Genomic DNA, 60,948 nt, shown 5'->3' on the forward strand with positions numbered 1-60,948 from the left:
CGTTATCCTGTCTGTATACACTATGCATCACACAGACATTCACACACACACATACACACTAAAAGTATGAATGCCTCAAGCTTATACACACATACACACACCTGTCCCTCCTACACACATACTCTCACATCTCCCATGTTTGATATGAAAGTAATTGAAGAAACCATTGTCAATTAACACTATTTCACTATCTCCTCGAGAGCAGCTAACCTGTAACTGCCTCCATCATTACAACTACAGCAGGGTTAATCACCGTTGCAGTGCCATGTTAAGTTTATTTTGTTCTCGCAGGGAATGGGTTGCTTAGGTCTTTATAGTGGCTCTCAGTGATACATAACATCGTAATCGTTTTAAATACATTGTGCTCCCTGTGTCAGGAGATTTGTAAAATTATACAGTATGTCATTACTCTCAGAAATGCTGGTAAAATTGCTCATCACACTGCTAATGTGTGCCTTTAGTGGCATGTAGTATGTGATCCTCTATTAAGGTGTGAGTTGACATGCTTTTTTGCCCCTCTACTATTTTAAATTTACACTAGTTTCCTGGTTTTAAAGGGGCTATTTGTAAGTTTTCTCTGCCAAACATGGCTTCTTGCCAGGAGCGAGTGGAGGTTATGGTCTTTTGCCAAGAGCTTCAGGCATTGTTGCGTTTACAATACAAGAAGGTGTAATACGCCCACTCAGCAGCGCTACTTCTTCAGGGTTATTTGAATGCTAGAGTGAGTCACTACTGGAATGTGATGAGACAGGCTGGTTGGACCAGGGCTAGCTTTTTAGCATGCTAACTTCTTTAGTGTGTTAATGTTAACATTGGCTATAATAGCAATAGCAAACAAAGAACAAAACTAGGTTTATTTCATATTTTTCTTGCTCTCAGCAAATCCCATGACTAAAGACCAAAAACTAACCAATACCAACAATGTTTGTTAAAACCTAGTTTGTGCATTGTGTTGTTTGACCAAGTCAGAAGGTTTACAGCTTTCCTGAAATGTAGCGCTTGATATTGTGATGAAAACGCAGGCATCACAGAGATGGGCGACATATGATAACCACTCGGATATGGGGATAATACTGCATGTTTTCAGACAGTCTGCCCTGGAAGGCATTCATAGTGTTACACTTTGTTGTACGCACAAAAAGTGAAATAGTTATGTAAAGAATGAAATAGAGAGCTTGAGAGAGAAGTTCAAACCCAGCTTCCCTTCACTTTTTGAAAAGTTGGAGCTGGAGTGTAGTGGGAACTTTAGTTTGCCTCAAAACTTTAAGACTCCCCTATTGCTGCAATCAGCTCCAAGCTTACTCATGCTTACTGAGGACGTAAATCTTTCAATACATATCACAAATATAGAGTTTCACATTTAGAAAATGGCTAAGTAGTTTCCTAAAACACTCTAGTTATAAACAAATGCTTCCAAATAGTGTACTTAGTGGGAACTATTTTTTAGGTGCAGATTAATACATACCATTTCTCAAAGATATAAGCTAAACCAGGCTTTGCAATACTTGTTAGTAAGATCAGTTCACTGATTGCTTTCTTCTATGAATTGATTTTTTTAATGATATGAAAAATATACAGTAGAATATCTTATTTTAAAATGAATTATATTAACCATCTCTCCCTCTGCAGAACATACCTTTTAAAGTCTGGGAAAGTTGTTTCATTTTCAGCTAAAATTTATCTGCTACCAATGGCCTTTCTCGGTCTCTCTGTCTCTCCTCCTCTCTCTGCCCTGCGGCCCTTCCCCACGTGGGTCGACATTTCCCAGCAGTGCTTGATGTATATCTGACCTTTGATGTTGTCGCTGCATGTCCTGGAGCCTGAGGCCCAATTAAAACTAACAACCCCCGAGGCCTCCAACCTCCTCGAACCAACCCTTTGTCTCTTCCTCCTCTTTTTGCCTCACCCATTACTTTTCCTCTCTTACATACTTCCTCTCAACTCGTCCTCTCTTGCCCTCCCACCACTGTGCACCTCTGCGCTTCCTTTTCCTCCTCATTTGTGATTCTGCCCTCTCTCTCTTTCTTATCCTCCATCTCTTTCCTCTTTTATTTGCAGTCCGTCCCTAACACTAGAATGCCTGCCTTGCTTTGCAGTCTCATCTCCTTTCTCTGTTGTCACATGGCAAATTATCATTTATGGGCACAGAGATTTTGCTTTCCCTCCCATTTGGGTAATAGTTGTGCTGGAAACCTCAGAACTCCAATTTCAACATATTGCTCATTTCCTGACTTGATACATGGTCTGCTTCATGTGGAGGCAATATCCAGACCTCATTTATTCCATTTAAGGCACATTTGGTAATTTCAACAAGTGCAGATGCTGTAGAGTCCCACAGCATATTCATTGTGATGACTTATGGATCTAATTAATCTGTTTATGTGAATGTGATTTCAGCTCTCTGGTTCTCTTGTTGATCAGTTGCTACCATCTTTTCAATGTAGAATGTCAAAACAAACACAGGATATTGCATGTGCACATACTGTACAAGCACTGGTAAACACATTATGCAATTTATTGAAGACTAACTTAATAAATCCAATTTTTTGAGATAGCAACATATACAATCACATCACAAGCATATACAGAAATCAGCTGTCATCAGGGTGGACAATATGGAGTGTTAATCTGCTAAAACATAGAGAGATATGCGATTAAGAGTAATAGCAACTGAAATATTACAACTGGGTAGTAGTTTACAATGGAGACTGGGGTTCACTTAGTTCATTCTTTACTTGCTATATGAATGCATATTGTATTGCAAGCAGACAGGACAACAAATGAAATGCATTATCAGTGAACAATTAACTGATATGTATTATGTCAATGTTTTGCACCTTACCAGGTATGTTAATTAACATTCTCAATTATGTTGATCCAGACATTATGTACAAATTAGTTGTACATAATTTCCACCAGAGAGGGTGGCTCTGCTACATCTGCAGAAGCCTCCCTGAACTTAGTTAGTAGTTCAAACCAGTCTCAAGGTCTGGGGTTGAACTCAGGGGAACTGCTTCAAGTTGAGCGAGTCGAATACAAACTGTTATAGGCCAGTATAAATATTAAAATGAGAGTTATATGTAAATATATATATATATATATATATATATATATATATATATATATATATATATATATATAACTATGGTTCTATGAATTCTGGATGATCACCCTGGTGTCACCAAATAGGGTATGAATAACACACCACTTTCTGGAAGACATGTAAATGCAATCCGTACAATGTGCTAACATCCGTACCTACGTAACATCATCGTTCCTCCTCTTGCCTCTGAACTGACATCTGAATGCGAATACCACCGAGCACTCCTTGCATCAGACGTTAGCTAAATTAATGACAGTTTAAAGAAAGGAAGCTATAACAGTTACAGTGCCTGGTAGAAATGGAAGATTTATGTCCCTGGAGCCATCAGTATACAAGATGCTTATTGATGTTTTGGGCTGACAGAACTGTCCATAGAACTGTCTGTAAGGATACAGATCACATTTTAGTACCAGGTGTAAATGGGGTGTAAATGACACGTGGGAGTAAAGGGCATTAAATGATACATGAAAAGCTTAAAATGTGTAGCAATGACATGCAAAATGTCCTGAAAGTGGCATGCTATTTAGAATGATGAGTGTGTTGTCTAGGCATAAAATCAGTGAAAATAGCTTAATGTGTTGGTGTAGAAAGTCAGGACGAAATCTATATATCTACTGATATATGCATATGTAATGTGAGATGAAATGATTAACATAGCATGAAAAGCAATAACAAATTAATTGCAAGAGGAATTTCAAAGAGTCACATTTTTACTATTTAACAATATAAGTATGTTGTGATCCAAATCAAAGCTTTTATTCTAGACTTTGAAAAAAACATGCATATTTGTTTACTTAAGAGAGTGAGTGAATATAAGATTAACTCCTACATTTCTGATTCTGGCCAGAGGAGGGCGACTGCTGGTACTGAGCCTCACCTCACCGAGGCATCAGGTCTTCCTCCACCAGGTCCTGACCTGCTGTCCGCCTCTCTGCCCCTCTCTGTTAAATAATGCATGCAGGTTGGTGACCTCCCTGACTCCTCCTGACAGCCATGCCACTGTATCTAGCTATCACCTGTACTTACACACTACATGGTGAGAGAAGGTCAATCTATATGGCAGCAGACATGTAAATGTGTAGCTATATGGTGTCACTGAGGATATAGCTTGTGTAATAGATAAAGGTCTTGTGCTGAAAAGGACAGACTAAACAAGCACACAGGCAGCATGCTTTATATATAATGTGGGCGTGCACTACAATAACGGTTAGCTTTGTCTTGTTCATATGTTATAGTTTTGCAGTATCAAAAAGAATTGAAGCAGTTCACCAAGCTTCAGACAGACGGAGCACCATTTAAAAATTAGCTGTCAGCTGATGGGAGTAGTTAAGGTTTAGATGATCTTTTCTTCCCTGCCTCTCACTTTCTCTGTCTCTGTCCCTGGGGAACGGCGTGAATTGAGGTGATTACAACATGGATAGCTCTCACCACAAAGAAGCTGTCAGGTGGGAACAAGGCACCACTGCTTTTACATGTTTTATCCTCAAGATTACCATAACCATGTAGCTGAACATAAGCTGTACTTCCATTTCATTTTGAAAGGATGTTGAAACATGCCTGCTCTGCAGTTTAGACACAGTGTGTATATGTAGAACACACCTACTGAAGAGTATAGGACCTGATCCCCTGTGGGAATCCTTTGTATTAGGGTTTTTATAAACGGCTACTTTCACATTTTCTACTTATCACAGTGTCTTAATATTATACAGAAGATTGTACACCAAATGTTATACTTCATTTAACAAAGGTCACCCTTTTAAAACCGAAAACATAATTTGGGAATTTCCTTTTTTTCTTGTGGTTATGAAAGTCATCTAGTTTGACATCTATGCAAGTTTGTGGCTGTGTGGTGTTACGCAGAACACACAGTATCTAAATCCCATATATCACTTGAGAAGTTCCAGGACATAGCTGTCCATAGGTTGCTAAGTTTAAGTGTGGCAGCTCATGGGATTGTCAGCCACCCTGTGGAGTGCTACAACGTAGGCTCATTCATCTTGCCCTGCTGCATTGTGGGAAGATGCTTTGCATCTGCAGGGGGGTCAGGGGTGATGGATGCCGAAAAACTCAGGTGCTGTTGGAAAAGGGAGGTGACAATCTGGGCTTTCTGGGACCGAGTAACAGTGCACCCACAGGTATGATGGCAAGAGCTGAGGGAACGTGTTGTGAGGATATGTGAAAGCTTCCTGCTCAAGGGCGAGAGGGGAATGTCAGCACAGCACTACTGGCTTCCCTCATGTCTCCCCTGTACCCTTCCCTATAAAGGATGCAACACCCTACCAGGTCTATTTAGCAGTCGCATTCCAAAAACAGCACTGGAACACATTGCTATCCTGCGTGTGCGCATGTATACACACACACACACACACACACACACACACATACAGATGCAGACATACACAAACACATACAGTACCTGCATGAACACACACATCGACACACTTAGTACAGAAACGCAGACACACAGCCTGCTGTTAGCTCCCTCCCTCTCTCAGAGTGACCCCTGATGAAGGAGTACCAGAGTAGTTGGCAGTTCTTCATTGACATTCAGGAATAGTGTGTGTGTGTGTGTGTGCGTGTGTGTGTGTGTGCATGTGGGTGGGTGGGTGAGTGAGTGTGAAGCCATCTTACTACAGACAACCCCTACACATTCACTGGTGGCCAGATTGACTTGGTATTCCTCATGGCACCACTCCTGAACCACTTACTCACATTAGCAATGCTAATGCAGAGAGGTGCAGTGAGATGGATTCATCATACACACCACCAATCCCCCCACCCCCCACTTTTTCTCCCATGTACACTTAAGCACATTCAAGTAGTGGCACTGACTGTCATTAGCTCAATAGGGAGATAAACAACTATGTAATAAGTAGATTGTAAACGATGGGAAGTAATAAGTGGAGACAGGTTAGGCATGGAGGAAAATGTTATAGGAGAGTTTTTGCTATTGCTACATAAACAACTTTGACACTAGCTATTTACTTGCTAAAAGCTTCAACCATTGTTGCATTTACAAGAGGTTAGAATAGGTCCTGTGGTGGTGCTACTTCCTCATCCTCTCATGTTGTACTGAGGGCAGATGGGAAGGCCCAGGGCTAGCTGGTTAGCATATTAACTTCAGTGATAGAACCACAAGCAAAATGAGAGACAAAGGAACTAAGTTTGATGCTGAACTTGCAACATTTCTCTTAGACTGGTAAATAAACAGTTAATGCTAACATTGGCTGTGGCGATAGCAAAAACCTGCATATAGCTCCTTTAAAGCTTATTAATTATTTCACAAATATAACGGTTTGCAGCATATGACTGGGAAATGTAAACTAGTGGTGGGTCACAAAAAAAGACACAGGCAATTACTCATGCGGCTTTTGAAAGCTTAGATATTCAATGAATTTCACACAGAATTTGGTATGGATCACTGCTTGTGTAATAATGTAGCCATATTCCTGGCTCTTGTTTTGGTGTCCCAATGTGTGCCTGTTAGCTCCTATCAGACACCCCTACAATTTGATTTCTAGCCCTTCCATGTGAATAAATATCCATTTGGCTCATATCAAAGACTGATGCTCCAAACAGTGAATCAGTTGTTTTCATGTTCAGAAAACCATCCAATTATCATTCTCTGTTCCTGTGAGTAAGTAAGATTTTTTTGATGATGTTGTTGTTGTTTGTATGGGTTGTGCAGCACATTGCGAGCCTCTTGAGAAAAGTTGAATCCCTTTCTTCATTTTTGAATGTTATATTATAAGACACCACCAGTAATTTAGCGTGCATTAAGGGAGCATTTTTCATGAAGTCTGGCAGATGAGCCCCTTCCAAACAAGATGTGAAATGTCACGAGCACACAGATGTCAGGGATGTGCAATTACTTTCAGGGCCCTCTGCACACAGGAGAATTGAATATTGCACATTGAAATTCAGCCTGTGAGGATAGCGACCTCTGTCATCAGATGCTGTGTGATATGTCTAATTTCCCCTTCTTTGTCAAAACTCACAACACTGTGGCGGTTTCCTACAGCGTACGGTATCATAATCATCCCCAACTGAAGTCAATCCACTGATTCACTGTATTTGAGACTGCTGAAATTATCTCAGCCTGGCCACTTTAACAAATAATTTGACAAATTATATTACAATCTTAATAATAGAGGAAATGTCCAAAGTCAAATACTCGAACAAATCAAGTCCTTTAATAGTTCTTCGGTAATTATTTCTTATTCCAAATTACAGTAATTTACATGGTTCAGTAATGAGGTTTTATTCTCAAATTATTCTAAATTATGAGTTTCAGAATGTACTTTTCAAAGCCAACTGCAAGACATCATTAAAAAAAGACAAATAAGCCAAAAGACTAAAAGCTAATGGCAGTTAGAGAACACGTGTTATATTTGATCACAGCAGGTTTATTTAATGATCTCGCACAACCCTGAATTCAGCCTGTATTTTCGCCTGTATTTTAACTTCAGCCAACATCTTTCCATTTACCTCACATTAACCAATTTATATCAGAGACCAGTGCGCGAACATGACAAATACCTTATGCATCATGTACAAGTCCCATGCAGTATCTTATGAAAGAAATATGACAAATGTTCTCTCTGTCTCTCTCATGTTCCCCTCTCCCTATCCTTGCATTGAAATCATGTAACCAGAACGTCTACCCTCATTTTCACATCCTTCCTTTTTTGTTATATTACTCCATGGCATCTTGCTGCTTTGAAATCCTGAGGTGGGAAAAAAACACCTTTGATGTTCCATTGCGAAACTTCAAAGCCAAGTACTGCTATAATTGACCTTGAAGTAATTAGGTAGTGAATTGTTGATCCTGACATCAGTTTTTACAGTATGAAGACCTGCTGGTTAATGTGAGTTTAGAGTTGTGCTGCACGACTGCAGTCACATGGACCCTGTGATGCAGTGTCAGAGTGGCACATATGCTTTTATCTCTGTACACATGTTAACTCAAAGGCATATATACAGACAGTATGGACATGAAGATGTGTATACTTATATATAGAATCAGCAAACCGTGTCTGAGTTAATGTGTGTGTGGAAGGTGCTCTGAAAGTACTGCTCCTATTGAAGTGGCCTCAGTGTCACTAATGAACCTTCAGGCACAGTGACAGGAATCAGGGCCAAAGATATCGTGCTTGTGCGAAAGTGTGTGTGTGTGTGGGTGGGTGGCTCATGCGTGGCCGCAAGTAGTGCGCCGATTTGTGTGTTGTGTGTGCGTTTGTGTGTGTGTGTGTATTAGCGATATCTTGTGTGGCCAGTGGGGCTGAGGAGGCTGCAAGCCGGTGATAGCACTGGCCTCTGTTGTGCTTCAGCTAATCTACTGAACTGCAAGGCACAGGGGGGGGTCAAGGAGAGGCCTCGTCCTCTCAGGGAGAGTACTCCTCTTCCTCTTCCTCCACCAATGTGGAACAAAACGCAGGTGATATGATCCCAGGAAGCCAGCCCCCGTTGTTTTTCACACTACCAGTATGCCACCTTAGATAAGAGAGTTAGGAAAACTTCGAGCTGTGTGCAGTGTGAGGGAAAGCGATGCAGTGAGCCTCCCTGATATATACTTTTAATTTTGTGAAACAAAGTGATTAAGGGGTTTATTCATTTTCCCTGCCACACTATGTCTCTTGATTTGTGTTTGTGCATTACTATCCAAAAGCAGAAAAGTTAAAGCTGGAGGTTTGGTTTTAGCTGGATTAAGCTATTTCCCTGGCAAATCCCATGTGATTAGGAGGTAAACAATACGAACCGCACAATTGCTTTTAATAAAACGTGGGACTGATTAGACAAATGAAATGTATCATTTGTTCCTTTTTAAATTCAATCTTGTCATAATGCCCAAGGCTTAAAACTAACCTTCCAGCTTCTAAAATATTGGTAATGATTATTATGCTCTGAATCCATCAAATTCCTGAACAAATACCCTGGCCAATATTACACTGCTGAATGTCTTTATTTATTCTCCAGAATAGAAAAATGAAGCAATTAAATCCATTCTGCACATTAAAAGAGTATTCCTTGATCATGACAGAGTATCCTTGATTCATCTATGGCTCCCTGAAATGAAGGGGCATCTGCCATGGTGGCTGCAGCATAGCATTCAGGCTCAAACAACAATCATTAAGCCAAGGTTGAAATCAGTCAAGGCCCTCTACTTCTGCCCACTCCCTGCTATGTCCGCTGTGCCCCACAGGAGTAGAGTTCAGTGATTAAAATGTCTGTAATTACTCCACCGGTGCGCACACAGTCATGCGTCTGCGTAGCGAGTGGAAGTGTTTAGAAATGCATGTCTGTGTATGTACGCGTGTAGGTGTGTGTCCATCCAGTGTTGTTAGCAAAAGGACACCTTCAATGTAGCCCCCGCGGGGAGAGAGCTGTGTAAGTGCTCCCTGTGTGAAAAGTGTTGGATAATTTGACTCGAGGCATTGGCACCTAGAGAGGTGTGCAAGCAGTTTGTCAGAAGCCAAGTATCTGCAAAACCTTTATCATGTGTTCATGTGTGTGCGTGCATAAATATATAGTTTTCTTTATGCTTGCATATACAGTATTTATTGGAAGAAAAAACTTTTTAGTTTAGACACAATACCAGCAAGTTAAACTAAAGTGACAACTAAAAGACATTTTAAAAAAGTTTTCTCCTTTCATTTTCTGATCTTTAGCTGCCACACTTACTGCATATTTAAGAAGTTTAACTCCATAGAAAAGTCACTAGCAATGGCACCAAGCCCGTCTATAAAATGGTCTCAAGTTATTACGCTGAATGTTCTTAAGATTGTTCTGCGTTGAAGCCTCCCTTAGAGCTGACAAAGTGGCAAGAGACAGACAAAGAGGCCTTGATTGAAGTGGCAGACCTAACGCAAACACAAACACATTGTGATCGAAAGGTATTGTGTCAAAACCACTCGTTTGTGTCAGGGTGCATTAAGATGGTAGTCGGTGCACAGCTTGGCTCTTTTGTCTGCTAAAATTACCCACTGGCTCTGTGTGTGTGCGTGTTTTCAGAGATGAGGCGGGCTCAGTGCAGCCTAGTTATAGACTAACATCAGCTATGTGACAGTACAGTTTGACTCTGTACCTGCCTATTATTGTTTTATACCCGCTGATTTTCATCTTCTGGTGCATTTACGCGTGCATGTGACTGCGCGCGTGTCTCGTCAAAGAAGAAGAGTTAGCCACAATCTTCTGATATTAAGCTGAAGAGCTGCAGCCGTTTAATGCCATGTATAAAACATTTCTTTTTTGTGATGAAAAGAGATTAAAACCTTATCTGTGGGTGGCGAGGTGTGGAGGCGATTGTTATTTAGGGATTTTATGTATATCTTAAGACTTGGACTTGGTATGTGAAATTGGCATTGGAAATATATGCGGTTGCATATGATTTTTCTTCAATACATATGTATGCTTACATGGAGCATCATAAATCATCCATGGCGTGAAGTGTTTCATTCTGAATGACATTGCAGGGATATTTGCAATCATATCCTCCTTGTCTCTCTCTTTGTCTTTACGCGCACACACAAACACACACACACACACAAATACACATACAACAGTCCAATCACTTGCTGTGCATGTGTAATGAGCAACTACATCAATTACAGGCAAGTACGCATATGGACTCACACAGACGTTACTTGCCTATAAGTGTATTTGAATAAATAAAATACATGAAAATCAGTCAAAACGCAAACAGACAATACATTTCTGCACGCCCTGTTTCGACATGCACATGCAATCACTGAAAGTGGCAGATGTCCTGTCTGTGAAAGTTAAACTCACTGTAAACAAAGATGTTTGTGCTATATTTAGATCTGTACCAGACCTGATCCGGGATTGGCTGCCTCTGTTTTGTTCCCACACGCGTCCTTCTGCTGTTGCTCTCTGTTAGACGTTGACCGTCATTAGCTGAGAGCTGCGGGATGATGGGTGGAGGGGGTGCTGCCAGGTGTGGTGGGAGAGCGAGGGACTTTGTAATAATGATGATCATTGTGGCTATCATGATTAAGAGGTGTGGCCCCTCCAGTTATTCTACTTAAATCAGGGGGAAAGGTCCTCGAAGAGCACTTCAAGAGGACTTCAGATTAGTCAAATAGAATTCCCACATCTCCTTTAGACATACCTGAAATCCAAGGAAGTCTGGGAAGGGTACTTGCTGAAAACATAATACACTTGATGTAGAATTTCTTTCCCACAGAAGCTGTAAGGTTTCAAATATGGCTGAACTATGCAGGGAAGTGTGCAAAACTGCTTTGTGCTTTTTCAGCTGTGCACTGGCTAGGGCTGCGCCAGATGTGTGGCTTATGAGCCACATTCATAATAAAGAACAATATAATAAAGAATGATGATACGATTTAGAAATAAAATGATGCTGTGCAGCCTTAATGTAGTGTGGAGTTTACAGTAAGAAAATGACAGGAAAAAACAGGAAATGAATTGTTAAGTCCAATTGTATTTAATAAAGTAGATAAAACACACAGTGTGCTACAACACTAATAAAGCAGATAAAATCCACATTGTGCTACAGAACGAACCCTGTTCTATATTAATCCAAGTGTGGGCATGCGGCACAAAGAATCCTGTCACCGAGTGGGGAGAAATGAGATCTCTAATAACTACTTTGAGACATTTTAATACATTTTAAGGCCTTAAATCGTAATTTTAGCTGTGATTTTAGGGTCAGATCAGGACACAGAAACTAGAAAAAGGGAGAGGGTATCATAATAGGATGGAGAGAGGGGAAAGAGTGGAAATGAGAGGATTTGGATGATAGGTAAAGGAGTAAAGGAGGCAGTTAAAAGGAGGAAGTGTGCGTTGTGTGGTGCGTGCGCGTGAGGGTGTGTGTGTGTGCGTGTGTGTGTGTAAGTTCATGTGAAGGATGCGAGTAGACGCAGAGGGGTTGCGGGTGCGGGTGCATTGGGAGCGATCAGACCCAGACAACTGGGGTGGAGGGGGATTAACGTCTAACCACCTACCAGGAGAGAGCCTGCAGAGATGGATATCAATGAAAACGAGAGATAGAGAGAGGGAGGGGAAGAGGAAGGTAGAGTGTGCGTGTGAGTGAGAGAGAGGAACAATGTTTTTAAAAGAGAGGTATGAGCTAAGATAAAGTGGGTATTGAAAATAACTGTATACTAAAAGTCCAAAGACAAAATGCACATGTTTTGCATAGCTGAATATGCAATTATACATAATAGAGAAACAGTATGTATAAACATGTTGTATTGGGAATTTATATGGGCCATCTCCGGCTCAGGTACAAGACATCAAAGCCTCAACATTATCCCTAATTATCCCTGGGTTGTTGTTGTAACTTCTCTCCTCCCTTGCTCCCTCTCTCCCCCCACACACACCTCTGCTGCTTTAGCATCAATTGAAGAAAACTGACATCACAGCAAAGATCCAAATGGGCTTCTTTTAGTGCATTCATATTGTAATGAGGCTACAGATTAGAACAGGAGGGGGGAAAAAGGTGGTTTAATGCGAAGCCTTCCGGAGAGTAAAGCACTCAGTCAGAGGGATTTGTGTCAACCTGAGGAAGCCTCAAAGACAGGAGAGCGGAAAAACTGAGTGGTTGAAAGTGAAAGCATGAGGGCTGTCGTTATAATTACTCTCAGTATTTTCAGTAAACCTGCCACATCCCCTCGTTATCAGCCTTCATCTGCTATCATCCCAACCCTTTTACTTCCTCACTAGTCTTCATCACAGCCTTTTACGTTACACACATTTAGCTGATGGTTTTAGACACAGAGAGGATCTAATGGATTTAAAAGGGATGATTTTACAAGACACGTGAACTTTTGGCCTTTTAGTTAGTAAAACCATCATCTTCCCTCTCGTGGTTAACTCATCATCACCCCTGCTTTCACTCTGATACCACATCTTCAAGCGAACGTTATTTCAGTGATTAACCTCCTTCCTTCGCCTCCCCCTCCTCCTTCCACTTTACTTTAACCTCCTCGCCGATTCCATCGTTCCTCCCCTCTCCATCTTTCACCCTCATCATTATAATGTCCCCGCTCGGCATGAGAAGGAAAGAGGGGGAACATTTAACCAATGACCGGCAGCAATTAGTGCTGCTGGCCTGCTGAGTTAGTGTCCAACTCTGCCCTTGACTAACTCCGACCACACTGTGAAGCGTACTGCAAACAAACAGCAGGGGAGAAACTGGGTGTTAACGATAGCCTCACATGTAAGTACTGTGTATGAAGGTGAATGTTTAAAGACCATTTCCCCTCCCCTCTTCCTCATACAGAGTGGCCACACAGTATACGAATGATACACACATACACAAACGTGTGCAGACGCTCAGCGAAAGTTGCAGAGCCACCAGCGTGCATTAGCGAGCCTGACAAAGCTCATTTAGGTTTGCTGGTGATGAAAGGAGCACACAGCCCCGTCCCAATGAGCTTTGTGAAAACGTTGTGACAACGCAGGGTGATCCACTTAGGAGGTGCATAGTGCCCCTCGGGGGGTGGCAGCCTTCTCTGGTCGCTCTTGTTGCTATTGTAGATGTGAGCAGTGCACTAAATGCTCCAGCCATGTCCCTCCATGTTCCTCCCGGCGTGCATGGAGGACACAACGCCACGCTGATGAAACGGTGCAGCTAGTAGTGACAGAGTTGGATGGTAAAGGTGGCACTGTGTAAGTGTGCATCTGTGTGAGTACTGTGTGTTTGTCTAATTAATTATGTTTTCGTCTCTTCAGGCCTAGGGAGGTTTTTACCACTTTAAGAGAAGTATCCTCAAATAAACTATAACAGCATGATGATGAGCAAGTTTCTTTGTTTCTTTTTTTCTCTTTTCTTTGCTTATTCCTTTCTTTAGTTGTTTTGTCTTTATTTTTATTTTTCTCTTTCTCTTTATTCTTACATATCTTTAGTCTTTCTGTACCTATGTATTTCTCAGGTGTATCTGTATGAGTGGGAAAAACCATGGAGAGTGTGCATTTTACAGATGCAAGAGTGTGTATATATGTGTTGTTAAGCTCTATACTAAGGGTATAATCTAGCTTTTTTGTGATATATGCTTTATTCCTGAGTTAAATAAGGGGCTTAGTGTAACTTAACAGATGGAAACCACTAAACAGTTAGCCTGGCTCTGTCCAAAGATAAAAGGTAAGATCCACACACCACTGTAAACCATTTCTGTAATCTGTTGAAGAGTGAATGGAAAGGTGAAAAAAGAGTAAAAATGACCAGTCATTTCCTGGAGTCTCTGTTGGTTGCCTGTAAACTGCTCCTGGCAAACAGTAGTGCGATACATAACCACCCATAAAACAGCATGTTATTGATTTAACTCCTTGGTTCTTGTTCAGTTTGATATTTTTAGCCTAACCCCAACCAGTCATCACTCTTCATGCCGAAACCTAACCAACCCAACCAATGAAGGCAACAAGTACAAGCTAATGAGAGATAGGGTAGGGGCAGGTCTTTGCTCACCTTAGATTAGGAAAAAAAACTAAGGCCTGTCTACCATACAGGCATAAGAAAGGCATTCAAATAAGCATCAGCCAAAATATGAAATTGTTTTCACTTCAGTTTTATCTATCAAATCACAAAAAAAAAAAAAAAAAAAAAAAATCCAAAGTCTTTGTCTCTTCCTTCCAGAGGACAGGAGAGTGAGATGTGTTCATCAAGGTTTCTGTGCGACACTTGTCGTGTGCCAGGAGGCACGGCGGTCGCAGGGGGTGCAGGGGCACAGATGGCAGCACAGGTGTGGAGATGCCACCACATCAAGCACAGTCATCAACCTCATCTAAACACACTCGGGTGTGCGTCCATTTCCACACGCGCTCACACACAGATCAGAGGACTTGAGAGCGATGGCTTTAAAATCCTTTCTCTTGACGTCTGTCTTTTCCTCCCTTACATCTGACAGGAAGCAGAGCTGTCAGCAATGCTGTTCTGTTAATAATTAAATCTAAAGTGGAGTTGGAATGGCCGTAGCTCTGACACATTAAACATTGATGTTGGGTGTAAATGCGTCTTTTATCGTAACGTGTAACAATCCCCTCTGTCCTGCTTTACTTTCACTTCAGCACTCTGGATGACAGCTTTCCCTGAGCAGAGATTTTTTTCGAGCTTTTCTCTTCCAGCGTATCACTTGTTTGTCATTTGAACTGGCAAGCATGGAGGAGTAAACAAAACAAGACAGCTTGAATGATACCCTGAATTGCTGTCGCATGGGAGAAGTTAAAATGGATGTTTGGAAAGTGACAGCTCTCCTGCTTGACACTTAAATATTTCGCATTCCTCTTGGAGAACATGTGTTTTTTTAAACAGAGAATGATGTTCACATCCCTGTTTTTTGGCATAGGTGTCCTCTTGTACAAGAAAACTTCAATCCACCTATTTATGCATTTCCTTCTTTCCCTCTGCAGATCATTTATAACCATTGATATGAAATTCCAATGCAGTAGGTCTTTAAGTGGTAATATCTATAGAAGCTACACTGGAATCATTTAACATATTCTTGACCCTTCAGCGGGGTGATGAGCAAATGGAGCCTTGTACAGTAATGTGTGTCTACTGATAGCAGGAGCAGCATTTATAAACCACTGTAGTGGATTAATTACCTAAAAGAGTGCTCTTCATGCTGAATTCCTAAGAGAATGGGGTGATTTGGTTCATAATGAGGCTCGCTCATTACAATGACAAGTCCTCACGGCTCATCAGCCTGACTTTGAAAAGGCAAACTCAAGTGCAGAGTCTGCAGCCTTCTTTAAGCTTTTATCAATATCAAATTAACAATAAAAGCACACTGTCAACTATTAGGACTTAGAAGTCTGACCTCTCAGTTGGGGCGGTGGGGTGGGGGGGTGGTTTTCAAACATATATATTCTTCCACTGTCAGTGTGTCACTGTGTATCAGTTTTGATTTAAAGCAATTAGGTAATTGGCAATTAGGGTGTTTGAAACACATTTATAACATAGTATGCTGTGTAAAGCTGTAGCAGTATAAGCCTTATACTTGACTTGAATATTCACCTATGTCAGTCCATCTTCACTGTGTAATACTGCAAAGGATCCAGTAATAATAATCTTGGCAGAAAATACTCTGTGAGCATGAACATGTACTGTAACATGATACCAAGCGTACTGAAATATGCACTCCAAATGCCTCCTAAGGGCTTGCTGGAAAAAAGACACATGTTAAAAGTTCATGAGAATATATTGGAAGAGAATGTGAAAGGGGACAATATAACTACCGTGCTGTTTTACCCTTCATCACAGCCAAGTTCTCAGGCTGAGAGAATAAGGGAGGGGAATCTACCCAATGGCCCTTATGCATAAAATAGCCTGTTACAAAGAGTTGTTTCCAACTTGAAGCCATTTATTACAAAACAGAAACCTGTAAAACTGTCCCTCCACCTTCATCAAAACTGGATTAAAGTCTGTCTGTGGCTATAGGCGCTGAACACCTACAGAGAAGATTATGGTTTGTGGCACACACAATGTTAAGAAGATATTCTCTTTTCCACTTTGTTATTCAGTCTGACGCTCAGCCTCCACCGGAGTCTGTCTTTGTCTTTGTACCACAATCTTTCAACCTCCCATCTGCCTCCTCTCTGATCCATTTCTCTCTGTCACGCCTCTGCTTTTTGTAAATCTTCCCGTCTACACCCTATGTAGCGCGCCGTTAGGTTTGTATGTGTATAGAGGCTTTACAATTTTGTCACATAGCAACCACTGTTGGCATTATACTGGAATTCCACTTGCTGTGCGAAAATATTGTCTATATTTCTAACAATGAGACAGAAAAACAGATACTTAATAAAGTCTTGCTGCAATATGGGCATAGGTCAGCTTAGTAATATAACAAGTGAGAAGTTGCAGTCTGAGGATCGGTTTCACAGGAAAACACTGAAAATTTCTTCTCTCTATAGCCCTAGATATTTATCTAGAAAACACAACATGTTTTGCTTTGAAAACTCAGCAAACATATACTTCCACCAGCTGTAAAAAAATAAATAAATAAATAAAATTATAATAACAAATAATGTATTGGTCATTTTTAATGGTCATTAAGAAATGTAACCATTCTCCTCACTAAATTCTTGCTTCCTGGCAACAGCCCATAGGGGCCAATACTTGCTGATACTTCCACACTCGGCTCCAAAAGTAAAAACACTTTGACTTTGACATTTGAGTAATCTTTGCAAATTACATGAAATACATATCTACAACATAACCTTGCTGAACAGTATGCTGTTCTGTTTATACCATCTGTTTAGACAGTGTTTCATAATGAACATTAAAATACTGTGTATTGTACAAATCATATATTGATATGGTGTACTCCAGCAGAGTTCACCACATCAATATATGGTTCCAGTAGATTAGGAGCAATATTAAACATTTGTTATCCACCTGGTCAACAGAGAGGCTAACCAGTCTGTAAAAATGAAATTAATAACACTTCACTGTAATGCCGTGAATAATCACTTCTAATTTAAGAAGTAAACAACTACACAAGTTCAAGCTGGAGTCTGATCCAAAATCAGAAAGAAATTAACAACATTGGCAACCAAGTTAACAGATTTCCCCTACATTTTCCTCAGGTAAATGATTCTATTTATGTGTCTCTGTTACATAACATTAGCTTTGTTAGTATTCATGCAAAAACAAAAATAAAACCCCTAAAAAAATAAAGTACTTTATGATAACTTTTATATTCACAGTCTGAATCATGTCCCCCATCAGGATGAAGTGTTTCTTGTATACTGAAATTATGTAAGCTGGTGCTGGTGCTCAGGGCAAAAAGGCAGAATGGTCATCCTAATGCATCTTCCTGTGGATACCCTGAGACTTTTCTGATACTACTGGCTGCTGTGTTGGGAGTCAGTAGCATCAGAAAATTCCTTTTTCTTTTTCCTCAGGAAAATCTAGTGGTTCCAGGAGCACCACATCAAACACAAGCTTTACCATTTGGTCTGAAGGAGAAGCCTCAGTTTAATAGGATGTATGGTGATCACTGTCCAAATGTAGTCTAATATCATGTGCTTTGTTTTGAGCACTGAAAATACTCACCCTCATTTTGCATTACATAATGCATTTTTCAGAGAGTATAAACTGTACTTTTATTCGAGAATAAAAGCTGTAATGCTGGTACAGGGGACCTGTTGTGATTTACTGTAAGAGGGAAAAATTACAAGGCTAACTTTAGTTCTAGATGCTGTCCTCTTTTCAAAACAGAGTTCACTCAGTTCTCACATACTGTACACGCACAGTGTAGTAGAGTGTAAAAAAGGGCCACAGCTTTTTGTTCACTTGAAATCTAAAGCTAAAATGTTTGATATCGATGTCTAATGTCATTCTCAATTCAGTCAGTCAGTGTCAGAGCCAATAGTGAAAATCTGCTGTTCTACCACTCTTTTTTGAGATATAACATATAACAATATATATTGTAATATATTCACATACTGAAATAACAATCAGTATATGCAGGTGGGCAGTGTTATCTGACAGAGAAACACGAGTGACATGTTGTTTGCAAGCAGTTAAACATCATGGCAGTAGTTCAGCAGCAGTATGCAAGAACCAGCTGGAACAACAGTAACATACTGTTACTGCCACTTTACAGATTAACACAGATAGCCTAACATTAACCACCAGAGTTTACATACTTCCACTGAACTTTAGTGTTACTTATAATCTCTGTTTCCTAGCCATACCAGCGTAGCTTAGAATAAGACTCCTTGATCAGACCTGTCATTATTTTGTGGTTAATTTCAATAGCTACATGCTAACGTGGCAGCTCGGGTTGCTGTCAGTAGTGAGAGAAAGAAAGGGGAAACATCCAATTTGAAGCTGGAGATTAATTAATTCATTAGCCACTTTGCATCAATAGTAAACAAGCTCTGGGACTTCCAATTTGGCCACCAGAGGGTCTATTATATATCCTGAAAATGCTTTACATCTATGTTTATGTTTCCCTCTTGCTTTTCTCCTCTTAGTCTTCTTTCCGCTTCACCTGTCTTCCACCATCCGCCCCCAACACCCCCTCCCTTTTTCCATCTCCTCTCCGAGCCCTATTGATTCCTTCGATTGCGGCAGGTGATGGCAAAGCGTTGTTTGCCATGAGATAATTGGCCCATCATTGGTGCTGTGATGAGTGCTCCACTCCCCCCTGCTTATTTATTTATTAATGTGATGTGTCACCTGCTCTACGCTCAAGAGGGAGAGCCAGGCAGGTTAAACAACTGCAGAGCCTGTCCCTCATCGATTAGCAGGGTGAGGAGCAGATGGGGGAGGGAGGGGAAGGAGGAGTGTTTTGGGGTCAAAATGCGGCGTTCCGAATACATATGTGTAATCAGTGGAATGGAAGACCGATTTGAAGGGGAATGGGAGCGGGATCAACCCCCCTCGCCATGCTTGATAGGTTATTCCAGTAATAAAAGCATGGAATGGTTTTATTACTGTATTGATTGGACGAATTGTGCTGCATCGACTGAGTGAGGAACAAGACACCAAACATCACACTTTTCTGTTTCTCCGAGTGATGTGTTGTGCTGGCCACTGTTGCTAATTGCCATTTGTTTTTTAGTCAATCAAAACAGACTAGTTCAGGATTTCAAAGGTTTATTGATGAATATAACACACTTTGTCACGCTCCCTTTTCTGTTGATCATCATCTTCGTGCAGAGATTGATTTTCTCAGTCGCCATGTGGATTCAAAGTCACACTGATGAGATGGCCTTGATAACAGCTTAGAAAACTTTGCAAACATGTTTTTGAAGTCAGATATTGATTATGACTAATTTCAATATAAATTCAGCTACTATAATCACAAGGAGTAAGCAGTGTAGAGACTACTTCCACATACATGTTTAAAGAAGCCATTTGTGACTTTTGCTATTGCTACATAGCCAATGTTAGGCTGCTTACTTACCAGTCGAGAAGAAAAGTTGCAAGTTCAGCATCAAACTTTATGGTATTGGAGCTGTCTCCAGTGGTAGAAAGCAACAGCAGTATTTTGTTTATAGTTCTATTGCTTCCTTTTGTCTACTGAAGTTAGCATGCTAACCAGCTAGTCCCATCCAGGCTGGCCCATCCCGTCACTTTCCGATAATGACTCAGTGTAGCATCCAGACTGCCCAGAAGAAGCACCACTGCCCAGAGGGCATATTCTAACCTCTTGTATCGTAACAAATATGTAACAAAACTTATGGTAAGCAACCATCACCACCACCTGCTCCCAGCAAGAAACCACATTTGGTGGCATACAAATTTACAAATAGCCCCCTTACTGGTTGTGAGATTGCAAAAATTCTATTATGTGATACAGAGTGCTTTGACAGGATGGCTCAGCTACACGACTTTTGTATAGAACACCACTGTAGTGGACAAAGAATATTACACTTTACTTTGATTTGTTTTATCCTCATTGAATACCAAAGAGCGAGGAGAGTATACAGGTACCAACCCAAAAATGATTTCTTTTATGAATAATAAAACCCCCCTGTGTATTTCAGAGATAATTATGAACTTCAGGCAGTGTTGTTTTTATTCGCTCCTTTTTATACACACAGACACACAAAAATTGGATCTGTAGCACTTAGGAAATAGATTTTTATCATTCTGTAGTTTGGGATGGATGGCTATGAAATGAAGAAATTATCTAAACAAGGCAACATTTCCCATCTGCTCCTCTAATATCTGAGAAGCTGTTCATGTGGCAGTTCCTGCCATCGACCTTCCCTGATTAAAGTATTAAATACCCAGATATGACAAACTCCTCTAATACCCTTAAGCAAAGTACTGTACCTGACAGCTGTGAGGAAGTGATGACAGTTTCAGTTGACACTGATTAGCAGACTTTTTTTTTTGTTTTTTTTTTAACTGCATGTCTGCTTTATTACTATAAATAACGCACAGAAGAAAGAACCACAGAAGACAAATGAAAGTTAGAGAGTTCATCCTGGAACCATTGTCATATCAGAGGATACACTGTCTTTTGCTAAGCCTTTTTGAATTACACTGAGATCATTCTGAGATGTTGGGTAACTTTCCCAGTGGCATGCCTTCTCACTGGGGATTTTCCATTTTGCCACTGATCAGAGATCTTTATGGAGTGGTTTAGTTGAGGATTTGGCAGAGCTGATCCTTTGCCGTGAGGTTGATTCAAAGTTCGGGCTTTGGACACAAATATTTTAGTTATTTTTGGGTGAAGAGAGACAGGATTGTAGAGGCAGCAGCAGAGAAGTTTGTTCATCAAAAGCACAATAAGTGAACTGTGGAATTAAGTGTACTGCCAAGAACTTAATCTCCTTTGAGGACCGATAATACTAGAGCATGGAGCTGAATTAGAACAGTGTAACAATGTAATGTATGTATGCTAATGTAATCAAGACACATTAATGCAAAATTGTAGCACAATTTTAACCTGACAGAACATTACAGATTAATTTATCCTACACTGATTATATTAGAAGGGTGATTTTCTGTTTTTATTTATTCATTTAATTCACTGGGAGCAGTTTTTTTTTTTCATTTACAGAAAATAATGTGCAGCTCTAAAACACCCACTGTAATTTTTTTCTGGAGTGGAAGAAATCAAACTTTAAAACTCTCACAGTCCATAATATTCACTCTGGTTCAGTGAGGTAAACTTCCCCATTGAAATGCCAAACCTATCTAACCCATCTCAGCATCAGAAACAGTTTGAATCATTAGAGAAGAGGCTTTTCTGCAGTCAAGCAGCTCTCTGATTAGGGCCCTCTTCTCTCCACTGATTGCTGGTGACAGAGTGGGTGAAAATACTCCTCCCGTCATAATAATAATAAGCGTTAACTCCCTGTCCTTAACACCCAGGCATGGCAGTGACATGAGAACAGCGCATGAGCACCAAATGAAAGGGATGGGTTTGTAATCCTGTGCTCTTTCCTCCTTTGTGTTTGTCTTCCCTTCCTTTTCTCTCTCTGCTGTCACTCTCTTCTTTCATCTTTGTCTTGGCTGTGAATCATCCCTGTCAGTGGGAAGCTACAGATGATGCTGGCTGTCAAAGGGGTGGGTAACGTATAATTTTGACGCACGGAACAGCACGACTCAGCAAACTTCTGAGTCGGAAACAACGCACAAGAGAGATTATGAAAGAAAAAAAGAGAGAGAGAGAGAGAAAGATAGTCAAATAAGACTCACCAGATTTCACAATTGAGGTTTTTAAAATGGAGGCAGGAAAGGAACGTGTCACTGCAATTATAAAGAAGAATTATATAGGCTGCAGCCCTTACTGAGGTCAAAGGTTGGAGGTTTAACAAATCAATGTCACTGGCTCAATGAGTCCCATTAAGCACAAGAGATAGGGAGGATCATTGATCATTTACCCTCTGCACGTTAGACATTTATCATCTTGTTTTGTCACTTGCCCTCCTGAGCTCAAACAACCCTTTATGGTGATTTTCAACAATATATCTATTTTTTAAATGTTCTAAAAAGTTTAAGAAATCATAGTAACTGTAGCTTACCAGTAAAACAATAAATTAATTTGGTTTTGATAATATTTTTAAGCCAAAGCTTTAAGAAATAGGAAACCGTAGGAGAATAGTGTATGAAAAGTGTTTCAATTTAACTTAAAAGTAATACCAACTTCTTGGTTGACTTGAAATCTCTGATCATGTTTTTCAGACACTTTCTCACTGAGTTAATACCAAGCACAGTGGGGACCAAAGGGCTTAGCAGGGTATTGGAACAACAAGTGGTTCCTAATGCCACAGGAGTGTATTAACCCTGTGAGGAGCCGATGACTGCATTGATGCATTTGAATGACTGCCGATGAATGTTAAAGGACAGGAGACTGAGAATAGTTTTATTTTCTTTTAAGGAGCATCTAACCACAAGCCATTTCTGGCCCATCTCAGATTTCACCTCTTTCCAGTACACAGTAAAAGAGTCACAGAGTATCAAAAGCAGTCAGCCGTGAAGGACTGTTTGGTATCATAGCGAGGGAGAGCCAAAGCCTTCAAGGCGAAGTTGCTCCCAAGTGAAAACACTTCTGGTCAAACTACTGAAACCTGATGGTTTCGCTAAGTGCTGGAATACCTTAGTGTTAGTATTTTACAAAACTACTACAATAAGTCGAGGAAAAAGGAGAAATAAATCCGACAAATTGAAACTGAATTACAGCACTGCAAAATCATTTGGTAAGAAGTAGGTATTTTTCCATTTTCTCCACATGGTGTGTTCACTGGTTAGTCTTATTCAAGTTGGTCACATACATCTTACATCAATAAGTGAATGTACTGCATCTTCGGACATCAGTAAGCGAACACATCATCTTCAAAGTTACTTCAGTATGTACAACAGTAAGTGAATGCATCATCGTTAAAATACTCCTCGGTTCGTACATGAGTAAGTGGAACGCATTACCATTCTAATGCACTTCAGTATGCACATGAGTTAGTGAATGCAACACGATTACTACCACAAGATTTGCACTGATTCTGACTGTCTTCAGTGCAATAGCATATTCAGTCTGTTGCTGACTGTTGTTATGCTCAATAGGCACTTTAGTATTTTCATCAGCAAGTGAGCAGTGCTTGCATAAAGTGCATAACACTTACACACACATACAGTACTATGTCACACACAGAAGAATCACCTCAGTAATTCTTTCATTTACCAACCCCTTCAATGAATTTTGTGCTTGTTGCCTGAGCAATTGATAGGCTCTGTGTTCTGTGCATAATGTAGGAGTATGCTGCCTCCAGTAAACATAACTGCTCAGACTCAGAGTCCAACAGTCTTTAATGTAGTGATGTAGCTGCTCAGCAAAAGTTATATAGTGTTGACTTCCTGGTTAAATAAAGGTTACATAAAACATAAAACATAAAAATAGTACCTACATCAGTAAGTGACTGGATCGCCGTTCAAATGCAGTACAGTACATAAATGTTCTTCCCGCTGCAGTGCACTGATTCTGTCTTCAGGTCAGTAGGAAAATCAGTCTGTTGCTGACTTCTGTTACATTCACTTAAGTACAAAACTAGCCTATACAAGCACTGTTTATAAAATATAAAGGGTTTTCTCAATTCACATCTGTTGTTTTTGTAGCTGGACTATGGGTGAAGCAACACATGCAGCAACACATGCTGGAAATGAAAGAGAGGCTGGTTACATGCTGGCTTCTACTCTGAGGCAAAGTCTTGTTTGCTCAAAAGTTTCGCCCACTAGAGGCTGATGCTCCCCAGCTGAGATTGTGTGGGCATTAATATGAAATGGCGAACAGAGCTTCCTTCAAAATGTCAAAAAATGCCTCCAGAGCTGCCCTTGTGATGTAGACATGTAAAAATATCACACAAATAATGAATGAATCTCTCATAAACATATGTGTGGAAAACATAAGAAAACTGTGCCAAAAACTTGAATCATCCCTTTGAGTAATGCTTGTTTATCTGGTCTTAAGTGCAATTATGGTAAGGACATTTCTACAAACATTCCAGTGACAAATGGAAAAACCCAGTTTTACTAAATCTATTCATGCATTGTGTAACTATGTAAATATGTATTTTTATCTGTAGTATCTATGCATGTAAAATCTTTTTCATAATTTTGTTTTTTTGTGCGTATTAGGTTGACATAACAAACCACTTATTTGTACAAAATGTATGCAAGTTATTTCCACTCTTTGTACATTTTATGGTCATCACACCATGTAATGAAAATGTATTTGAGAATCATATATTGAGGTAGTTATTACACACATACTATTGGTTTAATGCAGTCAACCATTAGACCTAGATTGTTCTTCTGCCTCACGTATAATACAAGTGTGTAAGGGGAAAAAGGCTGTGGGTGTATCAACAGGAAGCCTTGATCACATCAGGTGAAATGACACAGGAATGGGAAAGGGTTGAAAGCTTCATTTTGTTCTCACGCGCTCAAAGACGCCGCTGTGCTAATAAGAGAGAAAGGCCATTAAAATGTAATTTGGTCCTCGTGTTCTGTTTGAGCAGAGCAGGAGGAGTGTACAGATTAGCCTCTCGTCCCCTGGCAGGGACGACGCCTACAAGTGTGCAAAGCGTGTGTCTGTGAGTGTGCATCTGTGTGAGTGTGAAATATTGATTGCTGATGCCTATTTATTTTTTTGGGTCATCCTCCACTCATTGACCTCTGTGTAATTACCTTTGGGATGACTGGGAGTGTTATTTAAACTCATGATCGTGTTTACCTCCCCTCCAAGTGTTAGAATTGCAATAAATGAGCTAATAATAGACCCAAAATGCCATTAAAAGGTAACATTGAAGATTTTTCCCTCAATAAGTCATTGCCAAATGAACTGCAACCACCTGTACTGTGTTCTATGGCCCCTCTGAGGCACTTTGTAGATTCATTTTTCCTCTTCTGCCTACTTTGATGTATAACTTCTCATTCATCAGCAAGGAATTTGCTGTGAACGAAGGCCAAACACTCCCAAGTTTGATCAAATGAAAGCTTGAAGCCAATCATCTGAGCTACTGTTTGTAATTATGACAGTTATGTTTTAAATAATTCACTCATTTTCCCATAGCATTAAAATGTGCCATCAAAACTAATCTCCTATCAGTGGCTCAATGAGTCAGTCCTGAGTAAATGCAAAGAGAGCCTTCATAGGGTTTTTTAACTTGTTTACTCCTCTATTAATAATGATGTTTTTGCAAATAGATAATGTATAAGTGAAACATTTGGACAGCTTTTCTCTTTGTAAATATTTTCCAGACCTTTTAGGGAATTGCTGCCACTGCACTATACATTTTGCCTATCTGTAGTTATATTCCCTTTAAGGTGAGTGTGCAATAGAACTTGTTAGGTGAGAGAAGAAAAGACAGCTCTCTTGCACTCTTCACGCTCCCTATGGGAATATGTAGTCTGTGGAAACAAACACATTCGGGATTGTTGGTTTTTGCTTGAAGTGATATATCTCTGCAATTGAGGGAGCTGTGGTAAAGCACAGGTACCCAAGGTGTGCCTACACTATGTAACAGTCCTTCTGTGAGACCACAGAGTGACTAATAAATTTAGTGTATTATGCATCCAGATACAAAGACATGACATTTAGAGAATACTAATTGCTTTGCCTGGGTTCCCAGTCATATTTAGCTGTTAAATTACTGTCTTTTATCATTAGCTCTGCCAGCCAATTAAAATGCAAATACCACAGACTTCATGCAAAACACAAGGTAGCCACCGATTTGCTGTTTATATTTTCCAATTTAGGACACTATAAATAATCCAATTTATTAAGCAAAAAGTTCAGAAGTGTAGTAGCAGGAATCTATTCATCTATAACCATCTTTCCATTGTGTTAAAAGGACAAATATGACAGAGAGAATTAACAGTGTGAATTAGGCTTTATTGTAGCTGACACGTGGGGGCATGTTTGAATCAACAATAAAGTAAAAAGCAGGAATTAGCCACAGTGTGCTACTGAGAGCTGGGAGTGTGCAAGCTGTCATTCCAACCAAAGGTTGAATCAAGAGCCTTTTCTGGCTGAAGGATAACCAGTGAAATCATCTGATGTGGACCTACATAATCCCTCAGGGGAACACCTCACCAATTTCCAGTTTCATTGTTATGTAGTATAATCTCATGTCTGTAATGTCAAAAATACTTCTTGCTGTCCATTGAAAACCATGCACTGCACATTTGATCATTTTGGATGCTTTAAATAAACTGATGGATAAAGTGTGCTTTTATGGGCTGACAAACTATTCTTCTACTTTCTAAGATACGTAATCCATAAGATTAGGTGGTGCCGTAAATACATTGTTACAAAATTGGAAACAGGGCCATTTTTGCAGGCTTATAGAGGATTATATTTAGATATGTGGCTTCAACAGGACAGCAACAATTTTTATTATATGGTGCAGACAGAAAAAATGACACCTTGGCTTTGACCATCTCATTTAGTATAGGTGAACAAGTAGATACATGATCTGCAGTTTATGCAGATGCTTAAATGATACTTAAATGATTCTGCAAAACCCCAAAGGTACGCAACACTCCATACCAAAACCCAGACTTCCACATCCTTAATTTCTTTCTACCCACATAAAGGGCACAGTACCTCCTGCACTGGCACTAAATGTTGTCACTGTATGTGAATCATGACCTGCAGAGTCATCTAATATGAGTGTAATTTCTAGGAAACTGGATGTGTTAGTGTTGAAAGTGTGGACAACATTTTTATTTTAACCTTTAAACTAGTTAAAGAGAAACGTAAGGTAAATATCAGGGTTTGAAAGGTTAAAACATGTAAGTGTCAAAGTGAATATGTATGAGCCAGTGAGCCAGGCTGCTACCCAGTCTAGCTGAGTTGTCGGCAGGTCACCAACTGAGCAAACTGGGACAATAAGCACAGAGACTGTGAGCCATTCAAGCTGAGGCTAAAATTTGTTTGGCTCCAGATTTTTTTTTCCAATATAATGCCTATTAAGGAGGATTTTACTGAGCAGCAATGCAGGATTTTTTTTATTTGTTAAAAGCCACATGATCCCTTACTTAGACTGAGGGAAGTAATGGAAAAGAAAGGCTCCTTCTATTGCTAATTTATTTCAATTATTTTCAGAGCACTCAGCAGATGAGTTTTTAAAAACAGGCATTTTTCTCCCACGCAGTACGCAGCGGTACGACATGGACAAACTCACACATAAATACCAATAGAACACGCAATAACACTCATGTACAAGTACAGAGTGCCTGAAGATGCACAAATAAATATGGATACACTTTGGCACCATGCAGACATTATAACCAACATCCTCAGTCACAGTATCGCATTCAGCCTTTCAGTGGGCTTTACAGATTGCCAACCTACCTCTGGCTTTTGAATAATGAAAGAAAACCAAGACAACCTATTCTCTCCAATTCAAGAGGGTGAAAAAGTGAGAATATGAGACTGTCCTCCTGTATAAAACATGTTCATAGGTCATCAGTGCAAGCAGGTTATTATGATCCATACATCTTATTTTAACCCAAACAGTGATCTTTTCCTAAACCTAACCAAGTAGTTTTGTGATCAGACTTACTGCCATAGCTCATATCCAAGGGTAGGGACAAGTGACCTATGGTAAATAGTCTTTTAAAGGAGGTATTTGTAAGTTTTGCTATCACTACTTAGCCAGCGTTAGCTTTAACAGCTGTTACTTACCAGTCTAGAAGAAACCTAGCAAGTTCACTATCAAACTTCATCCTTTTAATCTCTAGCTCTGGAAAGCAATGGCAATGTTGTTATGTCTACTTAAGTTAGTGTGCTAACCAGCTATCCTTGACCCTGCCCAACCAATCTCGTCACTTTGTGATAGTGATTCACTGTAGCGTCCAGACTGCCCTGAAGATGTAGCACTGCTAACCACTTGTCTTGTAAAAGCAACAGTGGCTGAAGCTCTTGACAAGCAACTACCACCACCACCCGCTCCCAGCAACAAAGCACACCCGGCAGCAGAGAAAACTTACAAATAGCCTTTAAGCTGATGGACCTGTTTAGTAAGAAGAATTCACACTGTTCAGAACAATGTCTCTAGTGTGTTGCTGGCGGATAAAGAACACTGCATACAATCAAATGTAGCAGAGCGAGCTGAAAACCGAGAGAGAATTGAGTTTTTTAGGGCAAGACCACTTGCAACCAGCTGTTTTGATTATTGTGAAGAACATGCCTGCAGCTCTTTCAAAGGAGTGAAATAACAAATTATGCTGACATGCATTCAGCTATCAATGCTCACCGATGTCTGCAATTTGTATCTCTACTTATAACATATTTGAGTACACCATATGTTAAGGTTGCCAGCACAAGCAGAGCAACTAAAGGAATGCATTTATACATTCTAAAAAGGCAGACAGTTCATCACTGCACCTTCTCTTAGATGTATGCGCGTGTACCCTTGGGTGCTGAGGAAGTGACATGACTCGGTAAAGCCATGCAAAAGACATGCACCCACCTACACACCTAAGCAGGCACACATTTAATCATTTCATGTTGCACTTTTTTCACAATTACACCTGTGGTAATGTCATTTTTAATCTGACAGCATGGCAAGGTATTTCATGTTCCATTTCACAATGCGTACCATACTCCACGTTGGATGTCCCCAGGCCCACATGTCTGTATGCAGTACACATAATAAGGTGTAAGGAGATGGATATACAGATTCATCTTCGGCGCTTTTATTCCTAACAGCCAGTTTTACATCCTCTTCAAAACTTAAATATTTTCAAATTCATCCTCTTATCTCACAATAGCACTCCTTTTATGCCACTGATACAGATGAAGTGAATGAACCAACAGGTACTTTAGCTATGCCCCCCCCAAGTAGAGAGATTGAAGAAGCAACATATGACTTGACACAGCTTAGACCAGCAATATAATGTATGCTATTAGCTTGCATTCTACTTTAAACAGGAAAGATGAGCATTTTTCCATAGTAATTGAGTATGTCGTATGTGCGCATGCCCGCATGAGCTTTTCAGTACTATCACGGCACTCTCCCTTGATGGATGGTCATTTTCATTGGCTTGCTCATGCTTAATGAACCCTGCAGTTCATGTCTTAATTGAATGCTTTTTATGCTCTCATATTCTGCACTCTCCTCTGCTTTCCCCACCCCCACCCCCCCTCGAGTTCCATCCCCCGCGCCCCTGTCTCTTGTTTGCGAGGTAAGACGCTGACGGCTAATGAATAAAGGCTTCTCTCACATCTCACACTTCTCACGAGGCCTCAGGGCCATGCAAACAAACGACGACACGGTTAGAAATACACACCTACTCACTCGCACGCATGCACGCACACTGAGGGGAGACACACACTGAGGGGGGAAAAAAGACCAGAAGAGTCACTTTTGCAACTAAAACGCTGACTTTTCTTTCATCTTGTTTGTTGCATCCTTTTCTGAGTAAAGTCCTTGAAAACTATCAGCAAGCTTGTGCGCATTGTGGGGAGCTGGTGTTGGAAATGCCAGGCTTTTTAAAACACAGCCCTCATTATTTAATCTATTGTATATAGTATTTCACTGGAATTCAACACACACACAGACACACGTACTGCCAGCTAGCAGCTTAGCTTGAGTACATAACTGAAGCAGTTTCTTTAGTTTTTGTTTTGTTTTGTATTCATACTGTTTTGCTGTTTCATTTCTCAATTCGTCGCTCAATGACTCATTCTACTCACAGCAGGTCAAATAGGACTGGGAATCTTCCGCCTCCACAGTGTGTACACATGCATTCATCAATCATAAATGGTGTCCATGCCATTTATTCAAAGCAGGGCAGCCAAGGCCAATTTTCACTGCTTGTTTTTGTCATTTAAATGGTTACAGCTGTTGTGGAATATTTGAGGACACTCCAAACAATCACAACTGGTAGATGACTGCACGGCTCTAAAACTGTACAACGCACCGTCAGTGTCAACATATGGGATGATAAATACAAAGCACCCAAGAACACTGTTAATCACTGCCATGTTTTCAGGGTTCTACATCATTCCTGCCAGTTTCCAGCATCTCATCAGCAACTTCTCCAGCTCAGTGTCTCCATCATACAGATCAGTCAATTTGTCACTACTCAACCACGTCACTGATCAAAGGCATTAGCTGTAATCATTTTACAAAGGGAGCGTTAATCCATGTATTCAATGCAGGACCTGTCATTTAACATACATTAAGACGTAACTGAATTGATTATTATGCAATATTGAGAAACAAAAGGGAAAATTAGCTAAGAGCTTGTTACGTGCTTACCAGCTGTGAGTGCCTCGGCAAATTACACTCTCAAGAGAGAAGACCACTATTACATCACAAGTCAATTAGGTGCAATGGGTGACAGAAATACAAAGGTTGGCGGATAAGACAGCCAGAGTATGCATTTTTATTCAAACCACACATCTCAGCACAGAGCCATAATCAGGGCTTTTTGTAACAGCCTTATGTAAGGAAACTCATTAACACTAAAGAATCCAAACTAAGCTATTTATCAAACTCCCAATTTTGCAAAATAACAAAGGTTATTAGGAAACTGGTTTGAAATTACTCCTGTACTTGTTAGCAAATTACTTACAAGTTAAAAATAAAGGTACAAAACAAAGCAATCATACTGTGCAACCATAGTGAAGAATTGCCACAGTAGGAGGAGAAACATACAGTCCAGCTGGCCTTGATAAATTGCACAGCATTTCAGTCAGACCAATGGGCACTGTTATTCTTACTTAACATTTATAATCCTTTCAGACAGAAAATTATGTAAAATTATGTTAGAAATGCAGCATTTCTCATTCAATGCCACCTAACATCACCTTTGGCAAGCAGTCAATTCTCTGTAATCTTTTATACAGAAATCATAGCTACTTTTGTGGCTTAAAAGGTTATTGACATGATCAAATGTTTTATTGGTAGTGAAATAAATGAATGTTACCTTAGAAAGCACATTGTATGCTGTGAGATATACAATTCACTCCTGATAACAGACCTTAAGGCCAGGAGGAGGTAATATCCAGGCAATATTAAAGCTGAGGTCACATCCTGGCCTCAGACTGATGTCATATGACAGCACAAAGTAAGCAGTGTACTGTGTAAGAATGCAGACTTTTCACACATCTAAAAAATGGGTTTGGATCTGCATTGACCCAGTCTTACAGGGCCAGGTTTTGTTGTTTGTGTGAATGGTTGGTTTTATGACATCAGCAGAAAATGATTATCCTCCAGGCTAGCATAAACACAAAAAGGTGGTTTTAGTATCTATTTTGGTTAATCAGTCCCACCAGGATCTCTTGGAGCTTTGCTGCAGTTATTGTAGCCAAATATGATGTAATTTGCTGCTCTTTTATTGGAGGAAATTGTGATGTAGCTAAGCCCTTCTCTGTGTTATTTAGAGGTAAAATGTAAAAAATTACAAGTCATCAGTGTTGGAAAGTCTTTTTTCTACATTATTAAGTAAACATCTGAAAGCAAAACTTTTTCTTAATGGAGGATTTTTATAGTATGGAATGGCTACACACATTTTTTTTATTACTTATTATGATATATTTGAGCAGAAAGGTCAGAATAGGTGGTGCTTACAAGATCCATAAATCAGAGGTTATATTCTCACCTGTGTCTGTTTGTTTGTTTGTTTAGCAGCAGGATTATGCCAAAAGTACTGAACCGATTTGCAGCAAACTTGGTGGAGGCATGGGACATGGGCTATGGAAGAGCCCATTACATGTCGGTGCAGATCCAGAAACTTTTTATCTTTTAACTTTGCCAAATGCATCATTTATTTCTGACTACCTCCTTTTCCCTTTCATTTTTCTGTTGTAAAAGGCATGTGTAGGATTGTTTGGCCTTGGCTGAGGTATACGTTCTACTGTGTACCATTCTAGTTAGAAAATGTTTTTCTGATTTTAAATGGTGGATCATAGTTGGAGCTCAGGAGTAAGATTGCCTATATGGCTGACTTAGGGAAAGTCCCTCAGGGCTATTTACAAGATTGCACAGAAGGTGGTTTGTTGAGGTTTGGCTTAGTGGGCCTGAACAGAAGTTTAGATTTTTTTTTACATAAAAAATGTGCAATTAAGAATCTATCCCCTTTTTTTGTTCCTATCACTATGAAAGAAGCAGTTCACTCCAGAACTGCTTCAGTCAGACTATTTCTTGTTGTTACCCAAATCAGCTGCACCTGGGCCAATATTATCAATTTGAACACCTGCCACACTGGCACCCCAAGTTGTGAGACAACAGCAGCCTTGTTGGTATTCAAATATGAGTGTCACTGTAATGAAATGGATATTGCCAAGACAGAAGATAAATTGTCAGGCGCTTACACAGAAAGTACAGATTTTATTATGGAGACTGGTCTACAGCCTAATTGGCACAATGAGGTCAATCCAAAAGTGTCAGACATTTGTTCTGCTAGTTACCAATGGTCTCTTTACTTTTTCCCTCAGAAATCATATTTCAGAAGTCATATTAATAGCAGCTTCTGACCAGATTACATAACCACCTCTTCGTGACAGGTGGTAATGATGCATAATGTGACAAAAGATATGCAAAAGAACAGATTGAATATCACAATAGATCATTGTCCGCCACACAATGAAGTCAGCGGCTGTGTTAATCGACCATCAGACGCCGTATCTCAGGTGACATCACAGACATCACAGGCCTAAATTTAATGAAGCTTAGAGGGATGATGTATCAGCACTGTGTTCTGGTGTTACAGCACATTATAGTAAATGCCCTGAGGGAGGCACTCTAATTAAAGAGCAAAATCCTTATATATCTCATCTGATTTTGATAAAACATGGAAGGATTCCTCATCTTGGCACTTTGTTTCAGAGTTTAAAGACACCTGATGAGGGTGCTAAATGTGAAGGTCTGATTGTAATAAATGTTGAACACTGCTTGGTCAACCAGTGGCATAAAATAAATGACACATTCTAAAACCCAAATTAATTGTAGAACAAAGTTTTGGATTCAGTAGCATGATTTTCATGTCTTGTCATTTTGTATCTTCTCTCAGCATCTTTGCAGTTCTGTCCTGTTGTGTAAAAGTTTGTAGATTCTACACCAGGACAATAAGACAGGGAGAGAGCATCTTTTAAGTTGGCAGTTAACATAGATAAACCTTAAGAGGGATTGGTTGAATCAAGTTGCAGGATAGTTAAACATGACAGGAGTAAACAACTGTGTTAAAAAGTTTACTACATTTAATATTCTTAAAATAACAGTTTAGAAAATAACCCTGTTCACTTTCCTCCCCAAGGTTAAATGAAAAGCTTGATAACACACTCATATCTTCCTTTAAATATGAAGCTTCAGCCAAGAGATATTTAGCTAAAGGAAGCAGGGGAAAACAGTAAGTCTGCCTCTGCCAAATTATAATTTGTTAATTAGTGATCTTTTGAGATGCTGGTTGGTGGAAGCTTTTTACTTTTGCATAGAGCCAGAGTAGCTGATTCCCCTGTATGCAGTCTTTATGCTGGGCTAACTATCATCTGGTTGAAGTTTCATATTGAGCGTACAGTAGAGTCTCTTGTCATCTAACTCTCAGCAAAAAAGCTAATGAGCATACTTTCCTAAATGTCAAGGTATCATTCTAATTAGTAATAACTAACACAACCAACAGCAATACTGAAGTATTTTCAATAAACTGTGGCAATTATTTGCAAATATAGTGTCACTAGCACATACATCCTTGAATCATCCCACCAATGTCCCTGAAACCTCAACTGCACGTCTTTAAGGTGCTGAAAGTAACATCAGTGGCTCATCTGCTAGGGGGTGACAAAAATGTTCAAGACAAAAGTCAGATTTTCATCACGTCCTCTTTCACATTTATACCCAGCAAACTTTTCATATTTAGCAAAGAATAACGTTTGACTTTTGGGTGAAAAGTGATCATTTTTCATTAGCTGAAGATTATTTTATGACAAGGCAGCACTGTAAAGGTAGAGTAGAGCAACTTTGTTAAAGTGCAGGAAAAAAATGGTTTCAGAACCTGGGTAAAACCTTACAACATACTACAGGCAGTTTAATAACCCTACAAATAGGCTGCCTTTTGACAATGAAACAATTAAGCCTACTGTCTTTTCATAAAAGATTGAAGGGCTAAGAAGCAGCCCCTTGCTCAAATATTTTTTTGAGTTAATGCCCTCCCACACACCTCTTTCCCTCCTCCTCCAGCTTCTCATCAGTCTCCTTCACCTGAATAACAGTTGACATTTGAAATCTGAGGGCAGGGTGGAGGAAGAAGAGCCCGAACAGTCTGAGCTCCTCTAATTTCAATCAAATGAGCTGGAATGAGCCCAACCTGCCGTTCAGCGCCGAGCCCTCTCATGGATCAATGGCCTCTGAGCCTTGATAATCTCTCAAATTGATTGGTTGCCTCATTGATCATTACTCCAGCATTAACCAATCAAACATCTCTCCAGTAAACAAACATGCCAAATAAAGACATCCCCCGGAAGTTTGGTCCCAGAGGAGACACAAGTGATGTGAAGAAAATATAAAAACTGAAATCCCCCTTGGAAGAGAATATCAAATCATAAGAGTGCTTAATATTTCACTGACTTGATGAAATATGCATTGTAGCCCAGAATGGAGGAAAATGCAATGATTTGGATGCATTATGTATGAGACGGTCCGCTGGCGAAAATGACACTGCACTGTTGAATAATCGCCATTTCACTATCACCACAGCACAATGAGATTTTGTTATTACTACGCATCACTCAATTCATTTGGAAAGTGCATACAGTTTGCATTTTGTATTTAGGAGCCTAACTCTTGTGTGCACAGCATACAGATGCTTGCTAATGAACTAAAGCACTGACTGGGATGTGTCCTCTGCCTCTCCTGAAGTCGCTGTGGTTCAGCCCCAGAAGAGCAGTAGTAGAACTATAATTTTACATAGCAAATATTTATTAGGCTGTTAGCAAGGGAAAACAACAGAGCATAGTGAATTTTGAATTTTTATACAGTCCAGCAGAAACAAAAACACTTTGTATCAAAGTGGCTGTTGTCACATGTGGCTGTGTTTCAAAGAGCTACCTCTGGCCTGAAAAACAGAAAGAGAGAGAGACTTAAGTGTACATGAAGTTAAATGTAAACATACAAAGATCATTACATTTTATAATCCCCCTGTTGAGACTTGAACACACACAGTATACTGTATATTATAAACAGTAGTTACTGCCTTATTTGATGTCATTTAACTGGCCTGGGCCCCATTTCCCAAAAGCACTTTAAGAGTAAAACTGATTGTAAGCTCGATCTTACAAACCCTCTTAGCATAGGAGGTGTTTCCCAAAAGCATTGTAGAGTAACTTTGGATGCTCTTAGAAATGATCATAGTTTGAGGAGTACTATCTACCCTAGAGCCTCTTTTAAATACATGTAAAGAACTTTGAAATTGCCTTCTGCCTTGGCTATATAAATAAATTTGCCAAACAACATTTGGTGGTGTTTTTATTGTTTTTGTTCATGGTTCCTTCTATACTTTTACCATGATCATTGATGCTCTTTGACAAGTGATATTTGAATGGAAAATTACAGACAATGACCTCTGAATTAAATCTGAAAGTTTTTATTACTATTACTACTAAAGAAATTTAAATGAACATTCGATTTTAATTGATCTGCCAGTTTCTCTCATCACGGTCCCCCTCTCCCACCCTCATCTAAAATAATCCCTTCTGGCTGAAATGCCACTTTTGCTACGTTTTGTTTCTGTATCTTCTCTTGTTGTATTATCTGGGGTGCATATGTCATTCGCCATATGCTTATAAACTGTAGATTTAATCCAGATAGATGACATGAAATTCATGGGGACTGTCACTGCTTGGTTTGAGGTTTAATTTGTGCTTCAGAGAAACGCCTGCCTTGAGCAGTGGCTAAATGGATCAAAGTTTATGTTGTTAAACTTACTTCCACCATGACTGTTTTTAACAACTCCAGGAATACATTTCTCTGTGTGATTTATGTATTTTCAAAATATATCACAGTTTACAGACCGTTAAATACACAATGGTGCTTTAAAGCATATTCAGAAAGCCGACATTATGAAGCTCTTAACAGCGTGTGCATGCACTAGCTGGAAGGTGCTGCCATAAAATGCCTGTAAAACTGAAAGAGCTTTCATAGAAAACACTCTTAATTCCTTAAATCGATCATTGTCAGCAAGCTGGGCCCTGTGTAGTCCACAAACTGGCATACCATTATCACAGTCTCATGATCTGATTTGACATAATCATCGTCTTAACTTGATGTATTTCCCCTTTAATAAAAGTGCTGGGACAAGACATAACACGCATATAAAAGTATAACTCAACAAGAAATCATGGCATGGGTTTGCTTGTTTTTGGGACTCCCCTGTTGTTCTACCAACTGAACAGGGTTTACACTCGGTACAGAGCTCGCATCGTTGCCAGCAGGCTCCTGAGTTGACCGCACTAAAGTGGCAAGCAGCCACAACACAGTAAAAGACTGAAGACAAACAGCTGAATAAAACAAAAGGATAAAAGCTTTATCACAAGCCACAAAAAAATAACAGTCAACCATGTTACATTTTGTTTTCATACAATAATAATCATAGTTTCTATTAATAAAAACAGTAAGTAACATTTAATGAGGTAAATTAATCCAAACTAAACTTAGTTATAGCTTAGTTTTGCTGAATAATCTTTGTGTGGAACTGGTTAATAAGTAATAATTGATTTGGTATACCTCAACCGGCAGAGTGTTGAATGTCAGAGTTCAGAGGTTGAAAACTACTGTTTCTACATAAGATAATTATGTTTGTCAGGAAGTAAATGAGACTGGTTTCTTTTTTTCCGTTCTGCATTTCACAAGGTTTTTAAATCACCAAGCACAATTTAAATACAGAAACTAAGCGCGGTGACATTATTGCAAATAGATGTTGACATACTACACAAATTTCTAAGACATCCTGATGCAAATACAAGTTAAGGATGCCACACATGGTGCTCTGCATTAAAGCCGCCTCGCTTCCAACGTGCTGATATTTGCACACAAATCTTTTGGACTGGAATTTAAAACAAGTAATTGCATCAAAGCAGGAGGTTGGCTCTGATAGGCACAGGCTCCAGTGTTTGCTGTGGACTTGTATACCCAGCTCAGTGCTTAACTCTGGGTAGCACAAACAATGAAACGCTTGAGGCTCAAACAAACACTTTTATCAAGGCAGCGTGTGCAGGGAGGAGTGTAATTTGATGTAGCATGTCTATCCTGGGCACGTCTCTTTAAAGGGACCGGTTTCCTAAAGTGCACTACTCAATGTTTTACAAGGGTGACTCCTCGGTGCCTGATTTAAACTCTGCATCTCCCACAGACCCAGATAAAAGAGCTCACTGTCTGGAGTTCCTGGAGATGTCTGGAGTCTCCTTGTCAACTTCGAGAGGGCTGGCAAGGTGGCATTTTCCATTTGATTTAATAAAATCTTTTACTTTTGCAGCTGCCATTTTCTACAGGTTTGATTACATGGTGTGCCACGCTGTGAATGCATGCAGTTAGACGCAGCATACACACACACACACACACTTTAGATGGAATAAGTGATTTTTCGGTACAAAAGCCACATTCAAATCCAGCAGTTGTGTAAAAAGAGTGGGTGAAAAGGCAGCACAACCCAGCACTACGCAGACCGACTCTTGAAAGGCTTCAAAGAATTCAGAACCCCTGAATATTCAACCTAAATGATTTAAGATTTCAATATTTCCCCGAGAATAAAAGACACATTTAATCACCACAAGAACTCCATGGAAACATAGAAAGTACTGAGCGCATAAATGCTTTGGCAAATAGCAAATTGATTTTCCACAAGAAACTTAAACACAAAACCGTCTGGCTTTCAGCCACCTCCCTAAATATCATTCAGAGGCAGCTTCTTCCGCGCCTGATCTCAGCCCTCCTGAGTGCCAGCATTTACATTTATTATTTCTCTGTTTAGCCTCATTTGTATTTGCTCATTTATCATGGCTGTTTTGTTGGAAATGTTTTGGTGCATCTCAGGTCTGGAAGTCTGGTCTTTGGAGGATCGAGGTCAGAATATGTGGACTTTCAGCCATTTTGAAATAAGACAAGCATAATCAAAATGCCACATGGAATAAATTCTCAGCTGCATCAGGAGATAAAGATGATATTATTTGTTTTAGCGCCTTAAGACATGGCTACTACACAGTAAGTGGAGATGGATGTTCTCTTTCTGTGGTGAAAAGGAATTGACTGAGTGGCTTTGTCTCAGATGAGATCCTTGATAGACAAGCATTTCAGAGGGTGGTGTTCAGTCTGCCTTATTACAGGTTTCACTTTCAAGGAGAATAAGACACCACCAGAAAAAGGATGCTTCAAACTGCCTTTTCCCCCCACTGTGTGTCAAAGACTAGAGAAGGCAATTTTCCTGAGATAACAATCAGAAGATCACTCTCAGCCTGCACACTGTCTACTACCTATCTACCTATCTTGAATCAACTTGTCCAAAAATGGTGCTTGACTGTACAATAACCAAGCCATAAACTACAAAGGGTTCTGCTCCCTCTTTGGTTTCTGAAATAAGTTGTGTCTGACTGCATCCTGCTGCTTCTTCATGCCCAGATTTTTTTTCCTTTGTTTGGTGTGTGTATGTGTGTGCGATTAGGGGACTGAGATCTGCCTCATTGACATTCATGTATGCATTTGATGTCAAACAGTCTAAATATTTAAGACACTAGAGGGCAAAGGGAAGAACTCTGGGAGCAGTCAGAGGATGCTGTATTACTGATTGATTGTCCTCACTGATCCCAGTTTGCACTGTAGTTTAGGTGCATACACGTGACTGTAGGTGTGATTAGCTCTATGTACATGCTTATGATGATGGCTGGTGTGTGGGTATGGGCATGTGCATTTTCAAGAGTGTGACAGAACAGACAGATAGATCCCATAAATACGTATATCTGTGTGCGTATATGTGTGCAAGTGCTTACGTCACAGTGTGTGCTCACATCACTGCATATTTCTATGTGCACCTTTGTGTCTTTGCTCCCGTCCAAGCAATGAAATTCAAATAAAAAAATATCAAGGCGAGGATAACATTTGGATGCTGTTTGGATGACAGGAAAATATTGGCCTGGCAGTGATATGCCTTTTATGCCGTCACTTTGATGGTCAACTGGAAAAAAAAAAAAAAAATCACTCTTTCTTGTTCTCACTTCCTCACAGACAAAAATCCCACACTGTTTTTCACAAGCTTTCTTGCCAAAGCCCAACTCTCTCCAAAAAACTCAGACAAAAGAAATAAGATCTTTATACTTTCTATATTGGTATCCTGCCTTAATCTGCTGATTCCCAAACATCACCAGCACTAGATGTATATGAAATTAATTTAACTGCACTCAACTAAAAAATAGAAACTAAGATTTGCTTGTGTTAAGAAAGTCGAAATAGTTATCTGAAATTAATGGATAAATGGCTGAAATAGTTAGCTAACTGTAAATTTTTGAAATAGTTAGCTAAAAGTTAGCTAAAAGTTGAAACAGTTGGTATTTTTATAATGATTGAACAGTTGAAATAGTTAACTAAAAAACTGTCTGAAATAGCTAACAGTAATAGCTAAAGTAATTTATAAATAGTTGAAATAGTTAGCTAAAATAATTGATAACACAGTAGTCAAAACAGAGAGCTAACAGTAGTGGTTAGCTAAACGTAATGGCTTAACAGTTGAAATAGTTATCTAAAAGTAATAAATAGCTACATAACTAGTTAAAATAATTAACTATGAAGACACTAGATGAACAGTATAGCTAGTTTAACGTAAAGGATAAACAAAAGTAAAGGATAAGCAGTTGAAACAGTTAGGTAAAGGCAATGGATGAACAGCTGAAGTAGCAAAAAGTAAACTATAAAGTAGCAGTAAAGTAACAGTTCAAATTGTTAGTTAAAATTAATGGATAAGTGGTTGAATTTCCATTTTCTGCTACTCCAAATGATGGTAGCAGAAATACACATTTCAGCAAAGCAACATATACACTTTTGCAGGTTATTTAAGGCTAAAAATGCACTGATACAGAGACACAACCATCCACATGGTGTTGAGGTAAAAGGGCAGGAGGAAGAAAGTGTGGGATAAGGAAATAAAAAGGGAGGTCATACAAGTTGAGCAGCCCGGTGAAAAGGTGGCAGAAAAGAGAAAAGAGCATGAGCATGGTGCAAAGAAAGCATCTAATGGCTGTAAAATACTATGTCCCTCTTTTCTTTTTCTTTCTTCCTCTTGTGTTTCCAAAATGGTACTGCTGAACCATAAAATGCTGCAGCAGTCACCTCTCACCCTGCCTTGTGTCTGACACAGATCAGGTTGCGACAGTTTGACACCAACAGTCACCCTCACCGTTTGTTGTGCAGTTCTGGTTATCAATGCCCGCTACCGTCAGCCTCAATCCCACCTGCTCTCTGGAGGTACACAAAAGGAGGCAGAGAGAAAATGGCATTTGAAATTCTGAGAAAATAGAGTGGCACAAAGAGACCATTGATGAAAAGCATTGCAGAATTTAAGAGGTATTGAAAAAGGTTGCACTGTTTCTTTTTGTGTTCTCTGCCTTTGATGCAACTGAAAAGAGCTTTACTTGATGATAGAGAACAGAACTGATTCATAGGGTACCTTTTTAATGGAACACCCTTCTGCTGCAAATAATACTGCTACAAAACTAACTATCACTATCAAAATACTATCAATTGGACATTTGCCTCCTGGCCTATTTCGTTTTCCTTCATCTTTAAGTATGGCTACTAATCCAACTCATGTAAAAAGAGGTACTTTTGCTTTCTTTTGATGATTGATCTGCGTTTTTAGAGTGATTCACCCATATGCAGTTTATGGATAAGTTCATGAAAGCTTTCTACATTTGTTGTTGTAAAGAAAAATCATCTGGCACAAAGGAGATGATGTGTTGTTCTGCTTTGTTTGAGAGAAAGAACAGAGTTTGGATGAGCTTCAACCAAGTGGCTAAATTTGAAAAAGCACTTTTTACTATTTTTTTTTTTAAACAAATGGAGATGTTTTTGAAAATGTGTAGATAAATCTGAACACGTCAGTCTCGCCTTTTGGTGTTGATGGGGGAATCAAAGCTTTTCCGGAGAGATTACATATGCCTCAACACACATTCAGGTGCTGTGTAGCATAAGTGTGAAAACACAAAATCTCTGTCGCCTTCCACTCCCTGTGTGATAGCACATTGTGGATGCCAGCAGTGTCAATCACATGCTACATGAGCTGTTATTCACCTGTATATATGTTTGTGTTGCCAGATATTTCACAATTTGAAGGGATTAGTGAAGGAATCACAGCTTGTGTTTTTGAATGCAGCCTGAATACGTCACTGTAGATGGAATTTTCATGAGAACAAAATGTGTGCCTTGAGCCGGGTTTATAGTTGAAACAAGGGGTTTACCAGTAGTCTTCCAGTTAAAAGCTACAGACTATGTTTTGATTCATAGATTTATTTACAGCCTCAGATTGGTCGCATGACCGCAACACCAGACAGACTTTAATCATATTCCCCACAGTAACTATGTTTACATTATTTTATTTATTTTATATGGTACAAAGAAGGTGGGACAGTCCACCTTGTCTCATTAATGAATATTAGACTACTCTCTTACTGTATTTACTTGGTTACTTAAAGGCTCGCATGGTGAGCAGAAATGTTACAGTGGAAATGGTTTTGCTAGATGTGTATGGAAGCCCATTTCTGCCAGTATGATGGAAAAAAAAAGATTCTGTAACGAGAAGCTTTCTCAACATATTGACTAATGATTACTAAGTCAATTTACTAGAATAATGAGAGAGTTTTGTATTATTTTGAGAGGTTTTTTGAGCACATCCAACTGGGAGGAAACCCCAGGGTAGACCCAGAACTCGCTGGAGGGATTATATATCTCATCTGGCCTGGGAACACCTTGGAATCCCCCAGGAGGAGCTGGAAAACGTTGCTAGGGAAAAGGAATACCCTGCTTAGCCTGTTTCCATTGTGACCTGACCATGGATAACTTTTAGAAAATGAATGAATGAATGACTTCTATCATTATAAAGGCTTAGAGGAACTTTTTTTCTCCATCACATTGGCAGAAGTGGCCTTTCATACATAGATGCATATTCCTGAGAAGGACTTTACTTTTACACAGATTCCTTTAATGCTGTTGTTACAGTCAACAATCCTTACTGGCATTTGAAAACTTATTTGAGAAAACACAAGCAGCCCAAGCTGACCAATCACAGTTCTTGAATCATGGTTATTGAAGTATTTAACCCCTATAGTACTGATTTGTAGTTATTTTATTTTTAAAAAAGACACACATACCTAAGACAATTTCACAAGTGTAGCACAACTATAAATCCGGCTTTAGTGTTGACATCATTAAGGCTTCTGTTCTCATCAACAAAGATTATACAGTATTAGCCCAACAAGCGCTCTTTTAATTAAATGACAAAATCTGTTATTTGTAACGGTTCATAGTCACACAGTTGATCTCTGGGGAGTTGGAAAATATCAGTACATAGCTTCAAAAATGTCACCAAATTCATAAAAAAAACAGGCTCCCATACAGTTTTGAAAAAGCATGCCATGGTATAAAGATCCAGGATTTGTATATTTTCATAACTGGCCTAAATAGACACATGTGGTGAGGTGAGACTGAGTCACTGGCATTTAAGCTGTTAGGGTGACAGGTCTTTGCTGGGGCCTTGAGGTCCCATCTGATTCTCAGTAAAGCACAGTTATAAGAAAAAAAAAGAACGAAGTAAATGAAAAGATAATACAACCGTTGGCGCTTGAACCCAACTTTTTAACATGCAGACTATAGCACCACACTTCTTAAGATAACCTAAATCAGAGCATCAGATAAACACAGGGAATGTTTTGGAATAATCTATTAAGCCTCCCGCCCCCTTCTCTCCCTCCTCTCCTCCACTTTTTTCTCAGCTACCTCATCGCGCTATCTTCCTGTGCCTTCATCTCCTCCCCTCTGTCTTTCGTGTGAAGAGGTGGGTGGAGGTGTTCCACATTACTGCGAGCTATATATGCGCTGAGTTTTGCTGTGCTCCGGGCTCCTCCACGCACCACAGGGTGCATGTTTACTCATTTAGTATGTCAAGACATGGGGAGGAAAACTGTCACCCTCTCTCTTTCTAAGTAATGACATCAAGGGGCCATGTGATCCATAGAGCACCTGTGCATCCCCTCCATAGGCTTTATTTATAGGAAATAAATATGTATCATCATTATTTCAAGTGTAGATGAGTATTAGAAGTAGACGAAGGCAAAACATTTTGCAGCCACAAAATGGAAAGCCTAAAAAGGACAAGCTCTTTTCCTTTCTCCTTTTTTCCACCAATTTACTCCTCTGTTGTTCCTCTCTCTCTCTTCTGGTTCAACTAGGCAATGGTGCCATGTAAGTTTAAAGAGCTTTGTTAAATATTAATCACAGGTTTCATCGACTCAGTCAAATCTTTACTCATTTCACCACAACAAGGCATATTTCTGCCGCACTAAAAAGAGAAGAGAGGAAAAAAGAAGACAGCGTGAGGCGCGCATGTCCTTTGAGCAGCTATTAGACTATCTGTTTGAAGCTAACTGAGCAATGGGCCCCTCCGGCAACTGCTGTTCACCACACAAGGTGAATGGGGCCAGAGTTAGAGTTCTCTCTAACTTCTATACCCACCTATCAGATGTATGATGAATCACAAGCACACACATCCAGACACAGTTAGACACACAGACAACACTTAGAGCAAACAAAGACACAGCCCACCGTGGATCAGCTATTAACTCACTGTAATTACAAATTATGAATATAAATGACTGCGGCTAGGTCACAGTTTTTCAGATAGAGTCATAATTTAGAGAACAATCAGCATGCAGTGGCTTTGAAGGTGGAGGCTGCGTGCAGATACACTCACATACACGCTGTGCTCGGCAGAAAATAAGCTGATTCAAAGATATGTGCTCAGTATAAGCATTCAGGCACATTCATAACAATAAAACCTGTGAAGTTTTCACTGCTACAAATAAATGTATTTTACGTGACAGAGATACATTGGTAAAGACAACAAAATGAGTGTCATCTTTGTCCTGTTGTGGGCTGATAAGCTGACAATCTGACAGCAGAGTAACAGTAGCAAAGTCAGTGATGTCTGTGATCACACAGGAAGCATTTTTCACCTCCTCCGTCACAACTAACAAGCGAGCAAAAGTGTTAAATCTATAGATATTACATAGTATAGATGGATGATAAGCACCACCTACCTTCTTAAGTTCACCTATCACAATGCTTCTTGCCATGGTATTATTTAACACTAATGAATACTGTACGTCCTCTTGGTGTTTTTTTATATTCTTCCAGAATGCAAGTGTTACATTACTTAAACTGGAGGAAAAAATGCATTTGCTTATTTACCTCAATGGTATTTAGCTATTTATATAGTTTTTGTTTTGCTTGCCAGGTATTGAGATACTGTATTTATCTCCCTTATTGCTTCTTTCCAATACAGTGGAAATTAATATAATTTTGATTGTGGTCCTTGCAGCAATAAAAATGGCTTAAGAACATTCACTTGTTTTTGCCATTTTTCAATTAGATAAAAAATAAATAAACAGAGAAGAGAAAAAAAGATCTTAAAATATTGCTAATATTAATTAATTAAATGTTGGCAAATAAATAAAACGAAATACAACAAAGTACAGTACAGACTTTGTAAAATCACAATGTACATAAATCAGAGACAGAAAATAGTGGCAGATGAAAACAGATTTGTGTGGAGCGATGGCATTTCCTCAAATTTTTACACAAAGCAAACAGAAATACCTAATCTCCATCATTTTTTCTACATTGTATTTCACTATTTGAGGTTTGAGTTCTTTAAATACTGTATCTTAATGCGCCCCTTCTTCTGGAAAAATAGTGCCACCAGCTGTTTATCTCAACAAACCTGACTTTTGGACAGAAAAGTGCATTTATTAGCATTTTCTTTCTCTTTTCTTCTTTTCTTGAAATTTGTAGTACTTTGACGTGTAGGATGTGCTGAGGTTATTCAGATGGGGATAAGTTTTAGCAAAGCACACAACTCACTCCTTGAGACCTGATTTAATTAAATGTAAACACCTTGTGTCTGAAGTCACTGTGGACTTTTTCCACATTAAACCAGACCACGGTCTTCCCCTAACCTTAACCAAGAGCTGCAAGTTCCTAATATAACCATAAAAAGTGTAATAATGCTGTAGTCACTTAATGGATACTGCAAGATTGGATATCGTTGTGGAAAACAAATACGCTGTCTGTGAACATATCAAAATAATTGCAACTTGCCAAATATGTATCAGGTCACATTTCCACAGCAAATTAGTTTCACATTAACATAATTTCCAGGAGACAGGTCTGAAATGCTTTAGTTTACATATCGTAGCTGTCATGATGGGGGTGGGGGGCTGGAGCCAATCCCCAGTTGACAGCTGGGCAAGAGGCGGGGTACACCATTACTTTCCATTACTTTAATAATGTGTGAAGCTGTGCACACAGCGTGAGACATTTGGAGAGCTTGTGGCAGCACCCATGCAGAGTGGCTCACATCCAAAACGTAAAAGTCATGCAAAGTACGAAGGAACCGCGCACAAACTGTGTCCAAACTACTGAAAAATGATGAAACACTAATGTGGCCTCAAAGAACCTCTTCGCTCATCCTCCCCATGCAGAATGTATTGTCTTAAAAGTGGAAAATTATGTATATATGATGGCAGAGTGCAGTGAAAAGCCGTCTGTTCTAAAGCTCTGCCATTTTGCATCGCCTTATGATGGTCATAGGACTTATTATCAAAGACAGCCTGCCTCCTTCTCAATTAGGACAGAACAGACACAACATGTGGCAGCCTGAAATTCACTGTGACACCACGAGCTACCAGTGCCAACAAAGAGAAAGTGGGGGTGAAGAGACTAAGTGTTGGGCTGAGGGAATAAAATATGATGGAGAGGAAGCGTAAGGAGTGGGAGGAAAGATGAGGAATGATCCCTGATTGTGCTTGTCTTATGAGGAGCATCCATCAGGAGTGACACCCGGACAAATAAAACCCTCTTTTCCTCCCATATTCAATTACATAGCGTGAGGCAAGTTTTTACACACAAACACACACACGTGCACACGCCCACACATATGTGCAAAAAACACACACATACCCCCACCTCTAATTCATGTGTGCACTGTATTCCAATCTAATGTGACTTATATTTGGCATCATACTCGCAAAGGATTGTTTAATCTCCACTGAGGAAGATTTATTGCACAGTGGCAGCATTTTTATATGTAATACAAGATGACAGTTTCATGAAAGAAAAATAAGAATCAATGAAGACCTAAGTCGCAGCTGCGGCGTGCGTACACAGACTCCCACGCAAAATTACAGTTGGACGTAAATTCAGGTGCACAGATTAGAGCTGGCTCCAAACTTTGGGGACAGGGGGAAAATGAGATTGTTAGCAGCCTCACCTGTTGGAAAGGGAAACGGGGACATCTGAATCCTGGAGGACAGGTGGCTCGAAGTGACTGGGCTCCAAAATGCTGGAGGAAGAGAAGAGAGGGGATTAAACAAGTGATTGAAGGATGGAAAGAGAGAGAGAGAGAGGAAGGTGGAGAAAAAGACAGATTAAGAATATGCCCGAGGATGCGAAAGAAGGAATCAATGCTTAACTAGTTTGAAAGCCAAGAAAGTGTCAATGAGTAGTAGGTCTGAGGTATTCCTTCGCAGATAAACAGTCTCACCAGGTTGGGCAGCCTTGCCTTGGCAAAGCAAATGAATAAGTAAAGAGATGAGTTCAGTGAACTGTCTGTGCGTAATATTTCAGAAATACAATGGAACTGAAGTAAAAATGCAGCAATATTTTCAGGAAAACAATCTGGACAAATTGCCTTGGAGAGTTTCCATAAAGAATGGTAACAAAACACCTACACTGCAATATCACAGAACTGCCAATGGTGCTGAAAAGTCCTATAAAGTTGTCACCACAATATGGAGCACTGCTTTGTTGCTGAACAGTCTCTTACTGTTATTAAAAGACGTTATGTCCTCTATGGAAACTTGAACTGAATTTAAAATTCATTTTTTTGCCTGTAAATTAATATCTATATCCTTTATATTTCTTTTGACTTTTCTACTTACATGGTCAAATTTGTAAGACTGTGTGTGTCTCTGTGTGTGTGTGTGTGTGTGTGTGTGTTTGTTTTTTCCCCCATAGATAGTTCCCCCCACATGAGTGTTCACCATTTTGGTGTAAATGTTTGGTGTTTCATGCTCAGCAGAGGTGGATAAGTTGGTGTATCGATAGTGTCCAATGAAGAAACTGTGTGGAGCAGTGACAGGACTGTTCCATTCCTCAAATTAATACATGAAAAAACATCATGTGTTAACATAGTTTTTCACTGTTCATCCTGTTTTGCCTGGAACTCCACTATCTTCTCCTCTCCTCCCCTCTTCTTCTGCAATGGTTTAATGGCATCTATTTGGAAAATTAGCATGACCTGCTGTTAATATCTGTGAACCAGTTTATAAAATCTGCATGACAATGGTGGATGGATATGCAGATTTATTTGCATTTTCTCTGGTCTAAATTTGCACTACATTTGGATGGAAATCTGGCTCATGTCAGTACTGTCATTTGATTGGTGAACATTCTGTGTGGGCAGGTACTGAAAATAGTATTTGAGATCACAAACTCAGCCACACAGACAGGTAACCAGCTGATGCTGACGTTGTTGTTACGTAGCCCCATGTGATGTGAGCACTCCTTATGTTACTCCATGTTGTGACTGAATCATGAAGCAGTCTGACTCAGCAATCTGATCACTTTCCTTCACGACCTGATGAGAGACAAAGAGCTTACACTGGTTAGACCCCTGCTCTTTTGTATGTGTGACGAACAGGAGCTTGGCAGCAATCCGACGTGTTGAAATAACATGACTGGAAAGTACTGTCTTAATCAGCACTAACATTGGCAAGCGTGCTAGCCTCTACATGGAAACTACTTAGCTTAGCCTGCTAGTTTGCACTTTCAAATTAAAATACAAAAGTAATGGCACATATTATGTTTGATATCACAGTATGTAGGGACAAACTGTCTGGCTAATAGTACATAACCAGCATTAGTAGTACACAGGGTAATGATGTTCTCCAGTCAGTAGCCCAACATGGCAACTGACAGTTTGTCTCCCTAGTAACACTAACCCTCAGCTGTCACAGATGCCATGGCAAACAGCCAACCAGTATATAATTATTGCATATATTTCCTTCTACAAAAAGTGAGAAGAATTCAATTTAAGTTTAGTAACAAGTGTTTCTTTATGCTATTAAACCCACTAGATTAACATTTCTAGGTTTGGCAGCTCCAGGATTGTCTTATTTTGTAGCAACAAAAACATACGGCCTCAGAATAACTTAACAGATACTATACTGACATTTAAAAAAAACAACCTACAAATAGCACAAATACCACATTTAACTTCAACATTAGAAGAAATCCTTTGAGTGCAGAGAAGCAATGGCAGCTGGATCCTTAGATTTCTGTTGCATTATTGAACTGAAGAACTATATCAAAACCAAGAGGAGCCATCACTACTTCTATACCTAACTAATAACAACAAAGAAACATGTCTCCACAGGATTAATCTAGTTTATGGTACCATCAGCAACAGGTAATCATGTTCATTCTTCTGTATTTAGGGTTGCTGGAGTAGAGTGGCTGGTGGCTGCCTGTGTTTTTGCCAAAACAACAGTTTTATGCTGTGCTGACAACAATTTATAACCTTAAGCAGAGCAGCACAGTAATGAGTGGCTTACTGCTTTTACAGACCTGTATCAGCACGTCATTATAATAAGAAAAAAGTGCAAAGTTGAATCCTCCTTATTAAATACTAATTGTCATTAATTATGCTTTATAAAATATTTTGATGGGCTCTGAATCATTTCCACAGCAGAGATGAGCAAATTAGCTAATTAGAGCAGTTGACAATTGCAGTGAAGAGGTAATTTATCACAATGTAAAGCCACCCCATAATAATAATAATAATAATAATAATACTAATAATAATACTTCTTTTTTTTTGCATTTTGGGCTGGAGAGTAAAATGTCTTATGATGCCAGGCGCTCACTCATAGCACCATCCTCCATCTTTGAGCATTTGAAAATGCCAGGGTGTGGGCGGGGGGTTGATCCAAAAACAGAGTGCGGACTGGAGAGTGAGCTCTGAAAGCCAAAAACCTCAACACTTGGCAAGTAATCTCTGAGTCATTAGTAATGCTCAACAACTCTATCAAATCCCCACAAGTGTTGTGGTCATTCTGAGCTGTGCTGCAGTGAAAACCTTAGTTATTATATCCTTAACTGTTGCTCCGGTTTCTAGTTTGTTTTCTCTGTTTTTCTTTCTCCTTCATTAATATTTCATGTGAGGCTCAGAGAGGTCTCAGGAATCCTCTTGCTGAGGGACTGAAGGGTTAACACGGGGGCTGGAGAAGAGAGAGGCAGAGAGCAGATTTCCCGATTATGAACAAACACATTGATTGGACCCATAACCAACCTTGTATGTCTCCCATACCCACCTCAAAACCAATGCGATGAGATATCTAAGAGATTAATAGGCTTGTTCCGTGCTAGCATCCTTCTCCACCCCTATGAAAGAGTCACAGGAGGGACGGCCGTCCTATATTCTTTTAGGACTTTTGAAGTATTTTCCTTTAGAGCGCATATCACGACACATAGAACCTTATTTTGTTGCCTAGATACAAGATTTTTCAGCTTCTTTACTTTAAAGACTGCCTCAGCTGAATGAGTTCTCATTAGCAGGGATCCACGTGTCTGTGATCAGATGCACAGATCCTACATATACAGGTCAATTATGCCAACTCACGCATAAGAAATGAACAAGGGTCTGTTATTTGGCTTAAAGCAAAAATGCAAAACAACATGGTGAAGAAGTAGAGCTGATGTGATTCATGGATTTCCAGTGTCAAGTCCCGATCATATTTCTTGATCTTTGTTTCACACTTTGCCTCTCTGTCTCAATCTTTCTCTGATTTTCTCAGTCGCACACTGATATCAAATGTACACACACAAATTCACACATGCACGCATGCACTGCACGCACAGACTTGAAGACAGAAAAGGCCACCTGCCAGAGAATAACAACAGACCTGTGTAGCCTAGCAACAGCTCGGAGACAGGCTTATTAGCTGGAAGAAGAGAGAAGAACGCAAGAGGGAAAACTTTGGCCTATGTCTCTGCCACTCACACACTTTACACAAGCTGAAGGGCTTCACGGGCACGAGCCTCCTTCCCGCCGACCTCCCCCACACCCACCCCACACCACCCCGGTCCTCTCTCAACACCCCCCACGCCCATTCGAACGTGCCCTCGCGTCTGACAATCCCCACATTCGCAACAACCCATCGATCAGGCCGCTAAACCAAACGATTTGGCCACTCACTTCTTTTTCTCCATCTGCCAAGAGTGGAACATTTTTAACTGTCAATTTGTTGCTCTGTTTTTTTGTTGTTTTTTTTTCCTTCAGTTTGGATGCTGTGGCACCCAACTGCCGGACAAGGTATGCCAATTCCCCGACACAATAAAAGGAGCTTCACTTAATTGCTCTCTCTTAGAGGCAGTATCTAATATCTTGGATTTGATTACTGGGGCAGAAGAGGCTTAAATCAATGCTAAACTACGGCTAACTTGGCTGAGTGAAAGGCTGGGAGAATGAAATGCGCAGAATTTAGAATGTAGGCGTATGTATGGGACTTTGGTTCTGCCTGAGTGGCCTTAGTGTTTTTTTAAAAAGAAACCCTAATAGTTACCATCTCCCATTCCCAGCACATCCTCATATGTACTCCCAAGTTTGATAAAAAGCTCTTTAGTCTCTTCTTATCTGATTTTTTTCCCCCACTCTCTACCTTTTCTCTCTTTCCTGTAAAACTTTAATAGCAGAATATTTAGGTTATGGTCAGTGCCAGAGCAAGAACAGGTGGGTGCACGTGAGCCAGAGCTTCGTGAGAGAGAGCAAGAAACAAAGACAGAGAAAGATTTTAAAATGTGTCAGTGTCTGAAATAGTTCTCATAACTTTTTCACACTCTCTATAAACATTTACTTGCATCTCTGCATCAGCTGTTTTGCTGCCAAAAATAAATCTTTTATAATGTCTCTCTCCATCACCATCATACATTTTACAGTCTCTCTCCTTCTCTCTCTCTCTCAGTGTCTAAGGCTTGCCTCCTTGCATCTCATTTCTCAGCTGACACCATGAGACCCCCATATTGCCACCTCCACCCAGGGGGAATGTGCATTGCAGCTTCAGTAATTATCCAGTTGGATTGGAAGTGCTGAGGCCAAAGGGGCAAACCTCAGAGTGCAGTGAGTCTCGCTGTCACTGTCACCGCCCCACTCGGTAAAAGAAAGTGCCAACCCGAATTTAAATAGGTCGCAGACAGAAAGGGCAAAGCGAGGAGAGACTGAGAAAGAGGAAAAGATGGAGGTGTAAAAATATGATGTTCTGTTTTCTACACAGAGAGGAAAAAATATTCTTGCAGGCCTCTCTGGTTACCTTACGCTACGAACTCCCCACTGAATCAGGACAAAGGTCAAGATGAAGCTCCAACAACATTATGGAAATATACTGAGAGGCCAGGTTTTAATACCTGTCTTGTACTGTACTGGACAGTTGAGTAAGTTAGATTTACAGGAAAGACTGTCGGGGGTAAACTTCCAAAGCTCTTTCTAACTGGCATGATTGCTCTGTGTTCACAGGTGTATTGTAGGGAAAGGAGAAACAAAGCAGAGTGGTGGTAAAGAGTTTGAAAGGCTGCCTGCCAGTGCAAACCTTGCTTCATTCAGCAACCACCGTTCATCTGCTCCCATTTGGACGTTTAGCGAGAGACCCTTGTGAGGTAGGCCTCAAAAGATTACTTCGACCTTTGGGAAAAATGCTGCGAGTTGCATGAGAAGGTTGACAACACTCTTATGTCGGTACACTCAACATTTAGGGAGAGCCAGCAGGCAGTTAGTGTAGCTTAGCATGAAGATTGGAAAGAGGGGGAAACAACTTGCCAGGTTCAAACTTGTGGTTCTACAGGGAGTTACATGTTGGAACTATTTCATGGCCGGGTCAGGGAGCTTTAGAGGTGCTGATAGGCAGATTCCTTTCTTTTCTTTATTTTTCTTTCTACATGTTACAAACACCTCAGTTGGAGGATAAGAGCTGTAATGTGGGCAACATTATTAGCACATTGCTGCCTTTACAGTGATAAACAGAAAGTGGCAGTGGATCAGAGTTTCAATGCCTCAGTCATACGCCTTTTATATCACACAGCAACAAGCACTGAGAGACACTGACCATTGCTGATTGTGATGGCATTCTGTATCATATCACACATTGGCATTGCATTGTACAATAGATGAATCCAGCAATGTGCTTTATTATTTTCTGCTACAAAGCTACACAGGCTGTTAAAGTGGATTGTAAATGTCAAGAGTTTAAATGGTTTCCAAGCTTGAGTAGACATACAGTATATGTATAGAAAAACAGGGTTATATCACTGTTCTTATTGCTTATTGTGACTGAGAGCTACTCTGCTGTGTCAGTGTCTCCCTGATACATGTTCCCTGAATACATGTCTGTAAGTACCACTTGTTGAGTATATTACACAGCAGTATCCAAGATGCAACCAAAGCTGCCAGCTGTTTGTAACAAAATCGGTATCAGTATTTTGCTACTTAGCGAACATAAAGTGCATCGACTTTGTCAAATCTGTCTGAGCAAATTCTTTTTAATGTAATATTTGATAATAATGAACCACAGACTGATACCCAGCCAGCTCTTACTTAAATTAATGTTCCCAATGAATGGTTTACTTCACTTAAAAACAGGATCGCAGTCAACACTACACTGGGTATAATATAATCATTTGTACAAAGCTGGCAAAAAAAGGTATTTCACACACACTGTTAAGCCCAATGTGCATGAACACACAGTTCCATTCCAGTCCAACCTCTCAATTTTTAAATGTATGGACAACAAACTAACAAATATGCACAGCAGCCCTAATTACCATTAAGGGAACAGTAACATGGAAAGGAATTGTCAGATATACTGTGGATATAATGTATGTGCTATATATATATATATATATATATATATGTGTGTGTGTGTGTGTGTGTGTGTGTGTGTGTGTGTATATATATATATATATATATATATATACACACATATATATATATATATATATATATATATTTTTTTTTTTTATGGTTCAGTGAGACGGTGAGAGGGAGAGCTGAGCGGCATCAAGCAGCATTGTTGGACTGAGAGCTGGGTTTAACAGATATTCGAGTGAGCCTGTGATCAGCTGTGAGTGCTGTTTAACCAAGCAATAACACAGGATAAGTAGTGCTGTGATGCTGTGGGTCACTGCAAAGTTATATCCACTTCAAAGCAAACCCACCCACCACCACCCCCACCCCCTTTTAATATCTGTTTTAAGATCTGAACTCTGGAGTACTCTTAAAAATGCATATAATCAATGAGCCATCAAAAACAGGTGATCGCATACACAGCATGTAGCCCTTACGACCATTCAGCAGCAGCTTCATCAATTTACATAGGTGTATAGATTATATACCACAAACATGATGAAAGTGTGTATTAGATAAGCAGTTTAAATCTCAATAATGTATTTACCTGATGGGGGCGAGGGTAACCAGGTCTAACAAACCGGTTAGGGTTGCGGTTTTGAGGGCCACGATACAAATTTGTCTTCAGCGGATTAGGCACCTGATGGGAAGGAGGCACTTTGTTGGCGAAGTTCTGAGCGACAGAGTTATTGGCTGTGAAAGGACAAAAGAAGTAAAGGATTAAAAACAAAAAAAGGAATAAGTTGTGTTAAAGAATGTTGGAAGCATGAACTTTGTCCCTGCTTTCTTGATACAGTTTTTACAGTAGTTATTAGTTAGTATTCATAATAATTTTAAAAAGATTAATGTTGCATGTGTCGACTTTTATTTGAAATATTACTCTGATAATATGCAGTTACATATACAGTATATTAAATAGCATCAGTATTATTCAGATTTTTACACCAACACTCCATGGGGTTTACATGCATTTAATTAGAGCATTAAGGAGTGTTTATTTGTCAAATGCATTTGCAGTGTTTCCTCAGTGGTTGCATCAGTGCAGCTTCTAAACACCTTGTTAACTTGTCCTCTCCAGCAACACATACATACACACTCACAAATACACACACACACACACACAAACACACACCACAAATCAGAATTCACACGGGGAACCCAATGACTCTGTGGTCCCCTCCCAATTTAGACTATTACCACAAACATACAGTATCAGAGAGGCAACTTCTCCACAGAGGCGACTGACTGGATCGTTAAATTGAGGTGTCAGTATGCTCAGATATGTAAATTTGATTTGGCAAATTTGAAAACAGAATTTGACTGACTGTACACATTTACAGTCTCTGTGATGTCAAGCCAAATTTGATGACTGACAAAGTTTGAGAAGAAATTGACAACATTTTCTAGTCACAAATATGAATGTGGCACTTGGAAAATCAGATTTTGGACAGAAAGCAGGGTGGATTTATGAAAAATAGAATGTGATGTTATTCATACATTTCTGTTGGATCTCTGCTTTAAAACTGGTCAGATCACTTGCCTATGTTATTAAAATGTCACTGCATTGTTTATATCAATATCAAACTGTTCCAGAAATCTGTCAGTGTTCAGTGTTGAGCCTGATAAAAGGCAGAGATTAATTGATGTCACAAACAGTTACAATACCACTGGTGTGAGATAAACCACCAATCATCTCAACTGCAGCCTCATTTGCATCTGGTAAATATACCAAAATATCACAATTAATTTGACAATGATATATTCATGCTTAAAAATGCTGCACACACACAACCTTTAAAGCACAATGCATAAAGGGCAAGAGGACATGCTGTAGCCTCCAGCTTAGTAAGCACTGCAAAATAAATGTGCTCAACCAGTGATGATCATGATGAATTCTTCATGTGGCCCACTGTGAAATGTGATACCCACTCCCCCCGTGAAATACAACAACTCCTGACACACACATGAGCTGGAAAAAGATGCCAATGTATAAACTTACCTTTGGCTCTGTTAATGGTAACTATCTGCTGAAAGGTACAAGGTCTGGCTTTCTCCTGAGGGGCAGCTGCTTGCTTCATGCCTGCTTTGGCAGCGCTAGCCCAGGACCTGGCATTAACACCCGCGCCATCTGTACCTGCAACTGCAATATGCACAGCAAGGGTGGGGGGGCAAGGATTAGCACTATATACCCGTTTCACATGCACACTCTTGTCTTGTCCGGCCTGTGTCATGTTAAGCGTGATGCAGAGGGTGAGCTTCAATAGAACTGTGTTCTTTTCTGTTGCAAAGGAATCTGCAGCGGTGCAAACATCACCACCCACCCCCACCCCACCCTCCTGCCCCCTCAAGGGATCAACAAAGTGCAATTGAATCAACAGGGCTATGCTATCAGAGAGTAAATTCTATCATATCAGCACTGACTGCAAAGTGCTGGAGGAGTGCCAGCAGTATGTATCACATATGCACATTTATTGAGCAGAGCAGAGGAGCCCTCAGCTATAGCCGTGCACCTGTTAAGAAGCAGAAGGGATTTAAAAGAGAACCAAATATAACTGAATCATGTGTTGTTAGACGGTATATATTTTATTGCCCTAAGTTACACAAGATGTCATATTCACAGACAGTTAGAAGAACAAAGGTATGACACAGCTGCAAAGTGTGTAGGAGGCACTGTATGCACTGTACAAGCCATACTCCCTACCAAAATTTACACTGTGCACTCGACTCGTTGTTGACTTAATTCATATCTGTGTCCACTGTTCGGTTCTGCACCAGCAGCCAGTGTGGAAGGTTCGCCGTGTAATTCACTTTGCCACTGCACAGTAATCCCTTCATTACGAAAACATTTTCCCACTGAGTCATCCAACTGAGGAAGTACTTCTCCGCAACGCTGATGCAGAGTCTCAGCTTCTCAACGCCTACACAGGGAGATGTAATGTTTGCATGCGTGTGAGTGTGCGTGCCCATGTAGATGGGTGGGTGGGTTGACTTTGTCAGGGATTACGAGTAACACTGGGAGCCGCCCCCTGATTGATAAGGTTGCATTGATTTGGCTTTGTTTTGTTATCAACATGACCTCAGATCAAGAAACAGGTCTAAAGTTCAGAGAAATAAACAAAGCAGTGAAGCTGCGTGCTTCGTGGCGGAAACAAAAGAGATTCATTAAATGGGTTTTGAAAATGGCTGAGGGAAAAGGGTAAAACTTTCTTAGCTGGACCGCGGTAAAATTTGCACTCAGCAAGTTCTGAGAACCAGCGTCTCTTCCTGGGACAGGTGCTGCTGCCTCTCTCCTGCCTTTAATTAGCTGAGTAGGACAGCGTCATTAATATCAATAATACATTCTCAGACAGGGATTTTTGTGTGAGTTTGTAGAAATGTAACTCCAGAGAGCATTAAGAAATTATACAAATGATTTTATACCAACTGATAGAGGGAGAGGCTTATAAAGAGCACAGCTAGACAGAGACACATGGCAGATTTATTACCTCTAGGAGGCGGCTGGTTGTTGGCCTTCACTTCCCCACAGCTGACGGTAGGAGAGTTACGTTGGTTGGCCGAGCCAAGTGTTTGAAGGTTCAGCACAGATTTCTGATCTCCTGCGCAGATGGACGAGACCTCACGGGGCACATTTTCCATCCTCCTCTGACGGGAAGCCCCGTTCTCTTGGCGTTGGTTCGGTGGGTGAGTAAGCCCTCTTCGCCCTCTTCGCCCCCTTGCATCTTCCTTTTTGGGATTCCCATCCTGCAATACACCCAAGGCTGAAGGCATCTTCGGGGGCTGCAGAGCTGGGAAGTCAGTCAGTAGGTCGTAGGCCTCCTGCTGCGTCTGGGCCACCGGCGGTGCGTCGATTTTTGAGTTCGCCTGAGGTGCCTCGGCCCTGCCTTGGACGGGAGCCTGCGCAGGGGCGGTCGTAACTCTCGCCAAAGCGTCAGTGGGGATGTCATGTGGGTGGAATGAAAGGGGAATCTCCCACCGGCCATGCATCTTCCACGAGGATGGAGCCTCCGTGGGACATGGTAGTATGCCAGCCCTGATGGTGGATAATGGAGGAAAGTCCTTCTCTGTGCTAGGTTTGCCATTCAATGATTTCATTTCATTTTCCTCCACCTCGCTGTCACTGCTGTCACTGCTGTCACTGCTGTCACTCTCTGAGTCGTCGTCACTGCTGTTAGTGGCACCACTTCTCACTCCAGGTAGAGAAACAACATCATCATCTTCATCATCGTCACTGGAATCGCTGTCTGAGCTGCTGCTTGTGTCCTGCTCATCTTCACTTTCACATGTATCCCTAGGTAGCTTATAAGGAAGTGGAGGATCTTCCTCATGCTGCAGGTGCAGGGTGGGGTCTTCAGTGGCAGAGTAGATGGGATTTATTGCCAGTGGTCCAGGTTCAGAAGCAGAGCTCTGTTTGTCTGTTGTGGACTGGGGGACCCACATCCTCTTAAGGGAATTTTCCACACTCCTTTGTTTATCTTCCACATCTCTCCCCTGACATGACAGCAAACAGAAAAAAATATTGCTATCACTTAATTAGCAGGTTTTGAATAGAGTGACTGAAATGATCTTACGGTTTTGGTTTGAAAAGCAGAGGTTTAACAGCCTACAGTAAACCAACACAACTCACATCAGCCTCCAAAGTCATTCTGCTCGTTGAATTTCTTTTCCTTTCCGCCTCTTCCTCATTTAGTTTCATCTCTACTTCCATCAGAGGGCTCAGTACCCATGCAGGGTTGGCAGCACGGGGATGTCTGCGGCCCGAGAGATAAGAGAAAGGAAGGGTGAACTTGGTGTGGTGTTGCTGCTCCTCGTCCTCCTCGTACTTTGTGCTCAGACCCAAATCATCAGACTCTTTCTGCTGCTCCTCGGCCCTAGACAGGGAGAGAGAGACACACAGACGTGTGGGATTGTGGCGGGGTTAACGCATCTCTTATATGTAACAGACCATCACATAACTTGCTCATGTGGTCTTGTATTCAACTGTTTCATTACCGTAATGTCTGACAGTGGTGATAATGTCACATCTCAAATATATCCAGTTTATTTTAGAATCTTGTTACTGTGGTGACTGTGTGGTACAAAGACAAGGTCACTTGTGTCATGAACATGCATGAAACAGGTTTGTTGGAGACACTGGCCGATTTGTACATCATGTTTTAGGATTCAATAGTACACCTCTTGGTAAAATGAAAACCAATTTGAGCTCTTTTTAAACTAACTAATTAATCTATAGGCAACACAAGCCTGTGGGTTTACCAGTTGACACAGTATACTACCTACACTGTCCGTCCTGTCTGTGCGGTGCAGCACCCACCTCAAGCCATGACTTTTTAATGAGGCTATTCTTTAGTCACCAGCCTGTCGACTGTTGAGCCACGATGCGGAACAGACGGTCCGGTGAGACCCGGGGACGCTTGTGATAACGGAGACGTCACAGAGGCTCCGGGTGGCGGGTGAGCAGATGGTGTACATTAACATTATACAGTGGGTCTATGACCGCAGAGCAGCCCACCTGATCTACTCTGCGATGTTGGGATCTGGGTTAGAAACAGACCTAACTTCTCAGTTCATCCATTCATTTTCCACAGAGCTACCTGATTGTTTTACTACCAAATATTAAGGCTAAACACCAGCCAGTGAGATTTTTCACAAACCTGGCAACCCAATATCCTACTTGTTCCTATTAATAGGTCATAACTAATAATGTAATAGACATCAATAAAACAAAAAGTTACTACTTAAAAGCTCTATAAAGGATAGCCATACCTTGAAGATTGATAAAACAATCCACAATCATAGCTTCTCAGTATCAGTCCTCTAATCTCCACAAACAATCTGGAAATTGCACTTGGGAGAATTTACCATCAACATTATCCAGAGGTCACTGCTTTACTGTTTCTTTAAGAAGTATTAGTTTCTATAATAAGATCTATTGAGTGGCCCACCGCTTTCTTGGAGAGGGGAATGAGATAATAATACTCTTAGGACCGAAATGATCAATAAAGACTTCGTGAGTCTGCAAAGGTATATGAGACGTACTATAATGTAAAAGGTATAAAAAAAAGCTCCAGTTAGTTCACTGCACAGTTACTTCCATAGACCCATTTTGAGACACGCTCATCGACACATTACAGGGACTTAACCAAGACAATGCGATCAACTGACTGACTAAAGTCGGTCTGCATTAAGGTGGAGCAGCGTTTGTGTTGTATTGTGTGTAAGAACGGACCAACCAGTGGTTCCCAGACTGTCTGCGTGCCCGAGTCAGCCTTACCGATGACCCGGCTTGCTCTCTGGAGAGGTACCGTCTTTACTCTGTGTTGCCTCCGGTGGTCCTTGACCTCTGGCGAACTCCTTCTCATCGGCCTCTTTAGCTCTGCTCCAGATGTTTTTGCAAACGCGGTCAAAGTCGTCGTTAGGCACGCGCGGGTGAATCCAGGTGGAGCGCGGGAAGGGTGCGAAGGCGCCCACGAAACCTTTTGGAGATGGTTGCATCCCAGGATCCTCTGGTGGCATCATTTTCTCTCCTTTGCCCAAACGCATGGACCTCACAGTCTTCTTAACTGTATATTTTAAACCAACTTTTTATTTTGAAAGGAAGCAGTATAAGTAACGTTGGCAGGGTGTTATAGCAACCGGTTGAAATTCGAGAATGATGATTCAGCTTTAGATTAGACCATTTCACACTTTCAAACTTTGTTGAAGCCCGACTTTATCTGTACAGTTATTTCCTGTCGTGGCATTTGTCAATACCAGTAGCTGTCAGGAGTTGTTTACTGTGGCGATGCAAATCCGACTTAATCAGATATAATTTCTCTCTAATCGCTGCATGAATGAATGGTCATTAAGTGCAGCCCTCTTACATGCAAACATGCTGGGCAGTACATGCACACACAAACGTAAAACTTATTGGACGTTCCCATAGTTTGCCAGTCTAATTCACTCAGAAGCACCATTACGTCCCAGAACAAACCTGATCGGGCAGGAGCAGGGCAGAAGCGGTCCAGCGTTGGCGCACTTTAATTTAATGTTACGGGGAAGACTATTTATGATCTCCATCATATACGTCGGGGGGTGGAGGCCAACGCGCATTTTCATTATCCCGACTGTTTTCCACGCGTGCGGCGCATTGCGGAAAACTAATTACAACCGGTCATATGCAAAAGTGGAAATGACATTCAAATTTACTGGC

General features: G+C 40.3%; 1 protein-coding gene across 2 annotated transcripts; it reads right to left on the minus strand.

Moving 5' to 3' along the window:
- Nucleotides 1-35,439: 35,439 nt before the first annotated feature.
- On the minus strand, nucleotides 35,440-60,367 carry LOC108900433 (uncharacterized). Of its 2 annotated transcripts, XM_018701470.2 has the most exons (8): nucleotides 60,031-60,367; nucleotides 58,384-58,627; nucleotides 57,245-58,247; nucleotides 55,759-55,899; nucleotides 54,307-54,452; nucleotides 47,076-47,147; nucleotides 40,932-40,993; nucleotides 35,440-35,609 (listed from the first exon to the last, which is right to left on the minus strand). In XM_018701470.2, exons 1-7 carry the CDS (start codon nucleotides 60,297-60,299, stop codon nucleotides 40,955-40,957), a joined length of 1,914 nt encoding a protein of 637 aa, XP_018556986.1. In that variant the 5' UTR covers nucleotides 60,300-60,367; the 3' UTR covers nucleotides 35,440-35,609; nucleotides 40,932-40,954. The 2 variants fall into 2 exon arrangements, with proteins under 2 accessions (XP_018556986.1, XP_018556987.1); XM_018701471.2 differs by lacking the exon at nucleotides 40,932-40,993 and having other exon boundaries at nucleotides 60,031-60,366.
- Nucleotides 60,368-60,948: the final 581 nt, after the last annotated feature.

Source organism: Lates calcarifer, linkage group LG3 (assembly GCF_001640805.2).
Source record: "Lates calcarifer isolate ASB-BC8 linkage group LG3, TLL_Latcal_v3, whole genome shotgun sequence".
NCBI lineage: Eukaryota > Metazoa > Chordata > Actinopteri > Centropomidae > Lates > Lates calcarifer.

Bases quoted from the DNA above. Each gene is read 5' to 3' on its own strand.
- LOC108900433 (XM_018701470.2), bottom strand. From the start codon at position 60,299: ATGCGTTTGGGCAAAGGAGAGAAAATGATGCCACCAGAGGATCCTGGG. The intron at 58,628-60,030 runs GTAAGGCTGACT...CTCCCTGTCTAG, and splicing joins GAGAGCAAGCCGGGTCATCG to GGCCGAGGAGCAGCAGAAAG. The intron at 40,994-47,075 runs GTGAGGCTGCTA...GTGTACCTCCAG, and splicing joins CCCGTTTCCCTTTCCAACAG to AGAGCAGGTGGGATTGAGGC.